The sequence below is a fragment of the Aplidium turbinatum genome, chromosome 1 (assembly GCF_918807975.1).
Source record: "Aplidium turbinatum chromosome 1, kaAplTurb1.1, whole genome shotgun sequence".
Taxonomy (NCBI): Eukaryota; Metazoa; Chordata; class Ascidiacea; order Aplousobranchia; family Polyclinidae; genus Aplidium; species Aplidium turbinatum.
The window spans coordinates 29,614,377-29,675,324 of NC_137472.1; the positions used below are offsets into that span (position 1 = coordinate 29,614,377).

Sequence of the window (60,948 nt, forward strand, 5' to 3'; positions counted from 1 at the left end):
AGCTTTCAAGCAACAATTTTACGAATGATCAGAATGATTTGCGATATCTCAAACTCACGTAAGCAGTTATGTGACGTAATAATGAAAGGAATTATAAAGCAATTCAAACAGGTGTTCAAAGGTGATGATGCAATGTTTCATCAGGTCTTACGAACGATGGTGCAATATTTGGACATTTTCTAGCAATTTCCATGACGTAAGATGCCAGCTAGGTTAAGTAGACCATAACGGTTTTATATGACGTTTGATTTGGTGAACAAATTTGTCGGGAACAGCCTCTCAAACCTCCGGCTGAGAGCCCACCTCTGCCTCGGGGTTCACAGACATTTGATTGGTTTAGTTGGTTTTGAATCTTTATCCTCGGACTGACAAAGCCTTTGATACGTTATTTCTGGTAGTTTCGCATACTTGTAGAGCAATGGTTCTTAAGTTTTTGTCTTGGAGGACCCATTTTGGTACCCTTGAAGTGGTGCGGAGCCCCAAAACTTTATTTGAAATTTTAGTATATTGCGTCTCGTAATGGAATCGTAATCTTTCATAAGTTCTAAAAAGAAAAAATAGAAGTTATTTGAAGAATTGAAGAATTTGCTGAACTCGCAAATTCAGTTCTGTATTGGAGAAGTACTCTAAAATTCAAAATCATGAAAAGAATTATTTCAACAATTGTTCACTCTAATATTGTATTTTCACGGCTATTACTTTTATTGCACAATAACATTGGTAAGCTTTTCTTTTTCTGTATATAAACCAAGTATGCACTAAGTTGACTACAATTTCTTATAATACCTGATAGTAGCTGTTTCTAATGGCAATTCCACATCAAGTTGATGGACGGTAGCAACAAGCTCTTCTGAATATTATAAAAATCTCGCTCACAAAACATTTGGAGCTTTAAACAGTTTGAAATTTCCGCTAGTGTTGTGTAGGTGTTGTCTGTGTACAGGGGTAGAAGTTACTAGGGAAATATTTCCCACTGGGTTTGATGATGATCGCAATGTGTAGCCATGGTGTTCATTGCATGGAGCCGTTACTGCGGTCATGGATCCTGCATTGTATATGATCTAATAATGGTATCAACTGGTGAGCAGCAGAAGGGGGTGGCTTGGCACTTTCTGAACAATAAGTCCAATTAACTTTCAAAAACCAACAGTTTGGTAGTGTTTGTGGGACAAGTGATCTTTTCTTCACTTTCCTTAGATAGATAGATAGATAGATAGATAGATAGATAGATAGATAGATAGATAGATAGATAGATAGATAGATAGATAGATAGATAGATAGATAGATAGATAGATAGATAGATAGATAGATAGATAGATAGATAGATAGATAGATAGATAGATAGATAGATAGATAGATAGATAGATAGATAGATAGATAGATAGATAGATAGATAGATAGATAGATAGATAGATAGATAGATAGATAGATAGATAGATAGATAGATAGATAGATAGATAGATAGATAGATAGATAGATAGATAGATAGATAGATAGATAGATAGATAGATAGATAGATAGATAGTGATGCTGCAGTCAGATAGGTCATACGTCTCATTGAATCGATCTGCTTCAAATGACCTATCACTAAAACATGAGCTATCCGGATTGAACACGGTCCGAGACTTCCTTGCTGTGATGGGACCCATTTGTTGTTTTTTGGGTGTGCTGGTCTTTGGTACCTGGCAACATAGAGCAGAGCAAGGTGGTGGTAATTCTAAAATATTCACAACGAGGATAGTTCAGCTAATCTACAGAGGTAGGTGGTTAAGGATCTGGTTTAGATTTCAACTGTTATCCACTGCCTGGTGAATCTGGAAAAAATGTAGGAAATAGTTTGGCTACCTTGACAATGTTTTTCTGTCATGCCGACCCGTATCAAATTCAGGTTAGCTTCTCGCTTTGCTATTCGATCTAAACGCCTTCTCGTACTCACTGATGTATACCAAGGTCGATCAAGTTTTGTGGGCACTGCATTGACAGTGACTTCCACAATTTCATATATCTTGAAAAATTGAAGAAAAAAGGGATAGCTTCAGAGATGAGCAGGTATTTGGGTTTGATTCCCTGTAGCGTTCTGCAGGTAGATTACGTTGGCAATCGCTGGCTAGAAAATGATCGCTGCACACCAGGCAGTGCTTGTTAACAGGTGAGTCTTTGCGTCTTATTTCTGAGATCCATTCTTTCAGTTTGTCTTGGTTGTGCAGAGGTAAACGATGAAACTGTGTACCCCTTTTACGTTTCCCTCGTTAGAACAACTGGGAGCCATACAAAAAACCACCATTTCAAGACCGTAAAAACTTTCCAAGTACAAAATAGTCTGCTGTATCCGTAACCTACGAGACTTCCTTCGTCTGTTTGTACGCAAAATAGGGGACCTGGGTCCAGAGTCCTCCGCTAAATGCGTCAATTTTTGACCAATCAGAATCGTTTAAATCAAAATATTTTCTTTTAAGTTTTTTTAAGTTATGCCAAGGTAAAATAAAATTGTTGAGAAACGCTTTATTTCGTAAAGATCTACGAATATAAAAGCCATATCTTCGTTGCAGAGCACTTTTAACGTTTGCATTTCAAACACACTAAGAGTGATAAGATGTATATAACTTAGAGTGAATAAACACATAAGAAAAGAGTACGTATAGGTTAAATTTTTGCAATTTTTATCTTGAAAGTTCTTTTCATCGTTTTTGTACCAGAGCTTGAAATTGTGAAGATTGTCTTTGCATTTGAAGAGTGTAGTTTCCAAAGTGCTTAAGTCACATTTTGCTCAATCGGTTAGCTTTGGAAAAAGTGCGTTTGGCAGTCACCTAAACGTTGTTGCAAAATTTTGGACAAAAAAACTGTCGAGGTCCACTTTAGAATGTCACAGATTGCCCGACACACAACAATTTTTGTTTTTAAAATAATTCAGTTCTGTTTCAAATTTGATAACTTAACTCAGAAATTTTTGACTTACATTCACTTTTAAAATTACACTCTTCGTTTCTGAATTAAGTATTGATCAACAATCTGCTGTCCCAAAATAATTAAGTTAAGTATACACAGCCTTATAAAAAATTAACTTTGTTATATTAAATTGTTTTAATTTAGAAACCGAACTTTTGTGCACCCACTTTGAAAATTCAAACAAAATACCAGGCCATCGCGTCGCACAGTTTGAGAATCAGTGTAGCGTACACAAATCAACCACAACCGATTTTTAAATGTCGTAATTTATCAATCGTGTTGCAAATTCGGAAACTTTCACGGACCCCTGAAAACGCTTTGGACTTTCGGTTGAGAACCTTTGTTGTAGAGGCTTATGACGCAGGGCTGGTTACAGAGATGGGCAGAGTGAAGTTTTCTTCTTATTGTTGAAATTATTCCATCCACTAGGTGGCGCTGAATGAAAAACAGTCCTGAAACGCATTGCTCAACCGCCCACTCCGAGAGTCGAAACAGCACTGTGTGATCTTGCGTCGGGCGCTTAACCATTAAGCTAACGGGGCGGAAGTTAGTTTATGCAGCGCTTTTCGTCTTGTAATCTTACTTATATCATTCAAAACAGAAGATTATTGAGCCAAAAATCTCAAAAAGATTATGTTTGTCAAAATTGTCATAGAGCCAACCCCTACACCCTCTTACAACCCCAGATAGCCACTTCATCTAGTCCCGATCTTTACCAGACCGGGTATAGATCTGATCAGATCTCTACCAGATTTGGACCAGATAAAATGGCTGTTTGAGAGACTTTACATTTTCGGACATGAAGTTTTGCAATTGTTCATTCTATCTTGCAAACTTTGCTTTGTTAAAACTATATTCCGTCCTAACTTTTTTTCTACATCCGCTCCTGCATTGTCGGCATACTATAGCCAAATGACTTTTTCTAGATAATCTTAAAGTTGTTTGCTCATATTGCTGAAATGATAAGTCAATTTTTCCTCACATTGAAGGAGTTTGCATCCCTAAACGCTTTCTTGTACTATTTTTAAGCGCCATCACGAAGCATGGGGGTTGGGGGTCTGCTAGTGGATTTTGAGGGGGTGGCCTGATCTTACATTTGTGGCTATTACTCTAAAATGCAAACTCATACCAATTTTATTTATCTAATTGTCGGCATTATGCATTCAAGGTTCCAACAGTGGTTTTAAGAGGTAGCTATGATTCTGTATACGCTTCTCAAATATTAAAAAATATTGCAATATTACGAAGTAAATCGATTGCTCGTTCAACTATAGATTGACGTGATTTAGTGGTTATAGAAGAATGAAGTGAAATATGCCATGTAGGCTATAAAGCGGAGGTCGGCAACCTACTACCAGCCGGTCGGATTCAGCCCACCAAACAAAATCATCCTGCCCACAGCCTTTTTGATATTTGTAGTACAGTAATTTACAGTGATTTTGTGAATGAATGTCATATGACGAATGCCAAATGACAGAGAAGTTTGAAAGATCATTATCGTCAACTTCTGTGTCAGAATCTTCATCAGTACAGTAATTATACGGTCGGCCTAGTCATATATCACGTATTTGATGAATCTGATTGTATTTAAGCTTTAACAGCACCATTAAAATGTCAGTAGCAGCTGAAGGAGCTCGAACAATGCTTGGAAAAATTAACACTTTTGTGGATTTGCTTTACAAATACATGAAAACCCACACCCTCAGTAACTACAATGGAAAATTACAGTGTCTCATTTACCAGAAAACATTATACCCTACGCAAAGGCATCAAACTAATAGAGGTCAACAAAGGTTGCAAACTTTGTTTTGTCACGGCGATCAACACTGTGTTAATTCCATCAACTGCTCGTATACAGTAAGTAGAGCATGAAGGTAAAGACTTGTTCAACTTTGCTCAGTTAAAATGTTATGTTACGAAAAGTAGACCTATACATGTTTGAAAAAGTCACGTTAATGTTTTCTTTAAAATGGAATCAATGATACAGAATTTTGCGATAAACAGCGAATTTATAATTCTGCATTTCTAAATGATGAAACGACGTATTTGAACTTCAAAATTTCATTTTCAGAGAAATCTTGAAGTTATACGTAATTTGTAGGTAGGCTACACACAGAATTTTATCACTATTTTCTGCAAAAGTTTTTTTTTTCTTTCGCTAAAGTTTACTTTTGGGGCTTAATTAATATTTTGTTGCCATTATTTGCACAGTTGAGCTTAATTCTTTTTATTTCACATGCGTACTTGCACTTGATATATCTCATGTCCAAAATCAATATAGTTGAAGATAATTCACTAGGGGGCTAGGTATCGCGCAGTCCCTTCGGTCTTCGTGGCCCATCGGTCTCGCACATACACAGTTGAAATGCAGGACATTCGGCTAATCAGTTTAAATCAAAATTTCAAGCGGAAAATTGATCACAAGTAATTTGGCTTTCACAAAAATCATCTTGAATGATGGCAAACAAATAACAATAGGCCTTATAGTTTGGAGCACTGTATTTCTAGGAACTCATCAAGAACAATTTGAGTTGATATTTCTCATGAACATCTTCGTATTTCATCTCAAGGTTCTTTCTGGTAATTGAAGTCAAAACATGTTTTTGTGCCAGCTGCATTCACACTGATACTGTCAATAAAGTATTATTTGCGTCACAAAATATTCACAATATAAACTATAATAATTTTATAAATTATTCACATATGTCCATATTCAAAATTTAAATTGTGCAAATCATGATGGCTTTCAATAACAAGTATGTGTTTGAAGTTTTGTTTTAATTTTCATGGACAAGAAAAGTGCTTTAGTAAAAATGCCGGTTCATGAAATATTCTTGTAAACTCACGAAGGAATAGAGCAACAGCACGAACAGGAAAGACAGTAAGATTCAATTGTGATGAAGTTTCTGGCAAACTTGCAAAACGTCATACATCGTGACAAAACATTTGAGGAAATGAAAAAAGAGGAGTGCAGTAATTCTTTGAAACAAAGCGCACCACAATCTGCGATAGCTAAACATTTCCTTACTTCTGACTCTCGCATTTTCAGAACTGCATTGCGATCGAAAAATAAAATATTGAAAAAATGTATATTGCAAACCGCCTTTAGGTCACATTAACTAAAAATTTCGTAATTTTCTGGTCTCTGTGTTGAAGGACATGGACTGCCGACTAAAGTTAAACATTTTCTCTAAACTTGTCCCACCTTTACCAACATTTTTTATGTTTTCCACTTTCAGTCAACAATGTGATGCAAGCTTGTCCTGTAAGTCCGCCTGAAATAGAATATTTTATGTTTTTGCGTAATTTGGTGTAGGAATCAGAACATTTCTGATTATGTAATCTACATTTTCGTTTCTATTGGATTTATGTTCGTATTGTGTTTTTTTTGTCCTTATTGGCTGTATCAACCATGCCTTGCACGGGAAGGAAGCCAACACCGTTTTGTTGCTAGTTTTCTATTTTAATCTAGGCTACTACTCTAGAATTTAATTTTGACCTACACGTTTTAATGTTATGTTAAAATCGTTTCCCTTAATCTAGCGTTACTGGCTGGATATTTTTTCTTTCGCTAGATCTACTTATGCTTTTTGAGTTAACTTCTTGGTTCCCAAAACAGTGGCTGAAACAAATTAAGATATGTCATTATGCCTCTACAAGCATGCGGCATTATCGGATAAAACTTCTAGGGAGTTTTCAATTCAAAGAATCAATTTCCACTACCAGTTTTGTTTGTAACCAGTAACAACCAAGTGCTGCCTATCAGTGGCGTAGATAGAGAATGTGCCGCCCGGGGCGGATTCAGATTTTGCCGCCCCTTCAAGAAAAAGCATGCGTCAACTTTTGTATATTTAATCTTTCAAGTACTACTGTTTGACACCAAGTATCTGCTTAGCTTATTTCAGCAGTCACTGTCGTGCGTCTGCCACCACCGCCTAAAATTATTTAGTTTCAATACTGTAGGCTGCTATTAGATGCTAATATGTTACAACGATTTAATATGTTACCAACGCAATACCAACGCAATACGCCCTTGATTAGCCGAACTACCTATATTGTACTTGTTCAAAGAACCTTTTGACGCTCTGTTACTTTGTTGTGTAGATTTGTTTGTCAAGAGCACGGTACTTCAACAATGAAGCTGCATCGCTCTCCAGCAGTTTGGTTGGAAATTCATTTGAAAAACGCCAAGCAACTCCATCCCTCTCCGATACCGAAGTCACCCGCATGCCATCAAGACCATTTTCATATCTTCTTCACTACATTTTTCCTCATTTATGATCACCACTTTAATATCATGTTCAAACAATAATTAACTTAGCCTAGTGTATATTCCTGAACACATCAGTTATTGATTCCTATTTTAAAACTGCACCACTGTCGTTGCTGCGAACACTTCACTTCATTTTATTTAAAAACGAAGCACTGTAGGCCTAAGTGTTTGGAGAAAAAAGATTCCTATTTTAGATTCCACATATTGCACTTAGTTATTGCTTAATTATGTTATTTTGACGTAAGCATTTTTTTTTGCTTTGTCTGATAGGCTATAGAGTTTTGCTGACACAGCAAACAAATTAAAGAGCGGAAGCATGAGTGATTTAACGCATCCATGTGACATGATCTCTTGTATTAACAGGGAATACCTGAAGCCTGTGTTTGCGGTAGAACAAACCATACATTTAATGTCTAAATCATATCGTTTTATTTTCACTTAGTTTCCTGGATGAAAATGATGGTATCAACAATAACAAGGAATACCTGGAGTAGCTGGCCGATCTTGCACACAAATTGAAGGGAAAAAAGCACAAATTATAAGAGCAACAGTCATTGCAAACAGTCATTGCAGAATGGGAAGAAATTGGACATAATACAAAATCATTCTCAAGTAGAAGCACATGTTAATGTTACCCCGGAAAGCTTTTTAGTGTGATTTTTATGGTCCGCTGCATATCACACTGCAGCTAAAGTCGATTGACGTGTTGAGCTGTGAGTTGGTTCTTTGTGTCTTTGATAAATTGTATGTGTGTTTTGTTAGATATGGCTTTATTAACCACCCTCAATGACAAAGTAGTTTATTCACACAAATACCCTGCAATAGTAGTCCACACTTTTTCTCTGTCTCTGACCAAAACCAAGCACTACAAAAACTCGGTAGGCAGCAGTGGCGTAGCTAGGGAGGGAGGGAGCGGACCGCCCCGGGCGGCACGTCTGGTGGCGGCACTTTCAGACCACGATTTTTGATTTTGATTATAATCTGATAAAAAAACGCATTTCATTTTTTCGATTCAATTCAATTCAATTTATTTTTCTTTGTCGGAAAACAACAGCAATGATGAAGTTACCAACAGTTTACGGGAATAAAACCAACAAAAGGAAACGGCGGCAAAACCAAAGAAGTTTAAAACGTGCATGCGATGTAAATTTCAAGGATACGTCGATGAAAGTAAATTTAAGCACGGCCACCAAACCAAACAGTTTAAAATAGATGAATTAGTTGAAAGAATCAGTTGCATCTACATTCTACATACCTAAAGCAACTGGAGGTCTGACAGTTGATGAAGCCATGCGGGGACAACTGAACCTTACAACCAATACAAAAAAAAGAAAAATTAAAAACACGAGCATTTAAAAATAAACGTACGGTGAGTTTATTATACAAAAAACTATGTAGCCTACAAATTGAAACTAATTTAGATGCTTTTTTATGTGGAATTGCTGCCATTTCAAATAAAGTTACTTTTTTGGTGACTTTTTTGCAAAATTGAAGTCATTTTGGTTACAAAAAATTGCCCTAGTGATAACAGTTTGTATAATGTATATGTACAATTGAATGGTTGTAACTTTTCGCTGTTCGTAATTGTTATTCATACAGAACAATTTAGAAATAAACACACCAGGTATATTCCTGTAGCCATGGTTTCATGACTTCATTAAAACAGACAGAAAAAACTAGTACCTCAGGATACTATCCTGCCAGCAAATCAACCACTATTTACATTGATTCAACGTCTGTAAACGTTGAATCAATGTAAAAAAATGATTTGCTGGCTGAGTAGCCTATTTACTCACAGATCCCTCATCAGGTGTACAATGAAAGAAAACAGCAACCGGCTCATTTACAGCACTGGGTAAAAATCAATCAATTACGTTAAAAAATTTTACTTTAGTTTAAAAATATTGACAACCCATGTCCTCCTGGTTACAAGATTGGTGTATGAGTTCCAAGACCGGATTACTTTAGAAGTATTGACTGATAATTTGCCATCTCATTGCGTTTCCACCAACTGTGGGCATGGGTTGCTGTTGGCTCCTTATGCTGGAGTTGGCGTGAGATGAAGATTCTTCAAAATCCACAAATTCACCACGGCGAACAGCAAAATTATGCAAACAAGCAGTTGCGACTATAATGGGAAGGGTGTTGTCCAGTTTAGTTCGGAGAGGAATTCGCAAGCACCGAAACCTTTGCTTCCAAACTTCGCTTTGTGAGGTCTTCAGCATCAAGTTCAGCACAATCCACTACATTCACTGCATCAACCATGTTGTTATTACTATTTTGTATCTAATTGTACACACTGGTATACATGAATTCTATACATGTAGTGAAAATACAAAGTGATAGGTGTGCATGGTCACTGTGATTAGGTAAACATTGATGACAAGCAAAAGGGTTAGGAATGGACAATGTAGTATGAGTATCAAGTATGTATGTTGTACATTTTGTACAACAACTCCTACCACAAAAATAGTTCTATATATATGTCATGAAATGCCAATATATGAACAGTCACATATATAATATGTTCAAACAGCTTGTCAAACAATTTTTAATAGGCCTGGGACAATGTATACTGGGACATCCCTAGAAAGGGGTCTAAAAATAGTATCTATGTTATACAATAACTCCTACCATAGAAATAGTTCTATATAACATATCATTGAATGCTAAAATATGGACAGTCACATGTATATAATATATCAAATATAGTTATTACGGTATCATACTCTCTAAAACCTCTACAACCTGTTTCATCCTAAAAGAAGGATCAGCAGAAGGTCCTTATTCGAAAACAGCTTGTTAAACAATTTGTTATAGGCCTGGGACAGTGTATTACAGGTATAAAGCCACACCAAGCCATCAGTAACAGCGCATATGCTACAATCAGGGGTGCCGGTAAGCTACTGCACATATTGCAATATAACAATTTCTGCTATTCGCTTTTAGCCTAATTATATATAATCTTTCATTTTTGCCTCAAAATAATATTTACGGCACAAAATTCTGCAACACAGTAGGTTACATCATTATAACAAAGCATGATGCCTTTCTTTGTATACCGGACACTTGTTCATTACTCAAGTGAGCTGATAGATGAGCATTATCGCTATATCTTATCTTAAAACTTTTAAAAGAATTGGCCTTTCAGCAACAAAAATGTCCTTTTTTCATAATCCTGCACCCCCCCAGTCGAAAATTTTTCCGGCACCCCTGGCTACAATAGCCAAATTTTGGTAAGCAACCCATAACCTCAACTATTTTATATACAATTATAAATCAGTTGCTGTCCATGAAAAGTGAAGAACCTTTACAATTATATACATTTTGGTCATTCTAATCCTATCACACATCACACCTTTCATAGTTCAAAAGGTGCAGCCTGATGTTGCAATTACCAAGAACTAATACAATACCAGTACTAGAAACCTTTGCTGGAAAGTTAATCAAGCTTTAAACCTACTCTGGAGCTGTATTAACTCTGTTACTTAACTTGCCTAGTTAATCACAGTTTAACCATGGTTTAAATAGCCCTTGGTGTTGGTGCATACGAAAGTCTCACTTAATTGTAGTTTAATTCAAGATTAAGTTAAATACAGTTTAATCACTGTTGGTGCATTCGACCCTTAATGTTTTTCACTTTACCCCAGGGGCGTTTGCTCCTGGGGAAGATACTCTACTGGTGGAACCTTCATTTCAGCGTATGATGGGTCATTTTCAATTGTTGATTCTATTGCTTAAACCTTGCTTCTTGTACGTTTATACTTAGCTGTAATCATCCAATCAAAATTGGACGCTTGTTTTGATTAATAGGCAAAATTTTAAGCGATTTTTCATGTTCAAAATCATTTCTCCAAAGAGAGGCTTCGAACAAGTCCTTGTCGCTCTTTTGTTCGTGTCATACAATTTCTCGTAATAGAAAAGGTGACTTACTGTCAAGTAATATTGTTTGGTTTTCTTGTTACGCATGTTCAGAAAACATTGGTCTGTTTTTTGTGTGAACAAGATAAAAGGTGTCATTGCGGTGAAGTGAAATAAAAACTACACTTTAATGTTTTCTTGTTGCTTTTTCAAAGAAATTGGTCGGGGGTCTTGCTATTTACCATACAAGATTGACGATGTTTCTCGGAGTGCACGTTAAGGTTAGTAAAAAGTCACCACATTTCTTCACTTCATCAAAAACAAGCAGAAATTCTGTTTGATTTGACGAATGGTGAGTGGATGGGGCAGTCGTTGGTGACTTAATCTGAAATCTGCTCATCAGCTCCACACTAGGTTGGCTTTCACTTACGGTACTACCGTTGAATGCAAGACGATTTTCACATATACTTGTGTAATTTCCTGTACTACTCACCGGACTAACTGTAGCTACTCACCGGACTAACTGTAGAATATACAGTACGTGTCGACCTGCATAAGTCGTAACAATGGTGTATCAAAGTCAATGTTGTAGATTTTAAGGTTTTTTTATGAAAAACATTAAAAAAACATAAACTACAATGCAATTTTTTTTAGCATGTTTTCGATTGCCACGTGTGTAGGCTACAGTGTGTTGCATTTCTTTCAATTTTCTTAGAAGAAGAATAAAACAAAGTATGCAATACGATTTTCAAACACAAGGGAAGCAGAATGAAGCTTCTAATGCAAGATAAACAAAAATATAGCTATGAAAAAATGATCATTACATTTGATCTCATAAGTTCATGCTAATGGTTTCAAATACAATATGACGTTAAACAATTCACTAGGTATAAGTTCAAAAGTTGGCTTGCACTCGAAAAAAATTGGTTGCACCAAACAAATATCACACTTGATTTGATGCACCCATTTGATCTACACGCCCAATCTGGCCTATTGCTTTTTTGTCGTACCCAGGCTAACGCCAGGTGGTTGAAAATTTAGGTAAGGTGTAGGCTACTGAAGGCGAGTAAGCCAATCTTCGTGTCCACCTTCAGGATTCCCTTTAAGTGAATTGAAGTATCACATCGATGTCAATGCTTCAGATGGAAGCAGGAAAGTGCTGCATTATTGGACTAATTGGAAACGAATAACTGAACAATACGCTCTTTAAGTTTCTGCAAAAAAAAAACTAATCAGTCTACGAATTTAATATAATAAATTGTAAGTGACCTCATTCATTACAATTTTGGCAAGTCTGTACTACTTCAGTATCCCAGTTACTAAAGTGATATAGGTAAAATATAAAAAGTAATCTTAACTTATTTTTTGCATCTGAAATACACCTGCTGGTGAAGAGCTAAAATTACATCTTATCAATAAATCATATAATTGATCAGAAAATATTAGTTACCCAGAAAAGGTTTACAATAAGTTTGCGAGCGCTTGTCAAGTAATGCGGTGCATAGTGTGTGATCATGTGATTTTTTTATTTCGGGTTTTTACTCTTGCTCGCAGTTGCTTTCACTGACTTTGATTTCGCTGACTTGACTCTTTTTTTGCTTGCACATCAGGTGACTTATTGTAGGTCTTATATCGGCAGTTTTTTCAGAATTTATTACGATCCGGAAATAACAATTTGGATGCTTAGTGCTCATAACTTTTTGAATCTTTATTGAATTGTTGTTTTCATTGTTTAAGTCTTGTTTCTTTTCTGGTTAAGGGTATTGTTCTAACTCAAAGTGTTGTATACGAAGAACTCTATATTGAGTGAATTTCCTTGTACAGCAAAAAGACAGCTAATTAATCCATCAATCGAGTAAATAAGAAAATGTAGGTGATGCTACAAAGGAGGATATGATAATAAAACATTGCATAGCATAATTACAAGATAACTAGCAGTTACCACAATAGCGGTATAGACCGTTATTGGAAGTTGCAAAGTGTCTTTTGAGGTTTTCTAGTAGATCTAAAGCAGCCAATTTCGGATATCCATGCACTAATCAGTCGAAGGAGTGTCTGTAACATGATAAAAAAGTTTACGGGTACGATTTGTAATAATTACCTTTTTAATTAACAAAAAAAAATTGTATATTTTAAATATCAAACGATTGTTATGACATTTTTGATTATCTAGATTTGCTGTGTTCGACTCACGAGTCATAACCCAGTCGAAGGATTGATGAGTTGAAAATGTTTTGCTTTTTGTTGAAAATGAACTGAATTGTTTGAAATTAAAAAATCTTTTAAAATTAACGCTTTTGAAATCTTTACGTAGCAAATTAAGCAAACTGTTGACAAATCACAATGCACATTCTTGTCAAAATTGTTGACGCAACAAAAATAAGACTCTGAAATACAATATAATAAGTTTCGACAATGATTAGGACTATGGGATTTAGGTACTGTAAAATATCTTACATTATTAGTTTTTTTTTAAATTTGCTGATAAACCTGCAAAAAATGCTTAGAAGGGAATTTGAAAAACAAAGTCCAAACGTTTGTGAAAGCTGCTTTGAGGTTTGAGTTTGAGGATCGATGGCACCTTGGAGTGTTTTTTTGCTGATGAAAAAACCTAATTACGTTACACTCAAAGAAGAAAATAGAAGAAAAAAAATGAAAAGTTATTCATTGATCATGTTTTCGGGTTGTTATTTTTGTGGTCTGTTCAAGATCAATTTTGAAATAAAAAGTTTAATTTTGGTCCTGTGACGTATCTGGGTTGAACATAGCTGGTTTAGGTTGTTTTATGCAACGTGTAGTTTGCAAGTTCTGTATCATGGAAGTAAATAATAGTTTAGATTTGCTTTGATACTGGTTGTCCAGTTATAAACAAGCCTATGGCTGTTGAAAATGTCAAGCAACCAAATCATGTGTATAAACTTGGAAATTTTAAAATTGTTATCTTTACATGCAATCGTGTAAAGTTAAGTTGTTTTGTCATCTAAAACTCGTAGACCAGGGTTAAGTTATTTCGATAAATAAGTTATTTCACACGCAACCACGAAAGTTAAACTATCTGTACAAAACCACTTAAGTAAAATGTAACTCGACTTGAATTTCTGAGAAAGCGTTGGGGAGTCCGGGGAACGAATCCTCCCACCAACTAGGCTAATCACAATACAAATTGCTTCCTCCCAGTAAAAATCTGCTTAAAGAAACTTTAAAACGTGGCAATGAGGTTATTCTTCCAAAAGTTCAACGTCCACCATCAACACCCAGAAGGTCCGGATTCCGCCCGCGGTCCACCAGTTGAGTAGCTCTGTCGTAGACGTAGGTGATGACTTTCATTTCGCTTTTTTTATAGTCTTCCGTACATCAATAACGGCAAAGGCACAAATTGTATATTTTAGCAGCAACGACCTTTTACTTTTATTCTGGTAAAATAGATTTTTTTTATTTAATTTTGCATGATACAGTAGTCTGCAAAGTGGTAAATATATTGATATGCAACTAGAATTAAAATGCGGCGTAATTAAAGACATTTTTTACTTTTCAATGTTAAATTTTGCTTTGTTCATTGCTGAATTTGTGCAGGAGCTTGTTGCAACACACAGACCGTCGACTAAATCATTAAATTTTTTACCGGTGGTAAAAATTAAAAAGAAAAATAGAAAAACTTTTGCATTTCTTTGACATTTTTTTCACATAACCGTGTTCATCTATTTAAGTGCTATATTTTAATTGCAATTTTCATATTCTTTGCAAAGATAATTATATAATAATATATAACGTTTTCTAAAAGTTAAGTATATTTTTCGACCAATTTATTAATGGCGGTGTTGAAATTGATATTTCATCAAGAGTGTCCCCTTAACAAAAAAAAATCATTATCATTAACTAGTATTCGGAAATTTCAAAGGAAAATAACCTAGGGCTAAAATTAGATTGATAAAGAATTGGCTGCATAAATGCAGTAGCAGTGGCGTATAATTCAGATATTCAAGGTGTTCACTGAAAATCCGTTAAAACAAAAGCAATATTTTTTTTATTATCCAGACTTTTGTGATCGTTTAACAGCGGTATCTAATCGTTTTTCTCTCACAGACCGGTTTTTAAATGAAAATAGCCTCACGGACCGGCGATAGGAAAAACGAAGTTTGACATCTAAGCTACTCACCGGACTAACTTTTATATTGGTTTAGACAAAGACAAAGTTTTTAAGCAAAATTCTTAAAATAAAATAGAGAATTTAAACTTGAGGTCGGAAAAGGAAAATAGTTTAGCAGGGGGTTTGGAAAGATTGCTCTCCAAACATTTTGATTACTATTTTGCGTTGTTTTGATTTCTTTTCACGCATTTTTAGGCCTAATAAGTTTTTTTTTATTAAGACGCACACCTTATATTTGACCAATATCATCAAACTGTAACTAAATTCTTTTAGTAGCTTGAGTGACAAATTTTGATACAAAATATTGAAGCTACAGTTTAAACATGTTTTCTTTCACGACTATAAAAGGATTTTTCAATAATTTGTTTGTTGAAGGTTTGCATGGCGTTGATCAAAAATTCATCTGAGGTTCCCCCACCTTTCGTAGCTTAGCTTATATGGCTTACAGGCTACTGTACAATGTACATGGTTATACATTACACTGGACAAGGCATATTTCATCTAACACGAAAATAGGTCAGGAATGAAGCAAGCTCTGGAGCGCCTCAAGCGCAGATGGCTATTTGTCAGCCCCTCGAGCACCAGAGAACTTGCATCTGTCATCAAGCAAGTTAAAAGCTGGAAAGCACAAGGGCCTGATAACATCCTTTCAGAGCTGCTGTACTGCACGGACGCTATAACTTACTACTCATCAAGCAGTAAAGCTGACCGAGATATTAAAGAAAGTTTCGAGAAGGGCAACAAGGCAAGACTAATCTTGGTGGACCTCACTGCTGCTTATGACACCATGTGGCACCAAGGGTTTACGCTAAAGCTCCTCCGCATGATCTAAGACTAAAATATAATGCGATTTCTCACAAATATTCTGGCAAATCGGACCTTTTTGGTGAAGACGAATGATTGGCAGTGCAGCTGGCCTCGTCGCTTAAGAACGATGTTCCGCAAGGATAATGCTTTTCACCCCTACTATTTAACATCTACATCAGTGACATGCCAAAAGCTACGTCACGCCAGTATGGCCATGCTGATGATCTGCCACTACTCCATTCTGACAAGTACTGGCATGCAGTAGAGGAAGAATTCATAGGCGACAATCTCAAATTGTAGACTATCTGAGGTTGTGGAAGTTAAAATTGAGCCTGGCAAAGACAATAGTCCCACCTTTTCACCTTGCAACATGGAATCCACGCGCCAATTGTCGGTATTTCTTAATGGTAACTCCATACCACACAACTTCTTCTTCTCTCGTGTTGTCGCTATATGTCAGGGCATCCGTTGGTTAGCCACTGCCTGGTGTCGTCATCGATGGAAATTAGGCCTTCCATACCATGGGGTGGTCTGTATAGCCGGCAATCCTTGATAATGTGGGCTGCCGTCTGCATTTCGCCACACTCACAAGCAGCACTCTCTGCCAAGCCCCAGCGCAACATGTCTGCACCATAGCGTCCAACACCAGTGAGCAAACGGTTACGCCTTGATGAGGCAAGTCTAGAGAGGCCATGTCCCAGCTGGTTTTCGGACGGGGATCTGAATACTTGGCGAAGTGGGGACGTGCTGCTTGACCATTGTTCACACCACGCCGCGTGGCACCACTGTTTGCTAGGGCTTCCACCAGAGGCTGCCAGAAGGTCTTGTGCAGCGGGTACAAATGGCTTTCTTGATTTTAGCCGCTGCTTTGGTGGATATCTCAGCGTGGTTGTGTGTAGCGGATGGCCAGGGTTTAGGGCTTTACGGCTCAGGGAAAGAACAGCACGTTGGCGCCGTAGTGCAGCTGGCTCAATGCTTGCAAGGACAGGCAAACAGTCAGTTGGAGTTGGGCGGAGGCAACCTGTGACAGTTCGCAGGCAGTTGTTGATTGGTACATCGACAAGGTCAGTATGGGCACTTCTGCACCAAGTAGCAGCACAGTATTCAGCAGGGGCGTAGACTAAGGCTAAACCACTTGTTCTCAGCACTGAGGGGCTAGCACCCCACCTTGTACCAGCAAGACGTTTCATGAGAGCAGTGCGAGCTGTCACTTTTCCACGTAAGTGTTCTAGGTGTTTGCGGTATGTCAGGGACCGATCAAGTCGAACTCCAAGGTATGTGGGTGTGGCTTCGAAAGGAAGTGTTCGGCCGTTATTTTTGATGTTAATTTTCCTGTTTGACTCTCTATTACATAGGTGGAAGACAGAAGTCACGGTCTTCGCTTCACTCAGCTTGAGGCGCCATTGGTGCAGATAGGAAGATAAAATGTCCATATCCTTAGTCAAGGTGTTCTGCACTGTTTCCCATTTGCGGTGAGAATAAAGACAACTCATGCCCCACTTACCTCGGAGTGAAGCTCGATTGGCAATTGACCTATAAACAACACGCTGAAGCCCTGCATACTAAGCTATCAGCACGCTAAAACTTGCTGAGATGTTAGCTGGAACATCCTGGACTACTAGTACCTCCACGCTCCGTACAAGAGATCTTGCACTTGTTTACAGCACCTCCGAATATGTTTCCCCTGCTTGGTGCCGCAACGTACACACTAGCAAAATTGACACTACCTTCAACACCACCATTACTTAAAACATTACCAATTACCATTACAGTAAAACTGTTAAAAAAAGAATTGCTGTTGTAGCTCCGGCGAGCTTTGCACATATTGCTTGCTCATGATTCGTACTTGCGTTTCTCTCGGCGTTCTTACCTCAATTCCATAGAGTGCTTGATCGCCTTCTCATAATTGCGTTATATAGCCTACGTAGTTTTGCGTCTTATTTCCGTGTGCATTTACCGTTTTGCAATCTGTGTATAATACTCTGAGCGACACACCTTCAATCAAACTAGGGTTTTTAAGCTGCTGCAACTAATGGTGACTGACTTCGGTAATATAGTACAAGTGTTGCTGATATTGCTAGTTTCTGGGTCCGGGTCCATCAGCCTTTGGTTTTGGTGTTACTAGTTGGTGGTTTTGTTTAGTGGCTGGTTGGAAACGAGCATGAATTAATTTCAACGTTGGTGTGGTCGACCCCTGCTCGTTTTCTGTTTAATATTTCGTTTTCGGAACCCGTGCTGCTTGTTGTCGTTCTGCTTGCTGTGTTGCATTTCATCTTCACATCTAGACTCAAAATAAATCAAACCATGAAGCTTTGCAGACTGCGTGCCCTGGTCACCCTTCGCCAACATAGTGCCCACAGGAGTGTTGTCGTTGTGCCGACAGCAAAAAGACACTGTACAATAGTGTACATGAATAGACGTCTCAACATATGGCACGCCACGCCACGTCCGCTATACTATCGTAGCTTATTGCAATTATAATCGTTTTTAATGTTTTGCTTTGATTTTTAAATCTTTATCCTTGGACTGACAAAGCCTTGATTGGTTATTCCTGGTAGTTTCGCATACTTGTAGTCGAGTCTCTTGACGCAGGCCGGTTACCGAGATTGACAGAGTGAAGTTTTCCGATTGTTGAAATGTTGTTGCCGGGAAATTATTCCATCCGTTAGGTGCCGCTGAACGGAGAGCAGTCTTTAGAATGTGTTGCTCAAGCGCGAACCCCGACATGTGCCTGCAACAACTATTGTATCATCGTTGCATCTGGATTCATTCAATTTGCCAAAAAGGAAGTTCTCAACTTCTTGATTGATGCCAGTCACCGCGAGCAACGTTTAGAAAATTAGTTGCTTTGCGTTGATAAACTCATCAACATCAAACATTCTTAACAAGATCAACAGATTGCAGTAACGGTATATAACAAATATCAAGTGTATGCAAAGACAGGGCCAACGGCTATGCGTTTTATACTTGCCAAAACACTCAGTGTGTGACATTTCTGATCGTCAGACGAAAACACTCTTAGATATGCTTTGCAATCTTATTAAAAGGATCCAGTCACTACTTGTTGTCATTAAACTACTGCATAAGAAGCTTAGTTTTTGCAGAAAATGCAGCCTACTGTACGTGCTTCAGTGGCAAGCAGGTAATATACCGGTACCTAAATGTAGAAAGTAGGCGATTTAAAAAATTATTTAAAAAAGTGTTTCATGTAACTTTCAGATAATGGAAGTTGTTCCAGACGGTTGTTCGCCTGGTCAAACGTCATGTAGAAACCGTTCGGGTCTACTGAATATTACGTCATGGAAATTCCTAAAACATGAGCCAAAATTGCACCATCGTCCGTAAGACTCGTGTCAAACCTGTTTAAACCTGTTTCAGTTGAAACCTGTTTGGACATGAAATTGCGTCACACGAACTGCTCTCGTGCCTTTGAGTTATCACAAATTTTTCTGATTCATTCTCGAAGTTGTTTGTTGGAAGTCGGTCGCACATTTAACTGGTTTATTTGGTGCTTGCTAGCTGGACAAATTCTCCGTCTTTTATCCAAGTAATCTGTATCGTAGTGACAGTTTTAGAGGTGTACGGCTTTGCATCTCGATTTCGATAGCCGCGGGCTAATTTTACAGGAATACACTTTAAGAATAGACGTTTCAAGAAGTGTTTCTTTCTCGGTCGATACATACAGACGAACGGATTCGGGAATCTTATGTTACAATTTTCCCACGAAGAGATTATGGTTTACCGCTGTGACCATAAAAAATAAAAGACGAGTTCTTGTCAGTTGGTAGGTCAAGAAGAAATTAAAACAAGAAAAATAAAAGACGATTCTCTGTCTAGTGTTTGGCACAGAAGCACTTAGAAGCAAAAAATAAAAGACGAGTTCTTTTCAGTTGGTAGGTCAAGAAGAAATTAAAGCAAGAAAAATAAAAAACGAATTTGTTAGCTGGTAGGCCAAGAAGCACTTGAAGGCATAAAAATAAACGACGTGTTTGTTGTCAGCTAGTGCAGAAGAACTACTTAGAAGTACAAGAAATAATAAAAGAAGATTTGTTGGTTGGTAGTCTACACTCTTACAGAAGCAAAGAAAAGTAAAGACAATTCTTCTCAGTTTGGTACAGAAGAAAAATAACATTGACATTCATTGGCAAGAAAGAAGATTAAAAGACAATCCATCTGTGCTTGTAGATTCAAGTGGAAGAATCCAAGCAAGTTTTGTGGACTTTAGGACTTCATACCCGTACAGCTACGGTATCGTGCATTTAAATTCTTTTTTGTATTTTTTACCGTCTTTGCAGTTAAGTTTTTTATAACTACTGTAGCCTAATAATTTGTGTGTTTGTGTAACTTAATTTTTTTTTTTTAATTGTTAATTTAGCCTCAACATTTAATATGTCTACACTCGGTGGCGACAAGGACTCGACCGCCGTAGACTCGACTGAGTTTAAGCCTGATGATGTTCTTTGCGGTCGGGCAGGCCATTCTGGGGAGGGACCCAGTAACGATGAGGCTAAGTCAGTTCGAGAGGCCCGGCATCTTAGAAGGGATATTTTGACTGAAATTGGGGAACTTTCTGTAGCCCTAGGTTCTTTGAGTGATAAGCAGGAACTGTTAATTTTTAGATCTAAGTTCTCTACTTTAGAAGAGGAATTACGGCATTTCCATGCTCTTTTGACTAAAATCTTTAACTCTGCAATCTTGGCAGAACTTCGTGATAGGGTAGATCCCGAATTTAACTCGTTAAAAAATAACTTTGAACAAAAAGAAAGTGAGTTCTCAGATATGTTGGATGCTGACATACATCCTGAGGATAGCGCCTCAAATGTAAGCACTAGGATGTCTAGGACTTCGTCTCGGATAGTGGCACAAATTAACCTACAGCTAAGACGAGAGGAGCTCCAGATCCAAGCTGAGGCCGAAGCAAGAGCTGCTGAGGCCATCGCGAGAGCTGAGGCCATACGAGCTGAGGCTGCCGCGAGAGCTGCTGAGGCTGTACGAGCAGAGGCCGCCGCGAGAGCGGAGGCCGAAGCGAGAGCTGCTGAGGCCATTCGAGCTGAGGCTGCCGCGAGAGCTGAGGCCGAAGCGAGAGCAGCTGAGGCCGCCGCGAGAGCCGAAGCGAGAGCTGCTGAGTTCGCACTCAAAGACGCTCAGTTGAGGGCTGAACAACGTAAAGAGGTAGTTTTAGCTGAATATCGATCAGAGGTGGGCTCTCGGCGTAGCTCTAAGAAGGGCTCTTCTAGGCATTCCAGAAATGAACATCAATCGCAGTTTAATTTACATAACCTTTTCCAAACGCCCGTTCAACCTGTGAGTGGACCAGGGCAATCCACACGTTTTCCAGCTGTTTCAGGTGGTCTCGGGGCCGCGGCTAAGGGTCTTCCGAATGCTGTAGAGACAAGGTCTGCGAATTACAACCGAACTCCTCCCCCAGAGCGTACAGGTCACGGGGCCGCCATTAGTAGTAATGCTTTGCCCCCTTCACAGTTTTCTGCGCCGCTAGGTTTTGATCGCCCAGCTACACGTAATTTGGGTGGTTGTGAGAGGCGTATCGCGTCTCCTGATTTTAACGTGTGTGAGGATCGTGATCGGGCTGTGCATGTGACTGAGCCCACTCAGCCCCTTAAGGGATATAGCTTGTCTTCTCCCGCTAAATCGAGTTCTCAACAGCAGGATTGCTTTTTTGAATACCAAAATAGTAGGACGTTTTTCGATAAGGCGGCCTTGATTGGTTACGATGGTAATAATATGCCATTTATCTTCTTTAAAAATCGTGTTAAGGCCTTAATGGCAGCTTCGCCCTTTAAGGGGACTCGTTTGACTTTGTTACAAGCAGCTTGTGTTAGGACAGCTGCGCAAACGATTGCTAATTTGGTTTCTGACACCCCTGGCTTGTCAGAGGAAGACAGGATAGAAATGTCGTTAGCTCGCTTGTCCCAGCGTTTTGGGGTTTGTGGAGGTCTTTTCGCAGAACCAGAAATTAGAAAGTATCGCTATGGTAGCAAATTGACTTCGACCTCTTCCAGTGATCTGAAAGAGTTTAAAGATGAATTATCACAGTGTTGCTTTACGCGCAAGCTTATGGTCAGCGTGACAAATTGGAAGGACGTTTTGTCTTGGATTTGGCTAAGCGACTCCCGTTTAACGCTAAGCAGCGTTATCTTGACTTTTTAGGTGATCAGTATGGTGGCACTAATGAGTCTACTTTTCAGAGTTTGTTCGATTTTGTTGTACGAGAGGAAACGCGTAAGTCGACTGATTTTAGCATTATGCTAATGGGCGATTCTGGTGAGTCGCAGCAATTTAAAAAGTTTGGCAAAGGAAAATTGCCTTCATGTCCGGTTAGGCAGACGTCGGTAAAACCCCATGATGATGTGATGTCAGGGAGTTCGCAGTACTCGACTGTTGTTGGCGCACCGCGCGGTGGTGAAGCCAGACGTAAAAACCTACCGGCATGCATTTGTTGTTCGTCACGTGGTCAAGTTGAATATCATTTTTTGTCTAATTGTAAAGAATTTTTGCGCTTGACACCTAAAGATCGGAGAGATGTCATTGTGAAAGCTGGCAAATGCTTGAATTGTTTGCGCCAGCATATGGTTAGGGATTGCGTTCATGCAAATAACTGTCGTAAGTGTGGGCCTAACAACGATAGGAAACACTATTTTCTTCTGCATGATTTTTATGTGACGTCACGTGATTCTCTGGATTCGGTTGGGAAAGATGATGCTCGTGCCAGAGTTCCTGTGCGTAATGTTAAGATTGGAAATGTTAAAGCAGCCTTTAACCGCGTTACTGCTGCTCGTGTTTTGAATCCAATGACTGGCAAATCGAAGTTGGTGTATTGTCAGCATGATCCTGGTTCGCAGTTGACGTTTGTTTCGAGTGATTTGGTGTGTGAACTTGATCTTAAACCGTACGATAAAGCGTCGTTTAAAATGGATACCCTGGCTGGTCAGAAAGCTACTTGTGCTGACCTTGTCAAACTCAACATCCAGTCGTTAGAGACAGATGAACTGTTTTGTGATATAACCTCGGTGGTTAACCCAGCTTGGGCTGATGATTTTAAAACTTTACCGCATAAACAAGATTTAAATGGTTTCCGTCATTTTCATGACGTGAATATGTTTCATTTGAATGATTGTAGTACTGTAGATGTACTGATTGGCAACGACAAGTCGACAACGCTTATTTGATGTGGGCAAAAGAAGAACGTGTTGGTGAAAATCGTAGTGAACCACATGCTTTGCTCACTCCTCTCGGTTGGTTGGCTTGTGGTGGTAAGTCACCCTTAGATGAAAGCGTTGCTAAAGTGTGCAGAGTGCAGACGTCTTCAGAGTCGGATGTAATCTCTGGCTTTCAGCGTAAAATTGAGTCTCGTGATATGGAAATAGCAGACCTGAATAAAGTCATTCAGGATTTGACGTTGCAAAATGAAACCTGTGAATTGTCTCGCAATGATAATTTGGCTAGAGAACTTGTCGAACCGAATATTGAGTTGAAAGATGGTCGATTTGAGATACCTGTTCCGTTGAAGGAAGATATTGGTCTACCTAACAATTTTGTGTTGGCGTCAGATAGAGCTGCTGCTTTAAGAAAGAAAGCTTTAAAACAACCTGAACTTCGTGATTTCCTTACTGACACCATGAAAGATCTTAAATCAAATGGCTATATTGAGCGTACTGGTGAAGCAGGAAATGTCAAGGGATTTGAATGGTATTTACCACACTTTGTTACGTCACAATTAAAAAAGCGCATTGTTTACGATGGCAAGTCTGAATTTCGAGGAACTTGTGTTAATGATGTAATGTTTTCGGGTCCTGACTTGTTAAACCCTCTGGTGGATGTCTTGGCTAGATTTCGGCTTGGTAGATTTGGTCTCATGGCTGATGTGACTAAATGCTTCTTTCAAATAAAGTTACCTGAGTCGCAAAGGGATTTGTTTCGTACATTGTGGTTTGAAGATGATGACCTTGAAAATGGTAGGATGGTACCATTTCGTTTTTGTGTACACCCTTGGGGAATAAAGAGTAGCCCATATATCGCTTGCTTGGCTATAAAGAAACTGATCGAGCAGAATCCCAGCAGTGCTGGTGAATTGACTCTCTGCAATATTGCAAATAATATGTACATGGATGATTTTATATTTTCGGCTGATAGCTTAGAGGAAGCTCAGCAAATCACTCATGAATCAATTGCTTTGTTTGATAGCCGTAGGTTTAAATTTGGTAAGTGGAGTGCTAACAAGGAGGCTATGATTGTCTTGTCAAATTTGGATAATGAGATGCTTTCACCTTTGATTCGTGACATTGACTTTCAGACTGAAAATATGACTTTGCCATCAGCGAAGACATTGGGTTGTGTGTGGCAAACCGAGTCTGACGAGATGCGTATCGCATGTTCCTTAAAGCCCTTAGCTAAACACACGCGCCGAAGTATGCTCAGTCAGCTTGGACAAAATTTTGATCCGCTAGGCTTTGGAGCGCCATTTTTTCTAAAAGCACGCCTTATACTTCAGCAATTGGCGATAGACAAGTTTGATTGGGACACCGAGGTCTCTGATAGCTTTGTTAAAGAGTGGAAGTCGTGGCTTCGCTCTTTGGACCTGCTTAAGGATTTTTCGTTACCGAGATGGTATTTTGCAAACTCTGGTGTGTGCAGTCCGGATGATATTGTTTCATATCAATTGCATGGGTTTAGTGATGCTTCGGCGCAAGGTGGCGCCTGGGAGGCAATGGTTAAACAATTTAAAATTGCATTTTTTCACATTTTGGACTCTTCAAGTCGTAAGCCCAATTTTATTGAACTGCTTACGTACACAGGCAGTGCCGTTCGGATCGTGAACGAACGCCCTTTGGTACCTTTGAGTGACGACCCTAGGGATTTTACTGTCATCACCCCTGCCTCACTTTTGACCCCATACTTAGACCCATACTGTGCTGTTGGGCAACCACATGATCGTGACCAATTAAGAAGGGATTATCGGTTCAATTTGTCACTTTCTCATCAGTTTTGGAGTAAATGGATTGATTTTTACTTGCCAGGTCTTCAGGGCCGGAAAAAATGGCTAAAAATGGCCGAGAATTTGGAGCCTGGTCAACTTGTAGTGGTAGGTTCTCTCCAGGACATTGGTAAACGTGGGAAGTATCAACTTGGGAGGGTGCATGAGGTAGTTCCACAAATTAGGAAAGGGAAGCCTGTGGTTCGTAGAGCTAAAGTTGCCGTCTGCAACAATGATGAGAGTACGGGGAAAGTGAAAGTAGACTGTGTGTTGAGGGATATTTCGTGCCTCGCCCCCGTAAAGAACACCTAAGTGTTAGGGTTTGAGCCTGGTTTTGTCTGCGGTGGCCGACACTTGTCTGAGCCCAGAACAGTCGGTTATTATCGCAACCATGGTATATAGCGTCATTTTTTGCGTGTACCTAATACCTATGGTACCAATTTCATGTATCGTCGTGTTTATTCTTATTGCTGTTCATTCTTTGCATGCCCTTTGTATTTGCGTATTAACTTAAACGTGAGTGATTCAAACAATTTGTGTATCATGTGTTTTTATTCATTGGCTCACAAATTGTCAATTCTTTTTTAGTTATGCCATGTCAGACTGTCATAACTAGGGGCCGCTATGTTCCAGACGGCTGTTCGCCTGGTCAAACGTCATGTAGAAACCGTTCGGGTCTACTGAATATTACGTCATGGAAATTCCTAAAACATGAGCCAAAATTGCACCATCGTCCGTAAGACTCGTGTCAAACCTGTTTAAACCTGTTTCAGTTGAAACCTGTTTGGACATGAAATTGCGTCACACGAACTGCTCTCGTGCCTTTGAGTTATCACAAATTTTTCTGATTCATTCTCGAAGTTGTTTGTTGGAAGTCGGTCGCACATTTAACTGGTTTATTTGGTGCTTGCTAGCTGGACAAATTCTCCGTCTTTTATCCAAGTAATCTGTATCGTAGTGACAGTTTTAGAGGTGTACGGCTTTGCATCTCGATTTCGATAGCCGCGGGCTAATTTTACAGGAATACACTTTAAGAATAGACGTTTCAAGAAGTGTTTCTTTCTCGGTCGATACATACAGACGAACGGATTCGGGAATCTTATGTTACAATTTTCCCACGAAGAGATTATGGTTTACCGCTGTGACCAGAAGTACAAAGGCCTTAATGTTCTGATCTTTTTAGCAACGGAAAACCTAAGCCGAACCTAGAGAAAAGATAAATTCGTGAGCATGGTAAAGACATGGTAGCCTATTCTTTCAAAACCATTCGCAAATTGTCTATGAAAAAGACAAAACATAAAGTTCGGTGGATGTTTGTAATTTTTTTACCAGCGTGGCATTGCAACCATGGATTTCTTTCGAAGTGGCGTCGAAAATGGCAAAGTAAAAAGCTTGATATGACCGACATATCGCTTAGTAAGCGTTTTGCTTTCAAAAATGTGAAGTTGTTTTAATGCAAAACACACCCACAAAAATGTTATCCAAACTGTCATTATTTGACAACACGAAGATATACATTTCACTCATGAAAGTAAACGTACTACAGAAGGTTGTGAATAACATCAAATATCCTTTCATGTTTTTTATGCAATGAAACGATTCAATACGTGTCACCAACACGCTCACAGTATCTTGCACTTGTTTGCTTCTTTTTTTATGTGTATGCTTGCTTATATAGACCTACAAATTTTTACAATAATGCATTTCTTTAAAAGAGAACTAATTTTAGAATATCCTAACAAATGCTGAAAATTGAATGAGGCTGTTCACCAGGCATTTAATTAAATAACATATGACGCGTTCTAGTGGTGCAAATTAAGCTAAACTATCACAAGATGTATACAGTGACAATCTGCTTTTATTCCGAAGTTTCTTCAATCAGACACCACTGAATTCAATTTTTAGACAAAAAATAATTCTGCGCAAATTTTTAATAAACTTAGAAAAGTGGGACTTAAATGTTAACGATCAACAAGAAACTTAAATAACGACAAGAGAGGAGAGTGAACGGCATGAGTCATGATGAATCGAGTTTTGTACGCACAACTGCACAGTTTTACAATCAGCATGAAACCGATTTAGAAAAATGATTATTTGACTTTTTTTATTAGACAGGTAGTAACTACCTGGTCTAGTCCCCTAAACAAGTCAGTCGTGTCTGATTGAGGAAACGTTGGAATAAAAGCAGATTGTCACTGTATACATCTTATGATAGTTTAGCTTAATTTGCACCAGTAGAAAGCCTCATGTTATTTAACCCCAACAAATGATAGACAACCAATTATTTGGATTGTAAGACGTTATTAAAAAAATCAATATAATAAACTAACAAGTATCATATAGCCTACATTAACTGAGTTGTTTTTGGCAAAACCTAATGCTTTCATCAGAAAGTAACCTGATAGCCTACATCTCAACAATAGAAACAAATAACTGTGAATACAAAAATTGAATAACTGAAAAATAATAAAAAGTATTGTAACTATTGTATTTATCAGTCAATTAATATTATTATTCCAAATTACAGTAGGCTTACAGTATTTTTTTACAGTAATGTTTTTTAAAACTACAGAAGTGCTTAAGATGCGTTAGATAGTACTTCAAAGTTTGTTGAAATAGAAGACGTCGAATAGAAATTGCAATGCACGGATAGTAGCCTACGCCTAAAACTGTTTTTTTTTTTCATCAATGCAAAATACAATAGTAGCCTATGTTGGGTAATGGAAACACGTGTTTGTGGTTTAAGATTTGTGCAAGCAATGCTTTGAAATAGCATTGTTTCCAACTTAAATATAGGCAATGCATAAGCTAGGTATTGTCATTTACACAACAGAGTTAGGTATTGTCACAATCAATATGCGTAGCTTGGACGGCAGGCTGCATTCGTCCTAGAATAGGTGAACTTTTTTATTGTGTAATTTTTACTGAGTAATTAGTGTCGATTTTGGTCCTGAAATAACCTTAAATTGCCCTAACGGGGCGTATCCTCAATGGAAGCAAGGGAAGCATTGCTTCCCTTGTCAAAATTGAAAAAAGAGAAGATGATACTTTTCAGTAAAACGATTTCGTAATTTCTTTATCTGAATACGAATTAAAACATCATGTGTCCCCGTATGATTTTAGCTCGGTTTTAATTTTAAAAAAGTTGGAAGCTTACAGAAGCAGAGACTCGTACCGCACCTCTTGCTCTTGTTTTTGCTATACGAAGAAACAAGTAAGAAACAAAGAAAAAAAGCAGCGTAAAGTTTACGCAATTTACATTAGTCTTAACTAATCTGTGGAAGCAATTTCTGAACCGCTTACTCTGTTGGATATTGTACCAGTAGCCAACGTAATGGAAAAATGTAAGGCACTGTTAGGTTTATACCGGCCTCGTAAGGAAAAGTTTGAGCCTAATTCAGGACTGTTAGCTCTATACTGTTGTCCTGGCTAGACAGACTTTGCCATAAGACAGGATAAGTGGGGTTTAGGCTAGGCTTGACTGAAATGAATACTGGCTTAAGCTATTACAGCAGTAAGTAGCTGTAGCTGAGCAGTTTAGCTGAGTTTTGGTGTTCTCTAATTTTAGCCGCAGTTTTTGCCCGTTCGTGTGTAAAAACTACCTTTAATAAGTTAATAGATTTTTATCTGCTGATAATTTCATACAAACATTACCCTAAAAGTGTTTCCAAAAAGCACTATAATCCATTATTTGAGTGCATTTTTGCAAAAAAAAATTGGGGGGCATGCCCTTAGAATACGCGTGCCTTCGCCACGCTCTAACCCCCACGACTTTTATTGCTTCCCTTGCTCAACCCATCAGGATACGCCACTGCCGCTATCTCCTATTGCAAAACTTAATTCTAGAAAATTTTGCGTGCGTGCAACACTAAAAGGCTCTCTCGCTTGAAAGAACAGTCTGACTTCCTGTGAGTAGTTATGATATCATCATATACATAAGAATAACTTCTTGTGATATGAATTGCGTGGTTTCCGAAAGTTTCTGGAGCAAATCTGTTTCAAAGTTTGGCGTAATTTTGCGTATAGTGTGAAGATGAGAGTCGATATTATTGGAGTTGTGGTGCAGGTGATTGTATTGTAGACTTGAGTTGTAGCCGAAATTTTTGTAGTCGAAGTCGATTGAACAAGTGGAAAACTATTGCTGTTCAGTGTTCTTTTAATTATCTGTTGGAAGTGCTGAACCATTCGTGAATCCTTCAAGGAATTTATTTTTCCAATTTTACAATTAGAACTATTCGACCATTTATTTGACTGTTTTTCGTTTGATATTCCAATCAACTAAGTTATCAATCTTTTCAAAGTCTATGTGTAAGAGATAGAGAGAATTGCAATAAATATAAAATATTAAATTTGCAAAAATAATACTAATGATCCGAATCTGCTGTGATAGCAACAAGGAGGGTACCGTACGTCGAGAGAAAAACGTTGAAAACAATAAGAATAGATTATGCCATCTACATTGGTTGAATCACATTTCCGCTTTTTGAATTAGTATGGGTTCTCGACAAACCTATCTTGAAATACAAAGGAAAAGCTGCTATTTACATCCAAATAACATAATATAATGATAATCTGGTAGAATCTTTCTACTTGGGAACGATGAAACCTCTTTATTTTAAAGAGGTACTTGACGATTCAAACACTGGTATTTCATGATAGAGTAAGGAACGCAGAAGAGATCAATGCAACCGCTTTTTATTAAAGTTGATTTGGGAAATATGTACGAGCGTATATAGTGGAGTTAAGCAGTTATGACAAAGAACTGGACGACATCTTGGTAGTTCACTTTAAAGATATTTGCATAAATTGACGACTAAATGACTGAACTATACGTATATTGCTTACAACTCTTTTTTGTCTAGCTTGATGAGACCTACCTATGAACCACACTACTTTTTCGTCAATCGGTCAAAATTTAACTCCGCAGTCTATTTATTTCTAAATTTTAAACTTCAGTCAAAACATGTTTTCTAGTCAAATTTAGAAATTTAATTAAAAGGCTTTTGTTTCTCAAAAAAAATCGAAAAATTTTTTTGCTGCATTGCAAAGATTTAACCAGGGCTTGCTTTATGCAATTCTAAAAAGTATTTAATTCAAGAGGAATAATTTAATCCTTAATTACTGTATAGCCTACTGCATTTTTTTTTGTAGAAATTTTTTCACTTCATCAAACATCACATACAGTCTATGCTATAGTAATTTGTTCTATGAAAATGAATTGCTGCAAAACATCAATCATCTTTGCTTTGATTCTGTTGAATGCAATGCTTGTGTACGGGCAACTCACTTGTCAGTCTGGCACTCTGGTTGAAGGTGAGAATATTGGTGAGGTTTCTTCAGTTCCTCTAACAGACATTCAATGTCAAGGCGGCAATCAGTGTGGAAGGATAGAACTTTCAGCCACTCTTTCTGACAATTCAGGTCAGTGGATTATTTTGACACATCCATTGTTTCAGATATAATAATTCATATAAAACTATCATATAATTGAGCCTAATATTAAAACTATCAACTTCATGAAACATAAAACGATATCATGCTGCTTTAGTGCTTTGCAATATATACTAAACAAAATTCTCTGTGTTTTCAGTTTATTTTGTTTAAATCAAAAATATGTAATGTTAGAAAACTTATTCTTTTAATTAATTTAGTAAAAAAATATAAAACCACTTTTCTTAAACAATGTGGCAGCTTTGCTGCGTATCGTATATACTCGAGTATAGCCAAGGCCAATTTCCTGTGTGGGTGGATCCAGGGCCGGATTAAGGATACTGTGGGCCTAAGGCTGTTTACTAGAGAAAGGCCTACTTTTGCAAACCAAGCTACTAAAAGTAACAAAAATACATACATGGAAATTTGAAATTATTTACTACAAAATAACGTAAACATAACAGAAAAATAGCTACTGATGGCGCAAAATTGGTTTTGGAAACAAACACAATTTTTATTGTGAAGCAGATGGAACAGATTTTGGAAAGAAAGAAATGGATAATAGATCAGATACCCAGATACCTATGGTAATAATTTACCTAATGACACTGTAAACCAGGGGTTTCCAACCTTTTTTCCACCGCAACCCCCTCGAGCAATCAATGTAGCCTAGTATCGCCCCCCTCCATAATAGTATTTAACAAAAGCACATGTAATGCAAAATTTACCCAAATTTGATTCATGCCGACATCCAGTTATGTTTAGTTTGGCTGTTCCAACGTAAACTTCTGAAACAAAAAACGTTTTTTGCGATGTTATCACTGCTTTTATTACATTTCCTCCGATTGTTATTTCTATTTTCTATCAAGCTTAGTTAGATAGTAAGAGAAAAAAATAATGAAAATAATCTACGTTTTCGCACTTTCACAGGTTGAATTTATTGCAATCTTTAATGGATTTATTTAAATCAATTTCAGTGAGATGGTTGGTGCAGTGGTGCTGCATATTTTTAACTAAGTTTATTAAATTTGTCAATGCGTGCACCTGTTGATGAAAGAACTTTCAAACAAAATAGCCATCACTAATTTTTTTTAATGCTATTGATAACGATGCTGAGAAATCTGTATTTTGCATAGGATTCTACATAATTTTGCTTTTTTACTGTAGCGTTGTCACTGGTTAACTTTAGTCTGCACAAAACAACGTAGGCCTACATTCCTACAAGAAATTGGTGAAAAATATCGATAGCTTTCCTATAGTTAAAGCCTTTGCAACGTCTGAAAGCTTACACGATATAATAACCTCAAGTAGAGGAATGGGCGATTGCGAAAAAAACAGTTTTTAATCTTTTCTGGCAAAAAAGAACTGAAAACAATACACTAGAATTCAAGCGCCCAGGGAACCTCCGAAAAACAACTCGTGACCCCCAGGATGAAAACCCTGCTCTAAACTCAATTTCGGTAAAACTGGCGCCTACGTGGTTTTGGAAATGGGCTCTTCATATGTATAGACTCAACTCAGTCATTCGTTTTTAAGCAAAAACTGTACTGTATTGGATCTGTATCACTATCAGCCTTACAAAAATTGAGGGCCAAATTTTTCCAGGGCCTAAGGCTATAGCCTTATTAGCCTAATGGTTAATCCGGCCCTGGGTGGATCCCTAATTTTTTTTGCTGAAAACTGCGACATTTTATTCTCTCGTGTAAAGATCGACTAGCTTATTCCTGGAACTGCCAGTTCATCTAAGAATTGGCATTGACATACAGTGAGGAAATTTCAAAGTAGAGCAACTTAAGCTTCCCCAACCAACACTGTGTTACTAACAGCAGATGGCATTCAGCGATCATGCCATCAGCGCAGCACACTTCATGGAAGACAATTGGAATGCAGCGTGGTGTGCCACCGACACGAAACTACATCGTTTTATACCTCACCCGGTGGCGCGCCCCCCTGGTATGGACCTGCCTCGGCCGACTTGGGTCAAGCTCAACAGAATCCGAACCGGAGTCGGTCGCTTCCATTCCAACATGCACAAGTGGGGTTTGGCTCCCTCACCGGCCTGCGAATGCGGCGCGGAGGAACAAACTGCTGACCATGTCGTTCTCGAATGTCCGATCTATAAGGCACCAAATGGAACACATGGTATAGCAACGCTGGACAAAGCTACACTCACCTGGCTCTCCATCACCTGCCCTGAAATTTGATTTGATCTAGTTTCAAACGAAAGAAGAAGAAGAACAGCTGATGCATAAATCAGAAACATCACAATTGGCTACCAGGTAAATAGCAGGGCCAGATTAATGCGGGGGCTGACGGGGCTGCAGCCCCAGGCCCACCAAAACAATAGGCCCACCTATAACAACTTACTAAGAGCAAATGACATGCTTATTAACAGGATCGAAAGAATAAAGGACGAAAATCATAGAACGAATGCTAACTGTGTAAACCACTGGTTCTTACGCGTCAAGCCTTCCGAGGGGGCGTCAGCTAATTTCCAAGGGGGCGCGAGACCTAGCGTGCATCAAGCAGTTCTTCAAGTTTTGAAAGCAATGTCTAATGAAAATTGTTTGATACCTTTTATTTGTGAAAACTGAGGAAAAAGAACTACACGTGTGCTCTCTACCAGTGCATAAGTCGAACTGATTAAAATTAACATAAACACGTTGCAGGCTGCGCAAGAATGTAGCTTCTGGAGAATCGGACATTCCTCGCGCTGATTGCAACAAGCAGTGCTTCCAGCATATTATTGCAAATACTACAACACCTCCCCCTTAAGTTCAATGACACTACAAAATACAACACCAAAATTAATACATTCCACCAGGCAGGTTAAGGCCAACTCGGATCTTCAATAAGTCGATTCGGTCTCTTAACCTGTCTGCGCGGTCGAGCATGCAAGTCCACGTTGATACTAGCGGAAGGTCTGACATTGTCCGGCGGCTCAATGGGCCAGGGGATAGACGCAGATACTCTCCGTCGAATGAATCTGCGGTTTCTAATTAACAATCGGCCGCTAGCAGTTTTAACAGTGTATTTCCGGTAATCGTCCACAGCGACTATTTTCCCATAAATGTCCCACAGTCCGGTGTTCGAATTTTGTACTGCGACGTGAGTTCCGATCGGGAATTCAGGAAGACGATGAGCACGATTGTCGTAGTAGGCTTTGGTGTCTTCAATGGACATCTCTTTTCGCGTTTCAGCTTGTTGCATCTCGCTCTTCCATTTATGAGAGAGGGCCCGATGATGTACTGGAAGGGTGTCTTGAGTCGGTCGTCCGTACAGTTTCTGAGCAGGTGACAATCCGTCTTTCCTGCATGGCGTATTTCGATTCTGCATCAAAGCTTTTGCTAGTTGATCTTCGTCGAGGTAGCGATGCGTCCATGAACGACGAATTAACTTTTTCATGCTCTTTACGGTTGCTTCAACTTTCCCATTAGATTGCGGATAGGTTGGAGTAGAAGGACGATGCCGCACGCCCCATTCATGAAGAAATTTGGAGAATTTCTCAGACTTGAATTGGGGTCCGTTGTCAGACCAAATAACATCTGGTATTGCAGTGCGAGTAAAATAATCACGTAAAGCTTTGATGACTACAATAGACGTAGTGTTATGCCTCATGAATTATATTGGCGGCCAATCTGTAAAACAATCTACCATAATTAGATAGTGTTGTCCATTAAATTCAGCTAAGTCAATCGTTAGTTCCTGAAAAGGGCGAATGGGTTGATTTCTCAACACCATTGGCTCTTTGCACAACGAGGGGAGGTCATCTTGACATTTTTGACACGATAAAATTACGGTTTCAATGTCATGGTCTATGCCGGGCCAATAAACGGCCAAACAAGCGCGTTCCCTGGTATGGGTAACGTCTTGGTGAGATTCGTGTAAATTAGCAAGTATCTCACTTCTAAATTTTTTCGGAATGAATAATCGACCACCATACACAATAAAGTCATTGTCAACTGATAATTCATGTCGTATCTTCCAAAAGGGTTTTAACGCATTAAACAATTGAGATTTGTAATTGGGAAATCCATCGACGATGATCTGCTTTAGTTGGCGATAACATTGGTCGTTTGATGCGACTTCCTTGAGATTGACAAGCCTTAAATTTAAATCTACGCAACCGTTGAGTTCTGCAAACCTGTGCATAGATTGGATACCGTTTTCTGCTATTTCATCATCTGGTGTGGGGTCCGACACGGGGCCACGAGACAGGGCGTCAGCGGCTTGATTCGATGCACCTTTTTTGCCAGTGCGAGCAGTGAAGTTGTATTCCATGACCTTCATCCTCATGCGCTGTAACCATGGATTCTCAATTTCATCTAAACGCTTGTGGTTTAAAATCGAAATTAAAGGGTTATGATCAGTTATGACATCAAAATGAGGTAAGCCTGCAAGAAATTTGTGGCATTTTTTTATCGCCCAGGTGACACCCAGCATTTCTTTTTCGACTGTGGCATACCTATAGTTTCTGTATCCGTCAGAAAGCGCGATCCGGCTTGAACCGTACGCCAGTTGCTGTCACTGCATTGTTGAAGTAAAAAGCCTAGACCACTGTTCGAGCTGTCAGTCTGCAATCGCGTTGGTTTGTTAACGTCGTAAAAAGCAAGAAGAGGGATTTCAGACAACGCTTTTCTCGCTTGTTTAAAACTTTCAGTAAATTCCGGAGTCCAGATAAATTCGTTGTTACTGCTAAGCAGAGGTCTTAAAGGCAATAAGTACTTGCTTACAGTTTTGCTGTTGCTAGACAACTGGTTAACGAGACCAAAAAACGAACGTAAGTCAGTGACGTTAGCAGGTATTGGGAAGTCACTAAGTGCATTACACAAGGAGCTATCAATTTTATAGCCTTCGTGGGATAGTTCGAATCCAGAAAACTTAATACGTTGTTGACAAAATTTAAACTTTTCTTTATGAAGAGAGATCCCTCGTTCAGCACATCTTTGAAGAAATTTTCTTACTCTATTGATGTGATCGGTTATGTTAGAGTCAAATATAATAACGTCATCTACTACCTTTCGACAGTTGTCTAATCCAGAGAAAGCTTCATCCATTCTTCGATTGTAATGTTCAGAGATTGAGCAAATACCAAATGGAGCACGTAGAAATTTGTACCGGCCAAATGGAGTGATGAAGGTTGTTAGCAGTTGGCTATTGTTTTCGAAAGGACACTGGTAGTAACCCTTTAAAGCAGCATTTCTTAAACTGGGGTAAATTTACCCCTGGGGGTAAATTTCCTCGTTTTGGGGGGTAAATGAGCTATCAATCAAAATATCCACATCAGTTGACGGGACAGAAAAATTGTGCCAGCTGAAGGTATTGTAGATATCATTTCACCGCTTGACGGAGATGACTGGAGATGATCTCAATCAAATCTTAAAGGATGACATCATCAGCTATCTTCAAACTTTGCAGGAGGAGTTTGAACGATATTTTCCCGAGATCAATACTGGCAGCATTTTGATGAAAGTAGCGAGAAATCCTTCTGTATGTAAAGTGAAAGATGTTCCTGAAGTAATCCAAGAAGAATTTATAAAATTAACAAACGATTCTTTTGCAAAAGATGAGTTTCACTCTTGCAACCTAGAAAAGTTTTGGGTTAAAATATAGCATTGCTATCCAAGGATAGGTATTCAAGCTCTGAATGCTACGGTCACGTTTTCTTCAACTTACCTATGCGAATGCGGCTTCTCTGCATTGCTTATAGCCTACTATCAAATCTAAAGCACGAAACCAACTTCATATTGAATCCGATATTTGTTGTGCATTATCTCCTACTTTACCAGACATTGAACAACTCGTTGCCAAAAAGCAAGGGCAGCCGTCGCATTGAATATAACTGATGGAACTTGTTACTTTCCTTTTTTTAATAAATGATTACCGGTAGGCTACCATTTTATCTATTGGGGGTAAATCTGATATTCATCTTTGTTAAAAGGGTAAAACATACAAAAAAGATTATGAACCACTGCTTTAAAGCATCAAATGTTGTGAAAAAACGTGCTTGTTCTGCATCAACGTCGGCTACAGCTTCAGCCGGCGAGGAAGATGTATAACGTTCACGTCGCACAAATTTATTTAACTTGGAGAAATCAACGCACAATCTAATATTATCCGAATTCTTTTTTGGTGCGACCACGATAGGTGCACACCATTCTGTAGGTTCCGTCACGGCCTTTATAATGCCTTGAGATTCCAAAAGCTCTAACTCTTCTTTTAATTTATCTCTATAAGCATAAGGCACCACCCTAGGGGTACTCACACAAAATGGTTGCGCTTGATTCATTAAGTCGATGCGAAATTCTTCTTCTTTCATTACCCGGATCTTTCCATCAAAGACGGTTGGAAATTCCTCGACCAAGTCTTCCAGTGTAGCGCTCGTCGTTGCTTTCCGTGATACACTATTAATCTGCTTAGGATAAAACGATGGGAGAATTCGTAAAGTTTTAGCTGTTCTCCACGAGATTAACATGCCGCCTGGAATAGAAGGAAAAATGTGTAAAATGTCTTCAGTAGTTACCTCACCCAGCGTCAACTGTACCTTGAGCTGTCCAATCTCCTTCAGTGGTGATCCATCGACTGTGTATATAGTTTCTTGCTGCTGTGGCACGGCCCATGTTCCGTGCGTCTTCTCCGAGCAAACGCAAGGTCGTTTCATCGGCTGCCGAGATATTTGCTCCTGAGTCCGGCAGCACGGTGATTTTCGCCGATCCATTAGGTGACCTAACTTCCAAATTTACTCGTGGTGCGCTACCGATTCCACGTAGTGAACGCGTCGTTTCTTGAAACGTCATCAATTTTAGTGCTTTATCAGCCTGATTACTCTTAGTGCTTAGTAACTGCAATTTATTACCAGATCTTGCGTTGTGGTTCTTACATTGAGCCGAGAAATGGTTAAGTTTGCCGCACTTAAAGCAGGTTTTATTGCGAGCTGGACAGTCTTTTAAAGTTTTATGCCACGGGCGGCCACACATGCTACAAGTTAAGCTTTCTTTACTCGCCGTTGTTCTTTTAGCCGTCTGAGTAAAATTTCTTTTGTTCCGCTTTTAGGCCGAGGCGTGGTTTACTCGATCTACTGTAAAGCCTGGTCTACACTACACAATATTTTGAGCTGAGCGTGGCGCATTCTTTGTTTATTTAAGACAAATCTTCTCTCGGCTACAGCGCCGCCTTCGGCCTGAAAATGTCTGGTCATCGCGAGCTTTTTTTACGCTCTGGAGAGATTCGCTTGACCAAGGTTCTGGCTCAAAACTTAGTTTGAGCTCAGGTCTTGGCATTTTGTGGGACTTTGGCGGAAAGGCAGTTTCAGTTTTCTGGAAAGATGGTACTCTGTTTCAGTTAATAGGTTAGTTGGTGAGTGTAGATAAAAATTAAAAGGTTAGGTTTAAAAAAGTCTTACATAGGCCTACTTAGCTGTTAGTTTGGTTAAGGTGGCACTTCACTAGGATGTTGGTATGATTAAAGTTGGCCTTCCAGCTAGTATGGTGGTCCTACCTCTTAGACGGATTCAAACTATCTTTAGCTGTTGGTCAGGTTCAGGTAGCACTTCACCAGGCTTTTGGTCAAACTTGGGTTGGCCTACCTGCTAGCCTTGCATTGATTGCAGTGTTCAACTGTACAAGTTAAAAGATAGCTGTAGAGAGAGAGAGAGAGAGAGATATTGTTTATTTGCCTTTCTAATACGACTCGATATAAAGAAACACAATTACATACAAATCAAAATATGGCAATAGAAAGGTCTGGCAGCACCGAACAACCTTGCGGTTAACCAGTCAAGGTGCTGCCTGTCATCAGTCATCTTACATTGCAGCATCAGACATTATAACTGTATCAATAAAACATAATGATGGATGGAACAGTAGCTTCGAAATCGAATTGAATATATAAGGTTTTGTAGAATATTGAATCAAGACCAGCTGGGAAAACATGAGCATATATTGAATCATATCGTTTAAGAACACAAATACGAGGTTACATGAGATAATATAATTTAACTGAACGATTTTAACGATTTAATAAGAACTTAACAAGGTAATTTTATAAAGTTTTTTAAACAAAGCAAGGTGTTTGCTTTTAATACATTCATCCAATTCACTCCACAATTTAGTACCCCGATGTGTCAGAAGATTGTGTGCCACGGATTTGTTTATTTGTGGAAGAAAATACTTCATTTTATTTAGTTGTCGAGTGTTGTGCGAGTGAATATTCTCAAGTTTTATAAAACGATCTTGCAATACAGGCGGTAGATTATTATTGGAAACTTTATGCATAAATTTTGCAATTTCGAGTTTGTAAATATCTTCACGTTGTAAAATATTCAAAGATTTGTATAAGCTAGTGACGTGACTGAATTTTGTACTTCTAGTGATTGCGCGAATAATATTATTGTGTCTTACGTCAACTTCCTTGATTAGTGTTTTACCTGCAGTACCCCATATAGTAATACCGTATTGAACACGACTATATACTAGACTATAATATAACATAAGCAATGTTTCCTCTAACACATAGTTACGAAGGCGATAAAAAATTCCGGAATATCGAGCCAGCTGCAGCGACAAATGTTTAATGTGTGACGACCAGGTTAGATTTTCATCGACATGGATTCCCAGGTACTTAACTGTTTTCATTCTTTCAATCACTGTTTGGTTTATACACAACCTGAAATTAGTTTCAACAGTACGCTTAGGTACTTTGTTTATTAAAATGTAGCTTGTTTTAGAGTAGTTTAAAGAGAGTTTGTTTCTTCGTAGCCAAGCATCAATTTTTTGTAGTTCAGTATTGGTTTCTGTTTGTAAAGATTCCAAGTCTTCACCACGTAAAGCTAGATATGTGTCATCCGCAAAAAGCACGGTAGAAAATTTAGACATTAAAGGAAGATCGTTAATATACATTAGGAAGAGAAGGGGTCCCAATGTTGAACCCTGAGGGACTCCACAAAGGATTTTTTGCAAGCTTGAAGCAGAATTAGACACTTTGGTATATTGGTATCGATTAGTAAGATAACTTTTCATCAGCTCAAGAGCAGTGCCACGTATTCCGTAGCAATGTTGAAGTTTATTTGTCAGTATGTTGTGGTCAACTGTATCAAATGCCTTTGACAAGTCAAGGAATATGCAACAGGTATAGAAATTTTTGTTCACATTGTTTAACAGATCGTCATACAGCGTGCTTATTGCCATTGCAGTGGATGTATTTTGACGAAATCCAAATTGTTGAGCACTCAAAAGGTGGAATTTTTCTAGATATGTGTAAATTCTAGTGTGAAGAAGCTTTTCAAATATTTTACTAAATGGAGATAGCAGTGATATTGGTCGATAGTTGGTGGAATTATGAGGATCACCTTTTTTATAAACCGGAATAACCTCAGCAATTTTTAAGGCATCAGGGAACACTCCAGTAGTGACGCACAAATTAAATAGTTTACTTAGGAAGAAAGAGATCACAGGGCTGGCATATTTTATAAATTTAGTTTCACAGTCAGATTTCCTTGTTGACTTTTTGTCTTTCAAATTAGAGATTAACTTATATATTTCTTCTGGACTTGCGGGATCAAGAAAAAGAGAGTTTTTGACACTGTCTGGAGACGAGGTTATATTACGCTGGTCTTTTGATTGTTTAATTGTTTTTGCCATGTTTGGCCCGATGTTAACAAAAAAATTATTTAGTTCCTCTGCTATGTCTTTTGGAGACGTCAGAGGTTTGCCATTTGTAGTAATTACTTTAGAGGGCATTGTTGTTTTTTTCTTTTTGATACTGGATAATTCATAAATACTTTTCCATATTTTGTTGGAATCATTTTTGTTTTCTGTTAGGGTGTTGTGATAATATTTACGTTTAGCAGCCTCGATAGTACGGTTTAGTAGATTACGGTAAGTTTTATATCGTTCATGCAATGCATGCTCAAATTTTTTATGTAGACGCTTAAACATGGAATTTTTCGTTTTAATTGATTTTAGCAGTCCCCGACTGATCCACGGTTTAAGCTTGAGGCGCTTTTCTTTACGGGTAGCTTTTCTGTAAGGGGCATGATTGTTTACTACTTCGGAGAAAATGCTTTCAAATTTATCAAAGCATTCATGCACTGAAAGATCGTTGAGATTATTATTATAATTGAGTTTACGGTCTAATTCGTCAATGTAAAGTTCAAGATTAAAGTTAAGCATGTCACGAACATAGTATACATAGTCATTATTCATTGTTTTTATTGGAGTCTGTATCAGGGTAAATACAGGAAAATGATCAGAGAGATCACTCACAAGGATGCCACTTAACATCTGGTTGTTTATGTCCGACGTATAAATATGATCAAGTAATGTTTTAGAGTTCGGCGTTAATCTAGTAGGTTGGTTAATAAGGCACTTGCAAGAGAAACTTAAAAGCATATTTGCATACCTGCGATACGAATCGTTTGTTAATATTTGACACAAATCAATATTAAGATCACCTAATACATAAAATGGGCTTTTCTTACAAGTTAAAGTTTGAAAAATATCTGATAGAGCTTCGCAAAAGTTGTCTACATCTTGCACAGTGTACACAGGGTGACGATAAGTTACACCAATCGTTACGTGGTAATTTCCCGTTTCTACGTTTACCCACAAACTTTCAGAGTTTGGTAAGTTTGGATCAAATTGTTTCCAAATTGAAAATTCAAGAGTGTCCTTAATGTACAAACCCACTCCACCAGCTTTGGTTGAACTATCAGAGTGGATAAAAGCGTAACCGCTGATTCCAATATTGGTGCAAATTTGATCTTTACTTAGTTTCGTTTCGGTGATGGCAATGATATCAGGTTGTTGTTTGAATTCAGATAAGTAGTTAACCAGTTTATCAATATTTTTTTGTAGACTTCTAATATTGATGTGTAATAAAAATAAAGCATCGAATTTTTTTAGAACAAGGTTATTGTTTAATAAGTTGGTGTCCCAGTACTTGCTGTCATTGAAAAAAGCATCGAATTGCCCGAATTCGTTTGACGTATTGCCAGATATGTATGTATGGCCATATGTAGGCCTACAATACTATTCTAGATTATTTTCAGTTGACCTATTACACTGTGTCAGTAAAGCGATGGATGCGTTTGATTGATAAGTTTGAATCAATTGAAGGCGAATTTCCAGCCAGATGATGTAGCCAAGCAGAAAGTGATGTTGTTAGCGCTTGAATGCACACGGTTGCAAGATCAAATTTGCCAGTGTAGACAGTTTTTAGTCAGTCGAGGCTGGACAAGGCAGGCGTTTGCGCTTTTCGGGCTTGTAGTGTAGACCAGGCTTAATGTCTGCTCTTTGCCGACGGGCAGATTCGCGAGCTCGACAAATTATTACGCATCTGTCCAATGTTATAGGCTTTTCTCTCAATAACTCTTCGACGGTCTCTTCAGCGTGAGTTCCTTCCACGATTTGATCCCTCAAGGCTTTGTTTGCGCATTCTTTATTGCAGTAATTACAGGTTTTCACTAAGTCACGTAACGATACTAAATAGTCATCGAAAGACTCTTGCGGTCCCTGCAGGCGTTTTTTTTTATTTCTGCGCTCCACAGTTTCGTTTATAGATCCCTTTACATAGGCTTTCAATGCTTTTATGATACGTCTAGGGTTTTTCTCTTCGTCTTCTCTCAACCCCAAGTTGCTAACGACGTTGGCGGTTTCTCTTGAGAACGAAAGTTTTAGTACATTGTAAACTGTAAGATTATCTTTGGCGGCTAACACAGACACTGCTACATAAGCGTTCCATTCTTCTTCCCAAGCGTTGAAGGAAGCGCCTCTGTCAACTTCTAGGTCTAACCGAGGGACGTCGCTTTTCTGAATGTGTAAGTCATTTTACTTTATTTTTTAAAAGGATCTTTATCCTGTTCTTAGCGCCATGTTTGATACCTTTTATTTGTGAAAACTGAGGAAAAAGAACTACACGTGTGCTCTCTACCAGTGCATAAGTCGAACTGATTAAAATTAACATAAACACGTTGCAGTCAGCGCAAGAATGTAGCTTTTGGAGAATCGGACATTCCTCGCGCTGATTGCAACAAGCAGTGCTTCCAGCATATTATTGCAAATACTACAACAAAAATGACGAATAACCACAGGCTAAAGAAACAGCCAAGGGGTTTATTTTGTCAATGGAAAAGCTTGAAACCGTTATTTTAATTGAGTTATGGTCGTGCATAATGGAACAGTTTTATAAAACTAGTCGGGCGCTGCAGGATAGCAAAATTACTTTGAATAAGACAACAAATTTGCTTCAGGGTCTACATGACTTTGTTCAAACATTAAGATCCCAATTTCAAGAACTCGAAGAAAATGGTAGAGTACTAAGTGGCTGTCATCAGAAGAAATTTCAAGAAAGAAGAGAAGAAACGTATGCTTAGATAGCGAAGGTAGATCTGAAGACACATCACTTGATCCATCGAGCAGATTTAAAGTAGACTCGTATTTGCCAATCATTGACCAAATTATTTTGAATATAAAATCCCGAATTGCAACATACGATCGTCTTCAAATTATTTTCGTTTCTGGCGGAATTAAACACCATGCCTAACTGTAGAGTTGAAGAGAGTGCTAAAATATTGCTTCACTATTATCCAGATGATCCAGAAGAATCACTGCTTGAAGAGATGATTTATTTTTTCTGCACTGCTAAAACAACACCATTTTAACAGCGAATGCAGTAAAGAAACTCAAATGTTTAGATTCATCCATGAAAATGAGTTTATGTATGCATTAATATGTGTATTTTAATAATTTGTATTAATAATATGTATTTGTATGCATTAATATTATCTGTTTAGATCAAGTTTCGTTTGCTGGTTTATCAATAAATCTAATGAAAAAGCGATGCATTTTTATTAGAAATTCATTTTTAACGCATCTCAGGGCAGCAATATTGTTTTTTATTGCAGACTTCAAAAATTCCATTACCGGAAAATGCTAATTTTGTTTATTTTACATCAAGCCTTCGTACGAATGCCCAAGCGTCCATAGAGGGACGTACCATTTTCTGCATTCCTTGTACAGATATCAGAAATTTTTTTTTTGAATATTCATGTTCAACCCATAAGGACCTTACATGAAACTTTTTGTAAAAATATTCAGACTAGAACGATGACCGGGCACTAATGGGTTAAAATCACCAATCACAATATTCACTTCCTGTGATTTACATTCTTTGTACAATTCATCCAGTGAGTCGTAGAAATCACCAATTTCCGAGTCATCTGCATCCGTTGTTGGCGCATAAGCAACAATCAGATTGATATTGAAAGGACTAGCTTTTAGTTTTACGAGAAGCAAACGACCAGATTTAGGCCAATTACCCAATATTGATTTAGAAAGTTGTTTGTCAATAATCACAGCAACACCTCTTTGATGTTCATTACCTCCAGAATATATAGTTGTTTTATCATGTCTCATGAATTGACCAGTTTTTGTCCATCTTACTTTGCAAAGACCCAAGCAGTACATTCTCATTCTGTCCTTTTCTAGCATAATATTGTCCAGTTTATCTTGTTGGTAAAGTGTTCGTACATTCCATATGGCAATTCTTTGAGTTCGTTGTCGGAATGTTTTTGCATTAATTACAGTTGTTGAATGACGATCGAAGGAGCCCTGCAATTGATGACTCCGACTACCGGGCAAAGGGCTCTGGTTTCTAGAACTCGGAGACCCATTTATTCTATTTTTGTTAAACTTTTGCATCATTGTAGACTTGGCCATAGTACTGAAGTAGGTAGGCCAGTTTCTTTCTTCAGCGCCTCTGTGTTTAGTCAGCCGCACTGCTTCCAGCCGCTCCACGAGGAGGTACACAGATGACTCGGTGCCAACAACGGTCACCCAACGGCCAACCTGTAGTAACCTGAACAAATTAAATGAACTTTTTAAAACCTGTAAAAATCACATGAAATATATTTTGAAATTTATAACCTGTAAAAATCAGATGAAATTTATTTTTAAATTTATAACCTGTCAAAATCAAAAGGAATCTATTTTATTTTGAAATACTTGAATTTAAACTTGTTTCTATGACGACATTTACCCACCAGTTCCGAACGCTTGTTCAGAAGGTGACCACTATCGGCCTTTAGAATGGCCAGCTTTTCAGCCAAACAGAGACCACAACTATTACGACCACTTCCACTATAAGGCCGAGCACAGCCATGGATAGACCATGTTATTTTAGGATCAACACCCTTGTCCTAAAGGTCCCAAACTTCCTTAGATAATTCTGTGCTGTTTTGTTTAGACCTATCCATGAAGGAACATTTATGGTTGGAAAATTTTTTTTTTTAAATACAGTAGTTTCACAACAACTAACGTAATTAAGAACCTTCGGGCCGTTATCAATGGTGGCTTTGTAAACAACGGCCTTCTGCAAGCATTGCCCATTCAAATGACAATCTGGCTTCACCCTACAATTGCAACCAGGCTGAGTGGTTCATTATCAGCCTGCAACATTGATTTATTGTGGGGAAGGATATGATGCTTGCAACATTCGCAGTACAATACTACAATTGTAGCTCAGCTTAATAGTATTATACGGTTGAATATTTTATGCAATCTAAGATGGGGTGGAAACTGGATGGAAATGAGTCTAAAAAAATTCCTTACCAATGTTGCTATCAACCTGCAAGCTGAAAGGAGGATTAAACCATAAAATTTTTCGACTCCTTTTCCTAGATGTGTGCAAGTTATTAGCAGGGTTGTAGCAAACTCTCTCCGTAAAACCACTTTTCAAAAGGGCATCATTATAAACAGATGCAGTCTTATCAAATTCATTCTGACCAAATGAAGTGGCGGACAATCGCTTTGCAATCATAGTCGGAATTTGTCTTTTAATGTTGGGTGGGTGGTTGGACTGGGCATGGAGTTACTGGGAGGTAACTCAAGTTAGTTAGCCTAAATATTTGTACATTTTTGCCGGAATTTGCGACGTTTTTTGACAAAATGCAACTAATTGTTTTACAGGGAAAGTTTCTTCTCTGCAATGTCTCTCATCAGGCAATTGTGGCAACGACGTATGCGTTCAAGCGAATTCACTGAGACTGCAACTGGTAACTGCTGGCGCTAACGTGTAAGTCGTTGAACTTAAGATCTTTCAATGGTTGTAGGGTAAAATTCTATGCTTAAAATTTCATGGGTTTGTAGTTTTTGAAGTGCGGTGAAGAGTATCTCTTTTTTCAGTAGATATTCCAATATTTGGTTCAACAAATACGTCTTGCAAGCAATCAATATTAGGCTCCTTTGGCTTCCACTTCCTAGGTCAACACACAGTTTACTCATGTAGGCTACATATGCAATCCTCTGTCTGCATAACATAACTGTGGACCTCTAAAACTGTATAAGTTATTTAAATAACCTCAATGTGTTAACTTTTGAGATGTGTTAATCCAACAAGCTTAACACACATTATTAAAAAATAAATTACAATACACACCATAGCGTATTTAGGGGGGAGGATAAAGGGCGATGGCCTCCCCCTAGTGATCAAATAAAAATAAAATAAAAACTTTGCAAAAAAAAAATAAAACTTTTTGGCAAGGCTTGCTCAGTTTTTGGTGAAGAAATCCTAATGTCCCGGAGAGCACCTAGACAACAACATCGACCTAACAGTCCAGCTGAAACTGCGGAGGTCTTGTGCTTGGTCCAGATGTATGAAATATAGGCTAGTATCGCGTGAGAGTGTTTCAAGCAAAATAAAGTGTATCTTTGTGTAAGTGTAAATAAAGTTTTCTTTTCGAGTTAAATTTCTCTAACGAAATGAAGTCTTTTGCCGGATTTGCTTCAAACACCTCCACCAGTTAACATTGGAGCAATTTTATCACGTTTCAGCCATACCAATCAAATTTTGTTATCAACAAACTAGACTTGTCGTAAAATTGTACATCAGTGCAATCCAAATTAATTCTGTCCATAGTGATTTGTTGATTTGTTTGCCAGCCAATGACGATGCTGGTTCAAATCACCGACGCAAAATTTTTAATTGGTGAAAAAAATATTTTATAATGCTGATTAACAATTTGACATGAACGCAGAGCTGTGGAGTCGGAGGGATTTTGGCGTGTTTGAAGCCGTAGTCGGCCAGTTATAAGCCGAGGAGTCTGAGTGGTATATTTTTGCCCTGCATGAACGATTGAAACGCTATATCAACAAGAGTGTAAGACTGTAAGATATTTTCAAAAGTTAACGTCACCGTTGAACTTACTTTGTTCTGCTGCAGAGCAAAGTAAATCACCACCACAAGTCCACAAGTATTGTGATGTTGTTTTATAGTAACTCTTTGGAAATTTTTTTTGTAGACTACTCTACAGGAAAGACCGACTAACACCACGTGCGCTAGCTTATTTGTGGACAGTAAATTGCATTCATAGCCCATGCGTGGCTTATTACACCAAAAAAGTATACAAATATCGTCTAAAAAAACATACTTTGATTAGATTTACTGATCAATATTGCAATTCTGATCATGATCAAGCTACACTGTAATTGCAAAAATACATTTTTTTAACATTTATTAGCCCAGATTTATTTTTGCCACGAAGTAAAAGGTGGTTTCCATGGTTGTGTTTAACTGTTTAATAGGGTGGAGTGAAACATAGGTTAAAAATGAAAGTTGATAGAATCAATCTGTAATAGTTACTAAAAGTTGTGATGTGGTAAATGTATTCACATGCTGAAATATTTTTGATTTTGATCAACGTTTACGTCTGCCGCAAGTCCATTGAAGTTTTCACTGGTATTTTGGAGCTATGACGTCATCACAATTAGCAGATCGTCACTTTTATCTAACTTCTACCTTCGGTACTTCTATCTAACAATATCAGAGTTGTAAATTACACATAAATCGTTGCAATGCAGTGGAAAATACGTCTTTTAGAACGCTTGTTGCATGTATATGATCAACTGATAAGAAAAAACACGGATTTTAAGCTATTTTCTTCAAATTTCTGTTCCTTTCACAAGTTCATCACCACAGTTTAAGCAAGTATGTGCAATGAAGGTAAAGCAAACTACAGTAGAAAAGTGTTTTTTTTAATATGACAATATTGAGATTTCGGTTGCCTGTTTACTTTTGATCCCATATAAATATTGTAAACGCTTTTTAAATCATCAGCTTATACAGTACATGGGCGTTGGCAGAAATATTGCAGGGGGAGTGGGCAAACATCTTTTAAGCCAAATTTCATCTTGTGAGCTACAACGAGTGCAACGTAGCTAAGTGTATTGATGAAATGTAACGTAAATTTGGACGGCACGAGCGAAAACGTTACAATTAAAGATATTTCCAAGGCATACTTAGCAATAGTTTCCGAAAGCGCGAAAAAATAGTCCTGGAAAAATGTTGGTTTACTTCGAAGAAAATTGGATGAAAAAGATATTATCGCCCAAAGGTAAGAAACATTTTTGAAAGTATCGTTTTCATAAGGAAAGAAACGTTTATAAAACCCAAATCCAGGGGGACAAGTGCCCCTCTCTGCCGACTCCCATGAGTTTAAATCTCATTAAGCACTCCATTTGCCAAAAACTCTCGTTTTGTATTGAATACAGGCATTTCTAATTTTGACTGCAGTCTACTTCGAATAAATCCCTCCCGTTGTTTCTGCCCACACTCCGCAGATGCTGCTTCAATAACGAGGCGCACGGCCCCTTCCATGGCTTGCGTGTGACACGGATAGCTAGGAAATTCAAGCTCTGGAGCTGCAGCATCTTGAATGAAGGACATTAACTGACTGTCCGGTATGTCTCGAGTTAGTGGTGGTTCATATCTCTCTGTATGCTGCCAATCAATCAGTTCAAAGTATTCGTTTGCTTCAAAGATCAAGAATGGAACTTTAAAGAGACGAATGGAATCTCCATGACCTTGTTTTCTGGAAAGTATCCTTCTCAGTGCTAATTTTCTGTTGTACAGACGTTCATCTACCAACATCCACAGCAATAGGTTCTCTTGGTGAGCAAAAAAGGCATTTCGGTTGATACCAGGGACAACTATTGCTTTTAGTTCAGCGCTAAGACAGCGCGACTTTTTAACTACGTGAAACAAAGTGTTTAGCTCCTTTACAGTAAGTAGTACAGGAAGGTTGCGTTTTCACTGCAAACCACGTTGGAGCGTATAACTTGGCAATGTAGGCTACTCCACCAAAAGTTTCCTTGCTTCAGTTGTCCCATTAGGTCATGACGATGTCGCCGCCAATGTGCGGGTTCAACTATGGCAGGAGAGACTGGCAGCCGGACCGACATTGGCCAATATGGAGCTCACACCCATGGAGAGCCTTCCTCCCAGAAAACGTGAACCGTGGAAGTATTGGCGATGCCTCAACCGCTTAAGAACTGGTATTGGCAGGTGTAAAACCTTGATGAGACACTGGGGGTATTCCATGGGGAGCACAAGTTGCAAATGCGGACAGGAGCAAACGATGCAACATCTACTCGAATGCCCTGACCTAAAAGCAAGGTGCTCTGCACAGGATTTGGCCGAGTTCAACGATAGAGCAAGAGCCTGCGTGATGCTCTGGGCTACGGCCGTGTGATACACGATGAAGAAGACCAACGCTCTCAGATTTTACAGGGATTGTTTCGTGAAACATAAAGCTTCAAAATGCGATTGGTTGTTGTCAGCCATCTGGAGTGATTCATCTTTCTTGGATTACAATAGGCAAGCTTGGCATCACAACGCCCTGAGCTAATTGCTTTACAGATGCCATACAAGTACAGTAGGCTACTGCTGGTCTGTGCTTAAGCTCACGTCAATTGAAGGCAGTTGAATATCAACAGCCTCAAACTCTGTGACTGGTAAACTGTCACAGTCTTCAAGTTTTTTACCGATGGAGCCAGAAAAACTTAGTGGACCAGATGTAACTCCATCAAGATAATGCATCAAGTGTCTCAGTGGTAATTCATTAAAATGCAACAGACATACAAACCGCTGCAATGGCTTTTTCAGGCCCTTTTTAAGAATTGCATATTTCCGATTATGTTGCTTAAATGGACTAATTGAATCGTAAGAAATATCCTCTATGACGTCACATGCGATGGTTTTGTTGCGGAAAAAAATCTGAAGCAAATTGTGATATTTAATCAGCACATCCCTTGTAATCTTGAACTTGCTTGCGGCAGACGAAAACTTTATTTTAAAACGCTGAAATTTTCAAAGCTTAATAGTCAAGCCACACTACAACTTTTAATCGCTATTACAGAGCAAAAATCAAAATTTTCTTTTTTCACTCCACCCTACTGTTTAAGGTTTGATTACCATGTCTATTCATTGATATAATATATATACCATAACAATTAACATTAGATCTTGTTAGATCTTGTACAATGTACATGCACGTGTTAAACCATTACGACTTTTTACCTTATTCTTTTGCTCTTTTTGCTGTATTTTATTTCCAAAGTTTTTTTTACGTTTAAACTAAAAAATAAATTAACTGAATTGAATAATGTACCCCAATGCTGCGGTGGGATGACGGCGGGATGGACTATCGAGGTGCTCCGCATAAGGTGCTCGCTATATCCGCTCGCCCTCGCTCGCTCGAGCGGATAAGGTGCTCGCTTAATTTCCAATCATGCAATCCTGGTTCGACTCCCGGCTTGAGCTGGTTGTTGAAAACACCGCTCACCTCTACCCAGAGTGTAATAAATTGGGTGGGCGTATAGTTGCTGAAGGAAAGGCGGCTGAGAGAAAGGAACTGGCCACCCTACTCTCGTTAGTGCCGAAAGCTTAGTATAATGAGAACCTTATCTTCTCATCCTCCGATGCTTGGATCAAGTATGGGACTCACCTTTACCTTTACCCCAATGCAATTTATTTTCAACCGCCTCCCACCATTGAAAATTTTTCTGTAGTTAGCACCGCTGATTCAAAATGTGTTTTTTTTCCAAGATTTGTAGCATAGGTTATAATTAGTCTAATTTCAAGTGGAATTCTCAGTACCTCATCTTTGTGATTATGTTGCATACTGCAGGCATGATGTAGTCTAATTTCAATAAGTTATAATTCATCTTTCAAAACCCGTTTGCGGAATTCTAGAATCTTTAGCCAAATTTCGCATTTGCCTTCATTTTTGTCTGTTATGAGTCTTTTTCGTGTTGTGCCTTGTGCGTATCGTATTGCAAATTATTGCAAAATTGTATATAGCTCAATAACCTTTTATTGCAAAAAGGCTAAACAAGAGCAAAATGACCAAAAATTGCCTGTGGCTACATTTTCATGTCAAGTTAAATATTTCTGCTTCTGGAGTGCCCCCCATCCAATAAAATGAGTCAAGCTACGCCATTGATTCAAATTATGATACACACTTAGCACAAGCAGTGTGAAGGCAATTGAATGCTCCACAGTGTCCCTTCAAGGTTTTCAAGTCAAACAGCTACATTTAGAGATGAAAAGAATTAATAAGCTTGAAGAGTTTAAATTTGCTGGGTTCTGGTTGTCTGGTTATAAGTGGGCTATGCTTACTGTCGTTGAAAATAACAGGTGATTGGTTCGTGTGAACAAATTTGGCAAGTTTAAAAGTGTATTAAATCTTTATTCAAGCAATCATGAAAGCATGGGTTGTTTGGTATGCAAAACTAGCAAGCAATGAAGATGTACAATCAGTAGCGTTGATAAGAGGTCTAGGGTAGACACACCATATTTCAGTGATTGAAAACCGGGAAGCTTTAAAACAAATGTAGGTAAATAGTTTCCCAAAAATCCAGCCTGGTAGCCTACTAGTTACTTACATTAAATATCTTTTAAAGAAGAAATTCACCCTGGTAAGTATTCTTCTGAAAAAGTCCATTCTAAGTAAATATCATACGGAAAAAAATCACCCTCATAAATAGTACCCAGGATAAAATTCCTGAATGCCTAACCACCGACAAGGACTATTTGATTAACTGACCGGGACGCGAAATTTTTTTACCACAAACGTTGAGAAAAGAAATTGATTCTGGTCACTCTAAAAGTAAGACTTTCCGAATTGATTAAGAACTAACCCTAACCCTACTTTTTTTGAAAAGGTTTGGTGCACCCCAAAAATTAATAGAAAAAAAAGAAGATTTTGATGAGCGTCGAATCGTTGTCCTTACGAACATAAGTCACAAGATGAAACCACTGAACTAAATATGCCAACGAGCATGGTGCATTCAAACGGTGTTATAATACAAACTCTGTGCGAAGTAACAGAAAGTTTGTGGAAAAAAAAAGTTCACGACCGGGACGTCGGGACAAAGCCTCAAACTTGGACTGTCCGGGGTGAACAGGACGTATGGTAACCTTAGCCCGAGGGGTACTTTTTGGTCATGGGCAAGGACAAATTTACAGCTCAAAACCTTTTTTGAAAAACAATACGTATTCTTTTAGAGGTGTCGTATTATCTTGCTGTAAGGGCTTAAAGATTTTATTAGTATCCGGCCAAAAATACCGTCTCAACAACACTGTGCACAGCATTTCGTTTTAGTCACTGCAGATAATGCAGATACATTTTATTAAAAATGTAAAACTTTTATCACGTTATCAAGTGAAGAAGTGAATTAAGTTTAACGCTTACAATAACATCATTTTGTGCGCTGTGCAGTGCATGCTGGTATGAAAGTTTATGATCGAGTTGGCTGATTCAAATTTGTCTTGTCATGTTGTCTGTGTTAAGTTTCTGTTTACTTCCGCAAAATATTTAAAGTGCAAAAGCAGTTTCAAATGGATGTAATGTATTCATAAGCGTCCACTGGACGTGATTTTATTTAACCGTACCTGTTACTGGCGTAGACCCTATGGTCTCGCTCTCTGCTAATTCAGCAATTTCACATAAAAGCAGTGACGCTAGAAACCTGAGATTTCTTGACGTTTACTTTTTTTTCTTGTCCCAACTTTTAATCCCGATTATATTGGTATCGAATAATTGTGAAGTTCACAATAAACCTTTTGTCACAGCCAGTTATGAAATGCAAGAAATTTGCTGATATTCAATAGCTTGATTGACAGTTTACTATTAGCGTGCGGTTTCATTTTGTGTTTGTCATTCATAACACGACAGCGCTAAAATTCCATTCTGTACCCAGGCAGCAAATTCCGTCATTTTTACATTAATTTAACGTCGATTTTGCTGTCTGGCTAGGGAGTCGGTCTCTGGGGCGATGTGAGTCATTCTTTGCTGGCAGACAATAATTAGGAAGGCAATTTGTTATTTGCACAAATTGCTTTGTAGTGCAAAAAGTGCATGGAATACTGTTGCACAGAAATGGAAAAATAAAATTGACGAAATTCTGTGCTCAATGCAAGAAGACTTTCAAAATGAAATGTGAACTAAAAAATTTGACCAAGAAATGACGAAAATAGGTCAAAAACCGAGTCTTTATCACCTTTTCTACCTAAAATACACAATCACGAATATATTCTGCAAAATAAATTGATTGAAGTGATAGATAAGGCTTTTGACCAACGGCATACTTTTTCCCGTTGTTATTTAATGTAAACCGACGGAGTAATTAGCAATAAGAAAGATGTAGACCTGATGGTCTAGGCCAGTAACTCTTGCCGCCAAAAGGAAGCAGTAACAGATACGGTTAATAATCTTTACTTTTCAAGAATTTTTGCTTTTTTCATTGCAGAACTTGTGCAGGAGCTTGCTGCAACACCACCGATTGCAACACAATGACCGTCAGCGAAATCAATGCTGGCGCTGGAAATTACGTGCACTCCAGTTTCCTGATGATTTCTCTTGCAATGGCTGCTCTGGCTTCTCTAATTGTGATCAAATAGACTCCAACACTCAAGTTACCAAAAATGATGAAAGTTTTGTTGTTAAAACATTGTTCATGCATCACTCGAACGTATTCTTAAGTTGTCGCATTCACATTTATTTTTTCATTTTTAAGTAGGCCCACATTTGATTTTGGAAAATCTTGCAACTTTGCATTTGATTTATCTATAAATGCATTGCCAAAGCTGATTGGATATTCCTTTTTCATTTACTGTAGTTTGAAATAATTACAATCATGAGCTTAATCAATGACGGTATTTTTCACCCGAACTTTGAGGCAATGCAGTGAGTTTGTAATCATTTGACTACTCAATGTTTGATTAAATAAAGCATCAACTTACCAGAACCATCATCAAAAATCATCTGACTACAGAATAAAAACATGCAATTTTCGATGAGTTTGGTAATCACAATTATATCAAGAAGGTGCATAGCCTATAATTATTAAGGTATTTTAAAAATTTAAAATATTGTGCATTGTTTATGTGAATGCCAACAACTGACTAAATTTTCTTATATTAAACATAAGATTTAAAATTGGTTCGTTTTAATACTGTGATTGCAAAGTGATGAAATGCAATTAGATCAATAAACTTTATCAGATGAGTTCTTTTGTGCATTTGCAGTAGCCTACTTTATCGGAATGATATGAAGGTTTGAGAAGAAAATATGATTAGGCTAAAAGAAGAATTAGATACTGGAAACAGTGGGTAATAAAGAATTTTCAATTCATCGCTTGTAGGCTACCTCTAAGTTTATTTGTTTTGTTTTCAGTCTTTTGGAAAGTCTGTGGAATAGTAAATAGGCTACATAACAGTTTAAATCATACCCTCCCCATAGACACAATAAATTTAATTATTCAAAAGTTTATTTTTATAAGGTAGCCAATGGTAGAAAGAACGTTGAAGAGGCAAGATTGCATTTAGTAGCTTAAGTACCAAAGTAACCAGCATTACAAAATACATTTTGTTTTTCTATTTTTTTTTCGATGATATACGTAGAAATACAGTAAGAGATATTTTCTACAAGTTTGGCTCTAATCTTGCATGCTTAGACACACCTATTGATGATCACAATTGATTCAATAATTGGTTTGTTGACCAGATTTTTTTTTAAATATGGAATTTTAAGTAAAACAACAACATGTCATTAAAAACACATTTTCTTGTAGAATGACATACAAGCATTCGTCTAACAACACGGATGTTTATCGTATGTGCAATCTTCCTGTTACGGAACCAAATAAGTACAAATTCCAATCATAGTACCATGAAACAATTTCAGGAAAGCTATTTGCAGTGCTTTTTCACATGCGTCAAAATCAAAACAAAAGCGGTTGAACGTAGCCTACCTGTAGAAATGTAGTCGGTTAGTTATAAAAGTGAGTTATAACTAAAATTATCACATTACCATTTTAGAAGTAGGCTACTTTGATGTTCCTTGCTGCGAAACGAAATGAGGTGGTGCTGGCCTACAATGTCTACAATTGAGATGAAACTTATACCAAAGCACATAAATTGACTAAGTTTTAAATATTGAAGTGGTACTTGCTTTAGCCGGATAATATTACTGTATAATATAACATGTATACCACGAGCCACAATACTAAACCATCTTGATTTGTGGGATATTGAATAATGACGAATTAAATAGCAGCACATCTGAATCATCAGATTATCAGGAAATCATATTGAAGAACGTTATGAATGCTTCCATTAACCGGTGTATCATTTCCTTGTCGGATTTTTCAGTAAACAATAGGTCTATGATAGCCTATGAGCAAGCATGGAGACGTGCTTAGGGATGTTTTATACGTGTGTGTGTAAAGGAATAACCATCCTCCACTCTATTTTATCATATTTACTACACAGTTATGAACATTTTATCAATTTGTTGATGTGCATTTGCAATGATTAATATGCAAGGAAAGGGGTAGAGTTTGGCCATATTCTCTCGTGAAACATTTTCTTACCATTAAGTTTCAACCTAATGACTTATTGTTGGTGTTTGCACAGCCGCAGTCGAAATTCATTTTACAATAACTTTTCGTGCCCCAGTGCCTAACTCAAAATTATGGTGAGAGATTTCACCAGGATATTCAGCCAATACAAAGATGGTAGCCTATCAGCGCTACTGGGGCAGAACCACAATATGCAATTACATGTGGTTTTTGATAAGGGAAGATAATTTTGGTCGTAAAAGAAAAGCTTGTGATTAACAAATTGCTATTTAATTGTGATTGTCATGTTCAAATGAACCTAACTAAAGGTTGCAAAGAGTTAAAATGTATTACTAGAGCAGCATGAAAGGTATAAAGATAACAAACGATACAAAATGTCAGAAATAGCAAAAAGTATGGTTATACTACAGTAAAAACCATCGTTGAAATAAAAAAGTAACATGATTTTAGAACCCAACCCATTCAAAAAACATCAAGGAGCATCGAAATATTGACTTAAAAAAAATAGTGTTGCATAGTGAGAAATCTAGACTCTCTTCTTTGTGAATAAGTATTTGTCCAAGACAAAGAAATCGACACTTTGCTTTGTTTATTTTTGTTGGCCTAAATCCGCTGCACTGTGACGAGTAACAATAATCAATCGTAATGTTTTTAAATAGCCTACAGTAGTCTGGAAAGCTGGCAATGCTGACTTGCACATACGTGATAAGTGTTGCCAACTGGTAAAATAAAACGTTGCAAGACTTGCAAGGTGTAGACTAGAGAGTAAACGAGCCCACAAGATGGAGTCCAAAGAATCAAAGTAAATCCAAGGCAAGAAGTGAAAGCAACTGCAATTTAAAGCATGAAAAACTGTCCAATAAAAGCAAAATCTTTCTTTTTTATTAAAAAAAAAGAAAACTGAACACTCAGTCACCACAACCTATAGCGATCATATGAGTTGGGTTGACTGGAGTGGTGTAGGCCTAGCATCCACCCAAGGTAGAGACTTGCAAACATAACTTGTGCATTCACAGTCCACTTAGCAAAGAACAATGATGGTACATGTGAAACGCTATTTCCGAGCTTTTGTGATTAGGCAGTGCATAATTTTGATTGCGTGGTGGTGCACATCAACTAAAACAGGGTTATGAAAAATAAACTTAGCTTGGATCTTTTTTTTTTTGTACACAGAACAATTACTTATCTCGCTCACAATTTAAAACAGCAAAAGCAGAAAACACGTAGACACAACAACAATAAATATGTTTAAAAATAAATATTATATTATAGCTAAAAAATTACAATTTCACTAGACCAGTTACTTTATTAAACCATAAAAAACAAGCCTCACTACGGCTTTTGTCATGACAGAAAACTAAACATAATATCAGTGTTGTACGCGTCATTGAAATAATTTGACGGCGTCAGCGTCAGCGCGAATTGCCTAAAAACTTTACGGCGTAAAGGACTGCGTAAGCTCTTAAAGAAATTGACGGCGTCAGCGTCAGCGCTAATTTCTAGCGCTATTTTTTGCCAGCGTCTCATAAAACGGAAATATTTCAACCAAGTTCAGGCTAACAATAGCTATAGTATAAATAAAGAGCAGGTATTATGTTTTGGGACTGTATTGTAATTAGCTGCTCAGCCTATTAGTTATTTCCTTGCAGAAAAACAAGCATTTCAAAACGTTTGTCTGACAATCTGCTGCGTTTGGGACGCATATTTAGGGGCGCCGGAGCGATTTTTGACTGGATGGGCAGGAGTATGAAAAAAGGGCACTTTTGTTGCTGAAAGGCCAATTTTTTTTGTAAGTTTTAAGATAAGATATAGCGATAATGCTCATCTATCAGCTCATTATCGAGTAATGATACAAGTGTCCGCTATACAAAGAACAATGGCACGGAAGGACATCATGCTATTTTATAATGATGTAATATAACTTACTGTGATGGAGAATTTTGTGTCGTGAATATTATTTTGAGGCAAAAATAGAACCTTATAATTAGGCTAAAAGCGAATAGCATAAATTGTTATATTGCAAAGTGTGCAGTAGCTTACATGACCTTAAAAGGGCACCATTGCCCCCTCTTCCCTCCCCATCCACAGAAATTTGAGGGCAAGGGGGCATCCGCTCCCCCTGCTCCCCCCCGCTTCCGGCGCCCCTGCGCATATTGTCCTTTCCAAGTGAAAACATGCGTTCCACAGCAGCGCTGGTTGGTATTGGTGTGTTGTATTTCAAAAACAAGTTGAAAACGTTTAGTCGGAAAGGTATCACTGTTCCAAGCGTGCTGTGATAGTTTAGCACGTATAAATCTTTTAACGAGGTCCACTGCACCAACATCGCTCTTTTCAGGGGCATAGAGCTCTTGAAATAAAGTATATTCAACGTCCGCGATGCCATTCATGGATTTTTCGCTTTCTGTCTCTGATCCCTCGTTCTCAATACATGGGTGATCACCATTTGGAGAACTTCTTCCGCATGTATTCCAGGGAGCCATTCCAACAACGCAAAAGCCGGTAATTCGGATGAGTCGCGCTGGCCAGAATACATTGTGAAACGAGATTTTCCATGAAAACAAAAAATGACGCTTAGCGCTTGACGCTTAAAATCGGCAAAATAGTTGACGGCGCTATCACTTCTGTCAATTGAAAAATAAATTGACGGCGCTAGCCTCAGCGTCAACAAAAAGTTGACGCCGTCAAATGACGCCGTCAAATTGACGGCGTCAACGTACAACACTGACGACATATCAGGAAAAACTATGATGTTCCCGCATGCAGTAGGTTGATTCTAAACATACATTGCATGCCAAAGTTTTTACAGAAGTTGTCAAATTTGTGATATTAATAGGTTTTAATGTGTCACATCAATCGCATTGCAGTAGGCTATATTGGTGTAGCTTTTCTCTTTTTGTTTTTTGAATAAACAAAGAAACGATCGTGTTTACGTGGGAGGCTAATTTCTGTAAATGTAAAGAAAGCAGCGAAAAACTAAACATTGAAGTGGAAGCTTTCCGTGAACATGTCCGGTTTGCATGTCAGCAATGTCGCACCTGTGCTGATGTAAATCCACAGTGCTACAAACAAGAAGGCAACCTCACTAAAGCAACTCAAGCACGGGAAAGAATCAGTGTAGACTTCTAAAAGTCCGCTAAAATCATCTAAATCTCCATATACTGTATGCTGGTGATAGTGGACGAATATGGTCGATTCCCATGTGCTTTTGCTTGTAGCAAAGCTTCAGCAAAAACAGTCATCTTTTGTTTGTTTCAATTGTTTAGCATTTTTTATTTACCCGGGTACGTCCACAGCGACAGAGGAACCGCATTTACTTCAACTAAATTGAAAGAGTGCCTGCACACAAGGGGTGTGGCAACCAGTAGAACTACACCGTACCATGCAACAGGAAACTCGCAGTGTGAACGCCTAAATCAAACATTGTGGAGAACAATCAAGCTCATTCTCAAAACAAGAAATTTATCTGAAGAATCGTGGGCAGATAGCTTACCTGATGCTTTGCATGCCATAAAATCCTTGTTATGCACTGTGTAGCGCCAGAGAGCTCTGTCGTCTCTGACGTCACACGTACACGTCACTAGAATTTTCCAGAAGACTCCGCCTTGAGCGCATAACTGCACGTCTCGGGAATTCAATTCAGCAATCGGGAATTCAACTCCTGTAATCAACGTCACTATGCCGAATTCCTACCTTGGTTCATCGTTATGTAGAATTGCAGTCGTGTTGCGTTGTGTGATCATATGTAAAACTCGCAATCTCACACTAGAACCTTCTTAAAGAAGTTAAGCTCATGATTCTAAATCAGAGTGTGTTAAGTTTTTGCTATGTGAAAATCAATCGTTTGTTAAGTTTTTGCAAGATGTAAAATCAGTTTGTTGAGTTTTTGTTCAATATGAAAAGTCGGTTCTTTCAATATGGAAATCAGTTGAATGCAATATCAAAAGTCAGAACTTAAAACCAGTATCAAGAAATCAGGCTTGGTAATTCTAAAGCAATATATCGGTTTCGTTGTTGCTACTGTATTCTATTTGTAATCAAGGATGACGTTTGGATCAGTTTATTGTTAATGTAGCAGCGACAACATTTCGTATCCAGTTGTTGGTGGTGGAGCTTTAATATTCCGGTGTTTTCCTTTACTTTCTGTGTTGCTGGATCGAAGATTAAAAACTATAAACAATTACGTTGTGAGCAAGCATTGATCTTCTGAGTTGGGTTAGTAAACAATATAGCAGCGTAATCGACCTCGTGTCCTATCATTCCTTGCCGACCTTGCCCAGGAATGTTGCCATCCCACTGATGGCTGTGTATGGGTGGATATGCTGAAAGCAGCGTCCGCTACACACTGCTACCAACGCAACACCACACGAAAGGTTTTTTGAATTTCCCAGAAGATCAATGTTGGGAAAAGCTTTGCCGACTTTCCTACTTCTACTTTTTCTTGGTCCGGTCATGTTGCGCCGGTTTGTTCGAAATAAAAGTGATCATTTATGCGATGAGGTAGAATTGCTTGACGTAGGCCTAAATCCGAACTTTGCAGAGATCCGCTATAAAGATGGCCGTGAATCAACCGTTTCATTGAAATATTTAGCTCCCTGCCCACCTAACGTCATAAACTGTCTACAAATTACGTCCGAAGATGATGTCAGTAAAGAGTTGTTGATACCTCCTGGTCCGGATTCTGAGACATCTGAGAATTCAATGAATTTATCTACCGAGAACACTGAGACTTTGGCGCTGAAACGTTCCCAAAGAGAGAGAAATGCGCCAGACAGATTTTGTGACTTGGTGCTTCATTGAGTTGAACTCCAGGCTCATTGAATGCTAAGCGTACAAAAGTGGAACCTTGTATTTCATTTGTGGTACCCTGTGTGGTGTATACTTCGTAAGCCTTTGCAATGGTTTAAGATATTGCTGCGGTAATACTATAGCACTCGTTTTTATTTCATTCATCATTATTCTTTTAATCTTCATTTTTTGGCAGGGCGAATGTGATGCATTAGAACTGCTGCCTGGTCGAAGCCCTGCTTAAGTGCTTAATAGCTTACGTAATAATTTTGTGTTTGCCTTTGGTAGTTCTGTCGCACTGCTTGTCTGCTGGTTTAATTTCAGTTATTCATCTGAAATCGTAGAGTACTGAGCTGTGGCAGTTATTTTGCAGAGCAGTTTTGTTAAAGATTTTCATTTTAAGTTATAGTGTTTAATTCTGTAATAATATGTTTATGATCGTTCAATTAATATTCTATTAGAATTTAGACATAGCAGTGGTTCAAGGTATTAAAACCTTGTTAAGGTCTATGAGTATTTACAGTATCAACACATTCATCACAATAGCCTTTACCATTAATCACACTTCTACCTCAGCCACAGGGGTGTAGTAAGAGGTGGGGGAAAGAAAGCAATTGCCACCTCCCAAAATATTAAATAAACATTTTAACCTGTGTTTTTTAACCATCTTTTGACATGCTTTTACTATTGATTTAGGTTGAAAGTATTGTCAGAATTTCTGAATTTCTGACAGTAGGCTACACTTAGGGAAGCTGAAAGAACAGGTAGGCACTTCAACATTACCCACTCGTCGAAAAGCGTACTCGCGATTCAGCTGATTTCAGTCATGTGACTCGACACGTGATATTCTGATCGAAAAATTTTTATACAAAGAAATTTAACTGAATGCTTCGCTACAACTAGCGTTGCCTAATGGTTAGGGCAGAGAAGTAGTAATTTCGATTTCGTGGGTTCGATTCCCACCCTCTGCTAATACTAGTTTTTCTTCTGCAACTGAACTGAGTGCAAGAAG

At 38.2% G+C, this 60,948-nt stretch overlaps 2 protein-coding genes across 2 annotated transcripts in view; one reads left to right on the forward strand and one right to left on the reverse strand.

Annotated features, from left to right (window-relative positions):
• The window catches only part of LOC145764583 (uncharacterized), a 2,795-nt gene extending 2,344 nt beyond the window's left edge, over nt 1–451 (reverse strand). Inside the window, exon 1 of the mRNA XM_082576215.1 lies at nt 409–451. Within this exon, the coding sequence (XP_082432341.1) occupies nt 409–451 (43 nt within the window). The remainder of the gene's footprint in view (nt 1–408) is intronic.
• A 29,730-nt stretch (nt 452–30,181) lies between these two features.
• On the forward strand, nt 30,182–53,797 carry LOC145778586 (uncharacterized). The gene is made up of 3 exons (XM_082590107.1): nt 30,182–30,447; nt 45,420–45,525; nt 53,040–53,797. The coding sequence occupies exons 1-3, from the start codon at nt 30,234–30,236 to the stop codon at nt 53,188–53,190; spliced, it is 471 nt and encodes a 156-aa protein (XP_082446233.1). The 5' UTR covers nt 30,182–30,233; the 3' UTR covers nt 53,191–53,797.
• The last annotated feature ends 7,151 nt before the right edge of the window (nt 53,798–60,948 follow it).

What these genes read in the sequence shown, in the direction of transcription:
- LOC145778586 (XM_082590107.1), top strand. Translation starts at nt 30,234, where the DNA reads ATGAAAATGAATTGCTGCAAAACATCAATCATCTTTGCTTTGATTCTG. An exon ending in CACTCTTTCTGACAATTCAG is followed by an intron (nt 30,448 to 45,419) that starts GTCAGTGGATTA and finishes ATTGTTTTACAG; the next exon opens with GGAAAGTTTCTTCTCTGCAA. An exon ending in GTAACTGCTGGCGCTAACGT is followed by an intron (nt 45,526 to 53,039) that starts GTAAGTCGTTGA and finishes TTTTCATTGCAG; the next exon opens with AACTTGTGCAGGAGCTTGCT.